At 46.3% G+C, this 69,708-nt stretch overlaps 1 protein-coding gene and 7 non-coding genes across 8 annotated transcripts; 5 read left to right on the top strand and 3 right to left on the bottom strand.

Moving 5' to 3' along the window:
- Positions 1-13,362: 13,362 nt before the first annotated feature.
- Positions 13,363-15,666, bottom strand: LOC127015313 (gallinacin-11-like). Its single transcript, XM_050895164.1, has 3 exons — positions 15,609-15,666; positions 14,520-14,648; positions 13,363-13,490 (listed from the first exon to the last, which is right to left on the bottom strand). The coding sequence occupies exons 1-3, from the start codon at positions 15,664-15,666 to the stop codon at positions 13,363-13,365; spliced, it is 315 nt and encodes a 104-aa protein (XP_050751121.1).
- Positions 15,667-27,992: 12,326 nt separating this feature from the next.
- Positions 27,993-28,064, top strand: TRNAW-CCA (transfer RNA tryptophan (anticodon CCA)). The gene has a single exon. It is a non-coding gene; the product is annotated as a tRNA-Trp (tRNA).
- Positions 28,065-29,097: 1,033 nt separating this feature from the next.
- TRNAR-ACG (transfer RNA arginine (anticodon ACG)) lies at positions 29,098-29,170 on the top strand. The gene has a single exon. It is a non-coding gene; the product is annotated as a tRNA-Arg (tRNA).
- A 2,452-nt stretch (positions 29,171-31,622) lies between these two features.
- On the top strand, positions 31,623-31,695 carry TRNAR-ACG (transfer RNA arginine (anticodon ACG)). Its single transcript has one exon. It is a non-coding gene; the product is annotated as a tRNA-Arg (tRNA).
- A 988-nt stretch (positions 31,696-32,683) lies between these two features.
- Positions 32,684-32,756, top strand: TRNAR-ACG (transfer RNA arginine (anticodon ACG)). Its single transcript has one exon. It is a non-coding gene; the product is annotated as a tRNA-Arg (tRNA).
- Positions 32,757-34,400: 1,644 nt separating this feature from the next.
- On the bottom strand, positions 34,401-34,473 carry TRNAR-ACG (transfer RNA arginine (anticodon ACG)). Its single transcript has one exon. It is a non-coding gene; the product is annotated as a tRNA-Arg (tRNA).
- Positions 34,474-35,498: 1,025 nt separating this feature from the next.
- TRNAW-CCA (transfer RNA tryptophan (anticodon CCA)) lies at positions 35,499-35,570 on the bottom strand. Its single transcript has one exon. It is a non-coding gene; the product is annotated as a tRNA-Trp (tRNA).
- A 688-nt stretch (positions 35,571-36,258) lies between these two features.
- Positions 36,259-36,330, top strand: TRNAW-CCA (transfer RNA tryptophan (anticodon CCA)). The gene has a single exon. It is a non-coding gene; the product is annotated as a tRNA-Trp (tRNA).
- Positions 36,331-69,708: the final 33,378 nt, after the last annotated feature.

The raw sequence follows: 69,708 nt of genomic DNA, 5'->3' as shown, positions 1-69,708 counted from the left end.
GCCCCAGACGGGAGGGATGTCTCCACTGACTTCATCTGCCTTCAGGTCAGGACCTGAGCAGCCCTATTTTTAAAATGCAGCCTGGGATAAATTTACACCAGCAGGAGCAAATCCCTTGGTGATGGAACCCTTGCCAGCTTGTGATGCCACCTCCACCTCCCCATCCCACTGGTGGCTTTTTACCAAACCCCGAGCCAAGCAAGCACTGATACAGCCCTGCAGTTCAGCCCATGAAGAAGTGACTGTGGGCTCAGCTCTGGGCTCAGCCCTGGCCCAGAAACCCCCCATGGCCTTGGGCAGGCTTTCATAACAGACCGCAATACAACTGTCTTCACCCAGCCTGCAGGACCATCCACCTCCTGCCCGTAACAGTGGCCATAGGGGGAGGTCTGAATTAGAGTAAGCACAGCATGTTTGTGGTATTTATCTCAACTTTTCTCCTGCTTTCAGGCTATTTTCTGGTCTGAGGAGTGAAGCGTTACATGGTCATATCCTTCGACAGGGAGTTTCATAGGTCTGCAACCGGTTGCATAAAGGAACAAATTTGTTTGTTTGTTTTAAATGTGTCTCCCACCATTTTCCCGGTAGTTCTTGTGCATGACGAGACCGTGAACAGTCAGACCCCATTCACCCTCCGCACGTTTCAGCAGACTTTCCTGATCCTCTAGACTGCAGCCATATCCCCCCCGTAAACCACCAGACGCCAGTCCTGCTTTGCAAGAGATGCTTCTGGACTCAACCTCTGCCCATCGGGCTCTGTCTGCCTCCTGCCTACTCCCCAGGTCCCCCGTGAGCACAGGGGAGACGTTTGTGGCTAATCCCAAAACTCTATGTGTGTTCAGGCCTACAGACATCTGGTGGGTCATACATATCCCTCAAAACACGTAGATCTTCAGGCTCATGAGATGTCTAAGTAAGTGCTCACTGAAGTTCGTGGAGATCTAGCACTCACGTCAGTCACCTAAACAGGCATCTGTTAGCATTTGGGATGCTCTGGGGTACCTGAGACACCCACACTGGGCTGGTAGGTGTGACACCAGATCTATGTGCCCTTCTCCTGTGGCAGCTGGAGGTCAGGGCCAATACCCTGGCCTTCTCAAACTCATCTGGTACCTGGTGTGTGAACCACATCACACTGATTACATTGGCAGCTAGACTTCATGCCGGCCTTGTCCTGCACCATGCCCCACCTGTGCAACCAGCTACGCTCCTGGTCTCACAGCCTGCTGCAGCTTATTTACTCTCTGACTGGAAAAAGATTTCATTTTATGTGGTCTGAATCTGCAAATCCCTCCTTTCTCCCTGTTTTTCTGCAAAATGCTGTTCTTCGCCCCACGGAAAACGGACACAGCTCACCTTGTGTCTGCACAGCTAAGCTCTCGCCCTCAGCTGCGTGGCCGCATTCAGACGTCTATTACGGATGGTCCCTGGCATGTGCCCACCTCTAAACTGTGCCGAGGAACAGTTTGGCAAAGTCCTAGCTTGCTGATAGCATGGGTGGGTATCTGCTAATGTCTGAGCCTGAGCCTCACGCGCTTTGATTGACTCGTGTAGATACAGCCTCTGAATCCAGACCCATTTTATCTTCCTAGCGTGCCCCTGGAGCTGGGCTGTGGTAGGGTGATATCTTTCACTCCACAGGAGGTGGAGGAGCCACCACATGAGCAGGCTGCATATGATCCTCTTTCTCCAGCACAGGGGTGAAGGAAGAACCATGCATGCAGGTGGTTGCATTGGTTTGCATGGGATTACTGGGGACATGAGGGACAACCTAGACGTCAGGGGCTTGCCCAAGACTATGAGAGCTCAGCTTCCCTGAACAGGAGCCCGTCTGACTGCTGTTCTGCTCCTGATTACACAGCTCCGTTTACAATGGCAGTTTTAGGGCAGAAGCAGAGGATTTCGTCTCTGTCTGGTGCTCTCTGCCAAACAAACACTGGCCTGTTGCCTGGGAACAGCAAACAAATTCCAGTGAGGGGGACGTTCATGCTGTGCTTTGATGAACCAACGTCTCCAGTTATTCACGAGGCTTGTGCTGGTTGACAGACTGGGCATGAGGGTAGGCCTCTACCCTAGCTGTCCGTATGGCTGCAAAGACCCCAAATATACCTCCCAAGATGTCTGGATGGTTTCTGGGTCTCCCTTAGGAGCTGGTGTAGGTCTGCTAGGGTAGTACTGAAGAATCCCTATTTTTGTAGCCAACTGAGCTGTGACAGGTACAGGGAGCTGGAGTTAAAGTCTCAGCCAAGCCTCAAAAATCCTCTTCCTCATTTGGCTTTCTCCCACGAGGGCAAAAACTTCATGTCTTTTCAGAGTGGACAACTAATCTGATTTAAATTCTCACCAGTCTGCATCTCTTAAGGGTTGATAGACTTCACCTTCTCATTTCTTCTGCTATTCTGTCTTCCCCCTGGCCTGACTGTCCCCTCTGTTCCTACATGCAACCCTGCAGCTAACAGGATGGATTCAGATGGACTCCGCTGACTTCACTTGCATTTACACTCTGGGAAGTGGTCCTGGTTGGGCAGTACTACTGGTCACGGGTGGAAGTCCTCTGGCTGTAGCAAAGGGTCACACTGGGGATGACTTTTGCTGAGTGCCTCAAACAATGAATAGTTTTTTGGCTTTTGGATATAAAGGGTTGGAAAATGGTGTTTGAGGGCCTGCAAGAGTGTGGTCTCATGGTGAATGAAAAAGCACAGATGAACAGCTCTGTGCTGAGTGGATGAACGTGGTCACTCAGCCAGAGGAGTTTAGTGCTTCCTCCTCCCCAGGGTTACGGGATACACCGGCCTGGGGGTAATTAATTTGAGCAGCATTCCCTATCATACACTTACACCAAAGCATCTCATACTGCTGTTTAAGCAGCTCCTCATGAGCTGCGCTGGTGGCTGGGTGCTCTGCCCCAGGAGAGTTAATGGGTCAAGAAACCACGTCAAGAAACAGTTGTGTAGCGTTGATGGACTGGAGGGTGCCGTTCTCCACCCTCTACCATGTCCTTGGTGCTTTCTCTCTCCTCCCTCTGTGTCAGACCAGGTAGCTGGAAGGGATGCCGGTTCATCTTATTCATCAGGCAGAAATGATGATGGATTTTTGTTGCTTTTTTTTTTTTGTTAGGTTGTGTTTTGGGTTTTTTTAAGGTTATTTCCAGCCAGATCAGCAAGCAAGGGAACACACAGCCGGGGGAGAGTGGGACCATGCCTTTTAGCACCAACCTGCATTTACGTTACTGCCAGAGGGACAATGTTGCCTATAAACTGTCTGAGCATTTCCACCTTCCCTGATTGAAATTTGGCTGGCCAACAGGTCCAAAATGTATAGGGGGCAAAAGACCCAGCAACTGGCAGGTTGAGCTGCATGAGCCCATATGTTTCACTTCCTTAGGAAACCAGGCTATAAATATGGTGGCTAAGCGTCCCCCAGATAAGAGGTGCGAATCACGAACTTTGTGGATGAATGTGAGAGATAAACTGTTTGATTTGGAAAGGTGCCTTGATTTAAAAGCCTGCCTGTTCTGTACTCGTACATCAGCATGTGTTGGAGAGGCGGGCTGGATCTGGGGAGGAATTTGGCTCTGGGCTCAGCCCCGTCTCTGTTTTCAGCATCGGTTCCCAAGCCAACAGCCGGCTCTGGGTAATTTGGCTCTCCTGATGGGTCCTCCAACTGCAGGGGATCTCCAGGGGAGCGCTGGCATCTCCCTGCGTGCGTTGGTGTCCCGGACTGTGTTATGATGACCTGAGGAGAATAGCTGGGCTGCTCATGGGAGAATGGAGTTGCTCGGATGAATTAATTGTTGGACCTCTGGCGATGGGTCCTGACCCTGGTGAGGTCAATGGGAATTTTCCTGTTTGATTCATCACAGCAAGAATTTCATCTCCCAGGGAGGACTTTTCCCTGGCTCTGACCAATGCCTCAGCTAATTGGCATAGCTCTCTCATTACATCATTGTTTTCTTGCTTTCACAGAAACGATTGACCCAGAGATAAATATTTTACCTGGAAAGGGAGAGCAAAAGCTAACTGACAAAGGCAGGGGAGCGTCAAAATTTCATGCTGAAAAAACACAGAAGGGCTGAGAGTGGATCTGGACAGCTAGTGGATTTAGGCTGATGCAGTTTGTAGGCAGAAAGCTGTTAGGTGCAAACACACTAATTGCTTTGGAATTATGCTGGGTGATTACAGAGGAAAGGAGGAGCACCAGAAATGTAGTCCATGGATAAGGAGAGCAGCCTGTCAAGGGCAATTGTACACAAGTTTCAGATCCATTCCCCACCATGTTTAAAACAAGAAAGCCTGGGCTCTTCCTTGGTCTTGCAGCATTATGGAAGAGGGATGAACCTGGGACAACCCTGTTGGGCTTTGCATTTTCTGGTCTAGGTGGGGGAAGCATGGCTGATGGACAGCACATTCCTGCTATGAACCCCATGGGTGAAGGGGTCTGTATGCATGTGGGGAATCCTGCTCCTTGTCTGTGTCTTATTTCTCCAGCCAGCCCTTCCCATTGCCTGTAAGAACCTGGCACAGCCTGGAAAGGAAGAGTAGATATGGGGGGGCTTGCCTGAGAAACACAGACCACACTCGCCTTTATGTCAAACCGGGTAGCTGTCGCACCAAAAGAGATGGAAAAAAGGCTAACCCATTGCAACTGTTTTCTCTGGGAAGGGAAATAAAGAGACAGAGCCACCCTGCTCTGCTGGGAAGGTGTGGGCTGCTGTGTTCACTCCTGGTTAGTGGGAGAGCGTGCATCCCACCACCGGCAGCTTTGCTGAGTGTCAGCAGGAGTCACAGACGGGCACTTGCTGTTCTGTTAAACTTCAGGTTTATTGCTTTCAGGTAAGGAGGAAGGCAATTTCTCATCTGTGTGTGACAGGTAACAACCAGATGCCAAAAGGGGCAATACATAGTCTGGGTGGCTCCAATTTCTTCTTGTCACAGTGTTACCTAGAAAGTCACAGCAAAAGCAAAAAGCAATGTGTTCAGAAGTTCATGAGTGAATCCACGGCCATGTTCTCCCGGGGGAGCAACAGTCACAGAAAGGCACAACATCTCCTTCCCAACAGCAGCTCATTCCTTGTTAGTGGAGCCTGCTGCTCTCCACGTGCTGCAGTTTGCTCCTTTGAAAATCTTCAGCTCTTTGCAGTAGTGGGTGATGATAAACTTTTACAACAGAGAATGATGGGTTCAAAGCAGTACCTAGCCAGATATTCACCAGAAATGCAGTTTCCAACTCGGCACAAGCCCCCTTCGTGGTTACAGCTGTCTGGTCCATGAGCATCTCCTGTACAAAGAAGCAGCAAGTTGGTGGGTAAAATGCATGGGGCTTCCTCTGGCACCATGTGCCTGGTCAGCCAAGCCAGCACTGTGAGCATGTGTGGAGCCTGGGCATGCACGGCTGCAAAGAGCACACCCGGGATCCCTGTCCCAAAGGGCAGCTTCAGACATCTGTCTTAAAAAACCCAAGTTGCAGAGCCAACCTCACTCAAGGAACATTTTATCATGCGATTGTTTTTTCAGGACGTTGCCAAAGACCGTGCACGGGAGGTCAGAGTCATCGTCCTCGCCCTACCAAGGAGGCAACTGCAGCCTGAGAAAAGGCAGAAACATTTTCTCAGAGCACAGGACATCTCCTCTAGGGCTTCTCCAACCAGTCTGCTCCTAGAAAGGCAGTGAGGTGCCCCATTTTCACAGCTTCTTCCCTGCTCATTTTTGCATTACCCCAAGGGATTAAATCATACATTTTGCCAAAGTGTCTGACCCACTATCTCATCCAGAAACCTAAGGGCACCTTTCCCCCTCAGTACCTGTAATATTTTGATTTGATTACACAGTGAGGAAATATTATTCCTGCTCCCACATATCTCTGTTTACCACCCTCGGCCTTCCTGGTCTTACCGTGACTGGTCAGGGAGACGAAGATTAAAATGAACCAAAGGATCCCCATTGCTTTGGTTCCGCTGGAAAATCGCAGGGCTGAGCGTGAGATTTTGCAGAAGCCTCTGCGTGCTGCTGGCATGCTGGATGGCATCCGGGAAGAGGGAGGGAGTAGGCAGGAGTTAATTATATTCCAGTCTCGGGCGTAACATTTGCTGCTGAGAAACCCTCCGTGTCGTTCTGACCCAGTGCTGCGGCTCCAAACAACGTTGACTTGCTTCACGTTCGCTGGTTATCGGTTTCCCCGGTTCCTCTCCCCGGCAGTTGGCATTTTGGACTGGTAGATTGCCAGCTGCAGGCAACTCGGTGGAAAAAGAGACTCAAGGGGATCCTCTGCCCTTCATCTGCAGCCAGCAAGGTCCCCGGGGAGCTGATGGGTGGGAGGGTGGCAACCTGCAAGGAAAGACTCCTGAGGAGCTGCAAGGAGGAGAACGGTGCAGGCTAGGAGTGATTCATTTTTTATCTGAGCTCGTGTGAATATTTTCTCCAACTGAAACCTGGGTGTGATTTTTTCCTGCCAAAAAGGCCATTCCAGCTTTGGCTTCCGAGGAATTTGGGAGGCTTCATTCCTGAGCATGATGAGCACACAGCACTGGTGGAGGAGGTAGCCGGTTAGCTCAGCAATGCACCACTTGGTGGTAATTATGTGATAGATATGCAGCTCTTGCTGTAAAATCAGCCTGTGATATTCCAGCTACCCTTGCTTGACTGCTGCCCCTGCCTGGGCCTGCTGTTTGCTGTCCCTTCAGCTGTGTTAATATAACTGTTTGTGTGAACACATCCTAAGCTGGATACTTGAAAGATTGAGATTAAAAATTCCCTTCCCCCTCAAAAAATGTAATTCAGATGCACTTGACAGAGTCAAAGTTTGCTGTCCTGGATCAGCAGGCCTGAAAACTTTGATTTATGTCCGTTGAGATGCCTAGGTATTGGGGATTTCTGTGTGAGTGACAGTGGCAGACAGGACACTCTGGAAGCCCAGCATAGAATCATAGAATCATAGAACCGTTTAGGTTGGAAAAGACCTTTAAGATCATCAAGTCCAACCATAAACCTAACACTGCCAAGTCCACCAGTAAACCGTGTCTCTACGTGACACATCTACACGTCTTTTAAATACCTCCAGGGATGGTGACTCCACCACTTCCCTGGGCAGCCTGTTCCAGTGCTTGACAACCCTTCTGGTGAAAAAGTTTTTCCTAATATCCAATCTAAACCTCCCCTGGTGCAACTTGAGGCCGTTTCCTCTCGTCCTATCGCTTGTTACTTGGGAGAAGAGACCGACCCCCACCTCGCTACAACCTCCTTTCAGGTAGTTGTAGAGGGCGAGAAGGTCTCCCCTCAGCCTCCTTTTCTCCAGGCTAAACAACCCCAGTGCCCTCAGCTGCTCCTCACAGGACTTGTTCTCTAGACCCTTCACCAGCTTCCTTGCCCTTCTTTGGACACGCTCCAGCACCTCAACGTCTGTCTTGTAGTGAGGGGCCCAAAACTGAACACAGTATTCGAGGTGCAGCCTCACCAATGCCAAGTACAGGGGGATGATCACTGCCCTCGGCCTGCTGGACATGCTATTTCTGATATCCTGGGTCATCTCAAGTGACACCAATGTCTAGCTGTGGGCAACTGAGTCTGGCCCTAAAGCCAAGAAGAACAAAAGACAGATTTCATCTCATCTCTAGGCTCAGATAGGTTAAAGCATCTTGTTCGAAGGTGACCAGTCTTGATCTAAAGCAGTCAAGTGCTGGCAAACCCCTCATTTTCCTTGTCCACTTAATATTCTGATTACTCCATGGTCACCTGCTGGACCAGAAATAGGTCCAACCACCCTCTTGGAGTGAGAACTAGTCCCTTAGGAGTGGGACTGTTCCCTTGGGTCTACAGCAAGGAGCTGGTCTGGGACATTTACACAACTGTTTGAACACTGTAGTGTTTGGACTTGCCCCTCTGGGCTGTGTGGTGGGCAAACCTGCAAGGCAGGTCTGGCAAAAGAGCTTGCAGCTGTGGACCATATCATGCTAGAGAGATACCAATCTCGGAGGAACAGCAGAGTCATATGCCTGCTGCTGTCTGATAACTTCCAGGTGAGCCTGCTCAGATTTTGCAAAAGACAGAATTTTTCTACCTCCTCTCCCCAGGCTATTTTTTTGATGTGTTGCTATTTCAGTGCATTTCCACTCCAACAGAGGGGCGTGGGCTTGATTTTTCCCCGTAGCCCCCTCCCAAGCAACATTGCTCCCCTCTCCTCATCCTCTTCATGCCTTATAAGTGATGACAAAGCTTGGCTGGTCCCGCATGTCGCTGTGTGCTGTATCCTCATCTCCCTTGTGTGAGGATGAGATGTACCCTCTCTTGAAAGGGTTGCAGGACTGCTTGCCGCTCCTTGTTGCTCCTTGCTGTCTCTGAGACTGGAAGGTGCGTAGTAGGTCAAGACCCTTTGCATGCTGCCCCACATGCTGGTCCACTCACTAAGGATGCAGGGAAGTGAGACAACCCTGGAACTGAAAGAGCTTTCTTGCCTGTGGCCCATGACAGTGTGGATCAGGTCAGCCTTGCAAAGAGAGTTTGGAGCGTCTTTTGTGATGTAAAGAGGGTGGATATCTGGGCATCTTTTGTGGTTCAATGATGGGACAAGAGGTTGCATGGAAGGGTCAGGACATATTGTAGTCTTGCAAAAAATGAACCCCTCACCTCTTTGCTTTTTGCCTCTGTGAAATAATTATTGGCTTTTTGGGGCAGCACTTCCCAAAAGGGACTTGTCCCGCTGATAACACACATGTGCCCGCAGTTATTAGAATCAGTTAAAAATCAGGTTTGAGGGGACTTGTACAGTCCGTCCCCCTGCCTAAAGTGTGGCCATCTTCAAAACTGCATTCTCCCAAGGACATGTACACTGTGGATTTACCGTGCACCACACATACGTTGTACAGCTGTGGATATGTAAGTACTATTGCTGTTAATAGCATCTTCTCCGTGTTCCCTGGGCCAAGTGGTGTGGACAGGCTCCTCCCCATAGCGTGTGATTCTGCGTGTGGCTTTCCACACACAAGCACACAGTTGGTTCACTCCAGAGTGGAAATGGGGTGTAAATGGTTATGAATGGTGTAAATGGTTATGAATGCAGCACAGACAATCAAGTGCCCAACATCTCCATGCAAAGCAAGAGATGGACTAATGTGTTAGTACAGATGCACCATTGTGTTAACTCCAGGGCCTACTAATGCTAAATTTTGTAGCTGGACTGGGGAGAAACATTTCTTTGTGAAAACAGGGGCAGCTAAGGCAAGATACTCAGTGCCACAGTTTTGAGGGCAATAAGTCTTTACTTACATGGATAAGCAAGATCCTTTCCACCTCTTTGGCAGAGTTGGGGTATACACCTCAACACGCCCCTCATCCTGCCCTCAGATAACCCTGGTCCATGGAGGGCAGCCAGCGATGGTTGTATGTGTCTTAGGAAGGCTGGAGGAACATGATGCTGGCTTTAAAACCACATCATGACATAGCAGTCAGTGGATGCACACCATCTGCAAATCTGAGTGCAGCCCTTTTTGTTTGGCTTTGACCCAGGACCTTCTGAGAAATGATAAACACTTGGCTGGACAGCTGCAGCCGCTGGGACCTTGCCGTTCACCAGTTCATGTGGCTGCTGAGCCGTGGATCTCTTTCACACCCCCAGGTCACTCCACGTTTCGGGTTTGCAATGTGCCTTTGTGAGTGGGTGAATTGCTTTCAAGGAAGGGCTTTCATCTGCGGTTACGGTGACCTCAGTGAGTCCCTCAATGAGTTTCTTCGGGAACTGTGCGGACTGTGACTCTTTCCTGTGTCCTTTATCTGCACACAGATTGCAGATTATTTGGGGCTAATAGCAGGCTCTTTATACTTTGCTGATTTAGATCTGATGGCACCTCAGTGAAATCTTCTAGCAAGCCATTAACTTGCTGGTTACAGTGCCTCTTCCCCCGTACTAAAGTTGAGCATTGCCCCCCTTCATGACTCAAGGAAGCTGAGATCTTGAATAAATTAGCAAACAATTACAAACTGCCACCACCCAACCAAAATCAGCTAAAACTAATGGAAATGAGTTCCATCCAGCTCCAGCACCTTAGCCTGGCTCTGCTTATATTACAAACACGACATAGCCTCAGAGACAGCTGGAGCAAGCCCAACATTTGCTTTGTGTCCACAATTCAATAAAGTGCCCGAGTGGTGCAGTGCACAGCAGGACTTCATCCCTGACATTTCTCAAAGGCTTATCTGATGCTTACACCTCTAGATTTTGAGTTGGATTTGTGCTGGGTAAAGACCACTGTGGGTGCAGACACGGAGGGTCCCAAGGGGGAGTCAGTGTTGCAGTTACTCCTAGGCAGACTGCAAGTCTTTCTCTCTGAAAGACGGTGAGATGTGCAGATGCTGGGCAGTGGGTGGCCAGACAGAAACACCTAGGCTATTAAGATTTTAAAATAAATTCTTCCTGGATAATAACTTACAATGGCACTAGGGAGAGGTGGGGTCAGAGAAGCAAAGCAGAAGGACCTTTGTACCCAAAAATCCTTCTAGCAGGAATTTCTTTTAATGAAGAACTACTATGTCTTTCAAGCCCAATCTGAAGTCTCAGGACAATTCTCCAACAGGTGACTCCTTTGCCAACTCCGAATCTCTCTCTCTGCAGCATTTTAGTGCATGTTGATAACGGGTGACCATCTCATCTTTGCTGTAATAGCAATTGCTCCTGAGGCTCCTGGATCAGCTATCCTCATTGGGGCATGACCTGTAAACAGCTCAGCAGGGCACTCAGAGCCACCACTATTGAGTAATTAAATGTCACTTAAATCCTCCTGCCCTGGAAAAGCCACGTAACTTATGGGGAGGAGTAGGCAGCGTTTGTGTCTGGCACGGTGTGTGATGAGGGACATCTGGATATCTGAATGCCTGAATCAGTGGAGAGGTGGTTTCTAGCTCATTAAACTCTCTGCTTTCCATGGACCATCAAGGATATGTCAACACGGTATTTTTCTCAACTTGCATCAAGCTTTGGAAGAGCCACTTTTGTTTTAGGTCTGGATAAAGGCTTGTGTGCTTAAACCCGTCCAACTTCTCCAGCTGTGCCAGTTGGCTTTCTCTGTGTACAAACCTTGCTCTGCTGGTGTCATTCAACCATCAGAGCCATCGCGAAATGGTGGAGTGACCTGAGAGCAGCCTCTCACCTGCAAACTCCCTCTGTGCTTCACTTCTTTATTAGCTGTTTCCTTCAATAAAAAAGCTTAATTGTCCTCAATCCTGTAAAGCATCCAAGCAACATGATGCTGGTAAGCAAGATCAGGCTAATCTTCTGACTGTAATAGAGGTAGCTCTGCAAGCAAATGTTTCCCTCTGATGACTCCTCCACAGCATGACGTCTGGCATCGGGTAAGGCAGAGAGCTAGGGACAGCAGCTTCCTACGGACATAGTCACTGTCACAGTTTTCTCAAAAAAACTCAGTTTCTTATGAAATTAAAGAAAATTGGCTTCTCCTACACACTTCTGAAGCAGACAAGCCATCTGCAGCCTTGCTTCTCTTTCCATGTCTTTCTGTTCTCACTTGTCTTTCCGAGACTCCTCCGGGAAGAGTTGCTGACATTAAAAACTCCTAAAATAATGCAGATCAACTGGTGTAGGCACACCATAAGCCTAGTACGTAATGCTTATGTATTTGTGTTTTTTTTCTTCCCTTGAGACTTTTTTCCCCTGTGTGTTGTTACACAAATTGCCCTCCCTCTTCTCTAGCAAAAAATACAAAAGGCAGACAACAGTCAAAGCCAAAATGCTTAAAAAAAATCTCAAATAATTTCTAAACCTTTCTTCCCCTTTAGTAATCCATCCTAGGTAAAAAATGTGGCTTCAGGAAGGGTTCTGCTGTTTCCAGCTGCAAGCCACACACACCTGCCTGATTTGTGACGCAAACTGGGGGAACACCTCCATAAAATACTCCTTGAACTACCAGCAATAGACATGGCAGAAAACACCCTCAGAGATATTAAAAGAGTGCAAAGAATTTCTTGCAGAGTGAATATTCCTAGGAGAAAATGAATTAAATTAGTTTGAACAACTGATTGGAGAGCTCATCTGAAGAGCGTTTTTCTCCAATTACTAAGAATCCCTGCAGAGCTCTTGGTTGGTTACCTAGACTGTCACATGGAGAGGTGATGCTGTTACTGAAATAAAGGCAGAGGCCAATATCATTTTACACGTCTTAAGAATGGAGGAAAAAAGTGTTAGACCAACGTCATCTCACCTGTCTAAATGCTGGCTGACTAAGAGTGAGGTCACTCTTTGGTCAGTGAAGGATGAGCGTAATGACCTTGCCAGTGGATCTGTTCCTCTCTGTAGTCCAGAAGAGCAGCATAGGATGACTGGCTAAGACTGGTTAAAACACTGGCTTAGAGAACGACCTTTCTGAAGTCTGTGGTGGGGATGTGAACAAGCCATTTGCACTAGTTTAAGCCAGAGGAAAGGATGGCTCAGCTGTTGAGATACAGGATGATGGAACTTCGCTGCTGCAAGGGGCTTTTTGTCCTGTGTGGGAAGGGTTTGAAATCCTCCCATCCGAGGAAGGTGCCACGGCTTGTGTTCCGAAGGTCATTTTTAGATGGCTGGGAGACACCCCTCGTAACATTCCTCTGCAAAGATGTCCAGCTGCTCAGCCTTCAACTGGAGAAATTAGAAAGCCAGCAGTCATGACTGGGAGCTGCTGAGCCCATGGAGATGACGCTCAGAAGCAAGCACTTTTTCATCTACTTTTTGAATGAAACTTCTGCAGTTAATAAATTCAAACTTACCACAGAGGGAAGCACAGACTGCATAGAATGGTTTTAGATAGACAGTTTTAGATAGATTTGCCCAGTCACACATGAAGAATTCCCATAGGTAGTACCTGTGCTCAAGTGGGTGCAGTTTATTGGTAGAAATAGGGAGGCGGGGAAGAGCAGTTGACCGGCATCCTGCTTTGGAGAATGGGAGTTAAATAGTGTAGACATGGCCTGATCATGCCAGTTGGACAGTCCTTGTATCCATCACTTTAATAGAAGGAAAAGACATTGCTTTTCCTTCTAGAAGGAAGGAAGGAAGGAAGGAAGACAGAAAAGGGAGGGAGGTGAAGTTCGGATTACGAGGGGATGTGGTTTCCAAGGACATTACAGGAAAGTTTCTGTGGATTTGTGTGTGTGGGTCTAATAGAGAGAGACATTCTGCCTCTTTCCATGTATATACGACTGTTAGACCTGTTTATTTAGTATTTATTGCCTTTGTTATATAAAGAAATGTGTCACCTCTAGTTAATTATACATGCTGCATGTTGAGAAAGCCAGGCATCTTCTCTACAACACCAGGAAGAAAACTTGTTTGTTTTCTTGTCCATGCATTTCTGTGGTTTTCTGCAATTCCATGAGGTCTTTATTACACTTCTGTGCAGCACTTCCATTCTCTGTGAGGGCAAAGTCCCACTTGTTCTTGCAGACATTTGATTTCTGGAGGTACACAATGACCCCCCTCGTCTTGACAAGTATGGAAGTTTGATGTCGTGTCTGCAATGAAAAGGATTTAAGTCAAAACAGAAAACATTACGCCACCATCTGAACCAACTCATACTTGGGAAGTGTCATGAAGTTCTGGTTCCTGTGTCTCCAAAAGCAAAGACACAAAGATGGACTATGGGGGTCATCAGAGCACTGCTGTAAAAAGAGGAATTTGTGACCCACTAACTTGGAAAAGAAACAACTGAAGGAGGGATATTGTAAAGGTATGAAGAAGGTGGATGCAGAATGACTACATTTCATTTGCAGTACAGAAGTAGGTGGCACTGAATAAAATTACGAGGGAAGAGGTTTTAAAAAAAACAGAAGGAATTCCTAATCTAAGGGGGAAAAATCCAGTAAGGACTTTTAAAGACAAAGATGCTTAAATCTAAAAGTCCTGAACTGCAAATTCATGAAAGCCAGGAGAATATATGAGGAAGTGTAATTATATGGTTGTGGTGTTCATTAATAATCGTTTTACACACACAGAGTAACTGTATAGAAATATCCATTTCTGGCCACAGACAGATACAGGATGCTGGATCAGATGAGCCTTAGGTCTGATTAGCACAGTTGGCTATAAAGCATGTATTGACTTAATGATATATGTTGACTATTGAGGAGCTCCAAAAATAAGCAAGTCCAGAAAGGATTAAATAAGTTTACAAGGAAGAGGTCAGCTGGCACCTATTAAGCCGAGCAGCGTGGATGCAGTCAGCAGTCCCCCAACAGATGATTATAAGAAGATATATCAAGGAAGGAGGACTCTGTGTGGGCCACAATTTTAATTTTATTTCCCCAGGCATCTGTTCTGTTGGAGATATGACATTGGGCTACGTGGTATTTGGCCAGCCCAAAATGGCAATTCTGTTCCTGTGCTCTATGCTGATGATAGCGGAGGAACAGAGAGGTCCATCTTTGTAGGTGAGAGGAGATGGCTTAGGCCATTTGGAGACAAAGAGAGTAAGAGTGTGTCTTACTGAGTTTAGTAATCTCCTCTCCAAACGTTGCCTGCCTGGGCAGGGTTTCCACACATACCTATGCAGCAGGTTTTCTGACGCCGAAAGCAAGTTCCAAACGCGGCAAATGGCTCTGGGCAGGATTTTGAATGGAAGCAGAAACCATGGTATCCAACACAACGTAAGGTGTCTTTGGGCAAGCTGAGACCTACAGGAAGAATGGGGTTCCCAGCTGTGCTGCAGGATCAGTTCATTTCTCATGGTCTTCCTCCTGCTGAAACCCCATGGACCCCCGAATATAGGGGTCTGATACAAATACCCCCAAAGCCCAAGGCAGCTTTTCCAAAAGTTTTGAGAAGCCCCATGGGACCTCACACGACTCCAAGGAAGGCATTTGTACACCTAGAGAAAAATGTAGCTGTTCGTGCCAAGTTTCTGAACATATCCTGGGCATGCATGTTGTAGTGGGTAGGGACAGCCCAGCCTTTGGATGCTTCTAAGTTCTGGGACTGCAATGCTGCAGGCTGGTCATGCAAGGGACAGCATGGTGCTCATATGCCCTGAGATGTACCTATGGCTTAAAAAAAAAATCAAAAGCTGGGAACTGCCACAGTTAACAGGGGCAGGAGGTTTGCCCAGTTCCTTCCTTCTCTGAAAGCCTTACTTCAAGATGGGGAGTTTCATTAAGCAGGAAGAGAAGCTAGGCTAAAAGCACAATCAGTAAATGAATCAGTGCAGCAGAAGGGCTGAGGAAGGGGATCCAGCATATTCAGAGAGCGTAAGTAAACTTCACTGGTGTAGTTCAACTTGAGTAATACAAGGGAACACCTCTGCCGCTCTTCTACCGTACACAAAGGAGACTATGACCCTGGGGTAAGAAGAGGCAGATGATTTCCATGGTACCATCTTCCAATAGTGCCACAAAGTGGCATAAAGAGATTTCAAAGAGTCATAAGGAGCCAACACCCGGTAGTGGCTTCTGTGGGGAGGTTCATGTTTAACATCTGGTCACCATAGGTTAATTTTTCACTTCTGTTTCTAGACTGAGAAATAGGGAATAGCTCTAATGAAAGGAGCTGAAGAGCACGGAGGAGTACATTCTGCACCACTGCACAAGCTAGTTGTACCTCCTACACAGGCAGACCCCAGCGTGGGTGTTGCCCCTTACCTGGAACAGCCAGGAGGAGGAAAAGGAGAAGAGCCATGAGGCAGGAGAAGAACTTCATGGTGGAAGGTCTCAGCTGCAGCGTGGAGACAGGGCCACAACGCCAGAACCTTTGAGCAGGGGAGGAGGGAGCACTCTTGCATTTATAGGGCTGTGGGAACAGACCTGACTGTCCAGGGGACCTTGGCAGTGGTGAGTGTGGAAGGCAACGAGTACAGCTTGACCGCTGCACACGGCTAAACCTGAACAATGGCAGAGGGTCACAAAAGCAAGCGGAGAAGTAACTATACCTCCCTACCCAGCCACTGGGAAGGTTGCTTCTCAATACCGACCCACCCGGAGAGCATCGTTATTTGTTAACTTCAAGGATCAAGGTGGTTGGTAATGGACCACCTGGAGAAAATTAGCCATCGTTTTGGTGGGAGAGAAGGCACCTGGGAATATCAGAAGACTGTTGCTGATTTTGAGTATAGCAGAGGGTCCAAGGTACTGCTGCAATGTTTGCAGTCTCCATTCATCAATGCAAAGAAATTATTTTTTGTACCATTTCCCTAACTGAAAAATCGAATTTGAACCAACTAAACAGCCAATTTTCTTTTTGAAAATATTAGTTGGTTGATATTATAGGCTCGATTCAGTTGCCCAAATATATCGGCCTAACTCCTGTGGCCTGCCCTAGGGTATCCAAGGAACCTCATGGGACTACCTGGTAAGACTACAGAACCTCTGTGACAATCTGCATACGACTAGAGGGGCAAATGGATGGCCATGTGTATGGTCTAACTTATTTAAAATGGCACTGGACACTCATGTGCGGTCAACTGACTGAAGCTCAATGGCAGTGGTCAGTGCTACACTCAGATACTGAGAAGTAGGCATCTACAATGGATGTGGCTGCATGGGAAAGAGATGATTAATTAGTGGTTCTAGGACTCAAATCACCTGTTTAGCTATAGTGGGACCTTAGGAGCCAACACACGTGCAGAAGCCTGCACTGTAGATACTTGTACTTAGCTGGCCAAGTCCAGAGCTAAGGGCATCTATTGTCATTAAAGACACCTCAGGGATCCCATCTGGCCTCCAGCTGCTGCTCCATGAGGGCGCAGATCCCCCATAGCTCCAGCATGATATCTGCCAGCCCCAGGCAGACTTCGACATTTCTAATGTCACAGGGCCTCTCAAATGGCTCTAGTGTCTATGTGTGGGCAACTGGGTCAACTCTTAAATGTTCTTCTCAGTTGTGAACTTCTGGCTGTGGTCATTTTGTAGGAAAAAAAAAAGAAAAAAGAGAAGGTTATAGAATCCTTTGTAAGGCCCTGCTTTGTGGTGCAATGATCAAAAAGTTTAATACAAAATAAAGCACTTCTAGTAGCAAGGAATCCTGTCCCAAAATACCACTGTGTCAGCTAGACCACTCTCTGTGTAAGCCAGGAGGCCCAGGATGCTGTCCCTACTCCAGCAGATGTATGATTTGTTTTTTATACCACATACAACAGGGTAAAGAAGGTAAAACAAACATTTTTCTTTAGTACTTGATAGTCTGAAAAGGAGCACTAATGGATTTAAGTACCCCAGGGAAAAGCAGAACTGGAGCTGGGTCTCACATATCCTAGCTACAGAGCTGTCAGACAAAAGAAGTAATAACGTCCTCTTATCCAGCAGTGTTGTGTGAAACAGCCCTGAAAAGTCTTTCTTCCATATGAATTGTTGCAGTGAATGCAAGCTGCATCTATAACTTGCCTTGGTGTAACAAAATCCAAATTTATTTGTAAAGAGCAAGCCTACCCCTAATTTTCATGCTTGGATATCTAGTTTCAGGTATCTGAATACGTAGGTATTTAGATACCCAGCTGGTTTAGTTTTTCCCTTTTGAGAGACTTACCTGAGAAACTCCATTGAAACTTCTGGTAAGGTGAAGTGTAGAAGATATTTTTTCCCAAACTATTCATCTTATACATTAATCAAAATTGTTAAATCATCCACACAATTGTCTTCAGACAAACTGGGAATATTTCATGAACGATGTGTATGTATTTCTTTCTGTCGTTATAACAGATATGAGTTACAGCAGAAGCTTAATAAAATGTTAGTTAACAAAATGTAATCTTAATAAAATAGGAATCCTCCTCATTTGCGTGAGATACAGACATCTTTCACATTGTCAGAACAACATGTCTTAATTTGTTATATCTATAGTGGATAAAATTGGAATTTTTCCCCTTAAACCAAGTTACTGCATCTAGCAGTGTGAGAAGTTAACTCTGGAAGGAAAACAGGGAAAGCATATACTCAACATCAAAAATAGAAGAAAAATCCTTTTATTGAAGAATCATGAATGAGCCTAAGTTAAAGAGCGGAGATATCTTTGAAGCTAAGAACACTCCTCCTTTTTCTTTTCTTTATTCTTTGGGAACATAGAATATTCCTGGGTATTTCTTACAGCATCTGTATTTGTTATAGAAGCAGCTTCCAATCAGATCCTCATTTACGTGGCAGCGATGTCTGCAGCTTCCTCTTAGACCACACCGGAAAGTGTCCAAGACGTCGCAAGTCCTGCAGCCTGCACATAGAAAACATTTTGTACTCTGATGAGAAGGGATAGGCACAAAATGCTATCAGATCAATGGGTTTGTGGTTAGGTTGCCTGCAAGTAACCCACAGCCTGTGTTGTATGCATAGCTGAACTTCTGAGCGACGCATCAAGCTGGAAAACAGAAAGGGGTTTCATTTGGACTGAAGCGAACTGGGACTTCTCCAAGTTACTGGAGAAATTACTATTTAGAAGTTACTGTGAAATTGCCATTGGAAAAAAAAATACATTATCTCACTTAACGTGAAAATTTCCGTTCACACTAAACTGAAACTTTCTGCGCTGTGCAGGTGTAAGACACAAAGGAAGTAATAGTTGGGTCTTTGGAAACCCCTCCATGAAGTGGTGCTGCCTTAGTTTTATCCAGGCTTTTAAGCAGCAGAAAGAACCAAACTCCAGCCTGTCTTTTGTATATAGAAAACAGCTGAGGAACAGTCAGCATCTCCAACTGAAATATCACCCATGCTGTTTTCTCTCCAGAATTACTTAATAAATGTAACCAATATCTGCAAACAGTTTGCAGATCCTCTCAGAACTTCGGGGCCAAATGGTTGCAAACTTCATACGAGTATCGAACTATTATTTCTTAACTAAGAAAGGATCCTGGGTCTACTCTGGGATGGCTAATAGCCTGAGGTAGTCCTCAGGGACATGGCAGACTTAGGTCCAAAAGTCTCTCCTGCTAGTTTTCAGCGTTGCCTTAGCAAACAGTCTCTTCTAGAGCAAGTCTCTCATGATGTCTCCTGCTGTTCCTTCTGCATTAAACAAGTGCAGAGCATGGCTCAGAAAACAGGGGTGGGCTTCAGCCACATAGTCATAAGTGTCTCAATATAATCTAGGTGTCTGAGCTCCCATTTTCAACGGGATTTCTGTGGCCACAAGGTACTCATTTAGTGATGTTTCAGGTACCCTTGGGTATGAGGCTTGACCAATACCATACCTCCTCACCCTGTGCAAATGTCTTGAGTATCCCAGATAGCGAAGGGTTCACGAACAACACCACGTGGCTATGTTTAGGCAGATGAAGTCTGCTCGGAAGAGTGAGGCAGGGCAATCAGCAAAGTCATCTCAGCTCACCTTTACTCTGGTGTGCACATGTGAGCTGCCGAATAGGTCTCTAGACCCCATGCGCTCTACAACCTGTGGGCTCCACTGAGATATCTGCATATGGGAGCACAGGGCTGAGGTGGGCCATGGTACCTTGCCGGGCTCCAGCTGCCCATCTAGAAGGTCTCAGCTGTCCCACAGGGTCTGTGTCCTATCTGCCCCCTTGAGATGATATCTCAGGTACACTAGGACATCTCAGTGCATGCAGGTGCCTATGTCAAGCTGTTGATCTCTGGAGACCATAATCCTACCCCAGCTCTTTCACTTTGCAGGTGGGTTCTCTAAGCATGGGAGGACCATGTAGTCCAGAGGAACTTTCTTTCCTGCTCAGCTTTCAATGGGAGTTCTCTTGAGACCTGGAAAACATTTCCCAATAGGATCTGCACCCACACCAGTGACAACCTGTGGAAATGGGATAACTTTAAAGGGGTGTTTAATGCCACATTGTACCATAGCTATGGATTAGTCTTCAGCAAGAAAGCTTACCAGACACAAGGGTGCTCCTTAAACTGATGCACTGCCTGCTTATGGTGACCTTCAAAGCTTCCTGGCTCTCAGTCTTTATCGTTCCATTATACGGGTTCATTCCCCGTGGAGTCAGGGGTGCTGTTATACTCTGTACAACTGAATTGCACTCCTAAGCACTATTTAAAATTCTCACAGGCTCCTAAACAATTCAGGCAATTCTGGACACTTTCCTTGAAGTGGCAGGATTGGTTCTCTAGTACCCTCCCAGGTTTACCTTGAAAATGCTGGAAAGTCGAGACAAGAAGAGCAATCAGAAGGTATGAGGAAGTCCTCATGGCTGGAGCCTGGTCTCAGACTCACAGAAGATACACAGAGAAAAAGGCTTTCATACGCAGAGAATGATGAAGCATCCCTGTATTTGTATAAGCAGGCAAATGAAAATCTCAGAATAGCTCTATAAAATCCGTAGCCCCATAAGACTTATTAGCTCAAGTTACACTTTTATGACATGACAGCAAAGGACTCAATGGATCCTTGAAAATCCTGGCTATAGGATGTAATATAGGTAGTGAAACGGGAAGGAGGGGTCCTAAATCAAGGCAGGGTAGAAACATCTCCAGAAGCACCTTTCCGTGCCAATGGTGTGTATGGGTGAAAAATGTCTTTTCTCATTACCAGGGGAATAAAGGTGTCTCTCACAGGAGAGACGGAGCAGCTTTGCAGCATCACCTCTGAGATGGTGGTGGAAGAGGGGGAAGGAAAACCCCCTCTTTCCCAGGAGGAGAGGTCTATGCAGTGGATCAGCCCTGTAAAAATCCATCCACCTGCGCTGGTAGAGGGGAGGTCCACCTTGCCACGCCATTGCTTTAGGATCCCTGGAAATTGCCACTAAGGATCCTGCTAATAACCCCTCTGTCAGATCAGGGACTTTGGAAAACCATCTTCCCCTCTCAGCAGCAGATGATGAGGCGCGTACATCGGTACAAAGAGTCATGTACACAATGGGCTGGCAGGAGTGTCACAGAGCGTCATCGTATATATATTTACGATAAATATATATATTTATCCCCATACAGGGGATATTGAAGGCAACTGCATGCGCATCCTTGGATGTATGGGAGCAAGGGAAAAGAGTTTTCACCTTCCTACTCTGCTCCTGGGGCTTTGGCTTTGCTTTTCTTCAGCTCTTCTCTTTTTTCTCTGCACCCTTGACCTTCTGAACCCAAATCTACCATCCTTCTAACTCATCCCCTACACCGCCAGAAACACAACCCAGATCCCATGCCTGGTACCTCCTCTGCCCCGCTCTCTCCCCACCTACCATGCCGCGTGCTTCCTACCTTGCAAGCCAAATCTGCATTGGACCCTGATCTCCAGGCTGCAGTTGAAAGTACAGATCTTGTCAGTGGCTAGGAACTATGTCTCCAGGATGCTGCACTTGCTCATTTTGCTTTCAAATACCTTGGAAAATATCCAGATGGTTAGTTAACCCACTCAGGTCAAGCCAGCATAGACCACAGGTCATTTCCCATCTCCACTCTTACATCACACAGAGCAAGCGTCTGAATCTTAAAGAACTAAGAAGAACTTACACCTCAGAGATAAAGTAACAGGTTATTAAGAAAAGCTGTGCAGATTAATTCAGGTTCTTCTCACATGGTTTCAATTTGATTGGGTTGTTATCTTACAGAAAACATATGTGTCAGTCAGAATGCATGAACCTGCACTTCTGCAGAGAGGTCATTTGGTTCCATAATGCATTTAAGTACAAGCACGTGGAATTTGCCAGAAAGTCTCCCCAGGGCTGAATCATTACGTCCCACTGTTCTCCCACACCTCAGTTCCTCAAATGCTCAAATACTTACCCCAAGAACAAGGTGTTAACGTAGTCTGGAATTAACCAGCTTAGTTTGTGCTCGAGCTGCCAGGACTTCATTTCCATGGAACATACTGTATTATTAAAAATGCCATTTTTCTACTTAAAAAGTAAGACCTTGCCATCTTAGAAGTGGTCAGCACTGCGAGTTCCTGTACCTATTGCCTGAAGCCATTGTTCATCCTCCGAGTGCTCATGCTGTTCTCTTAAACAGGATCAAATGCTTTAGGGATACTCATAAACTAGAAGTGAGTGTTTGTCCACACTCTGCTCCAGGGAGTCCTGAGGAAATGCTTTGTCACTTTTCTGGCTTTTCAAGGATAGTATGACAAACAAAAAGGACTTTTTTTTTTTCTTGAAAGCACCTTTCACAGAGCAAAACAGATTTATTTGCTATGTCTATGGATGGAATGCCCATTACTCCTTATTGCTTTCTGTTGGGAACCAGTGTTGCATCACAGGACATACAGCAGGGTCATACATGAGGTGCAGATTGTCAGAGTTTGCAGAGGTCATGAGCAGCACCCTCAGTTTTGCAGGTGTACAAAGAGCAGAGGACAAGTGAGATTCATGACACAGTTTTCATAAGGATCTGTCCATACAGTGTTTGAATTGTGCTACAAATAGCCATACTGGAATGGCAGCTGACAGCACAGATTCTCCTTCAGAGCAGAAGAAACCCATGTCACTTATTTGAGCCTGTTTCTGTACATGATATTTATTGATGTTGTTCTGACCCAGTGGCCTTGATATCAACAATAGAAACCTTCCCCTTAGTCAATGTGCATTGTTCTCTGCCTTTCTGGTTTCTTTGTTAGGTTTTCATTTCAAATTTGCGGGCTCCATTGAGTCTCCTGGGCAGCTATGGGGCAGGAGAGCTGTTTATGTCCATTTTCAGGCACTCCAGGGGAATGGATGAAACAAAGACCTTGACAAGAAAACTTCAGCTGGCTCTCAGACAGGACCCAACATCGTACCCAGTCAGACTGGAGCAGGAATCCAGCTTTCTAATTCTGCAAAGTTATTTTTAAAATTGCAAAAAGCGGACCTGTTCTGTTTAATGATGGACTGGAAATGTTTGCCTTTTTTTTCATGGGAAGTGAAGGACAAATGCAACACCCCAAGTGTGTTAATAACCTGGTAGAGGAGGAGTGCTTGTCCAATAATCTTACATTCAAAATCCTTCCCTATCATTTCCAGCCATTGCACAGGCAGTGTTCTCACTGTCAGGCTATAAGCATTTATATGATCATGATTCCCTTCAAATTATGATAAAAAAATTTTATCTCAGAAAAAAACCTTTGGATTTGGAGTGAAATTCACTTTGGTAAAGGGTTTCCCTCCAGCGTCCCTGTTGCTTGGAGCGGGTCGGATCACCTCTCCTGACTCAGAGATGACCCTGTGATTGTTCAGGGAAAGTGATGCACAGAGGTGTTCGCTAGCAATTTTGGCCAAGGGTTACACTATATACATTGAAGTAAAAACCCTGTTTCCAGTCCTTCTTGCTCCCAGAAGCCCTAGAAACACTGGAACTCTCTCACCACCTAGCAAAGAATTGCCATCTCATTCTGCTTTGGTGCCTCTGCATTTCACTTGCTCTTGTTCATTCTCCTCTTCCTCTCCCAGAGTTATTCCAGGTAAGAGGCATGTTTTATACGGATCACAGAAGAAATACTTACACATGGGGAAAGCTCTGCCTCCTGCCTAATGACCAGTTCTGCAGCTGACCTACAGTCACCAACCCTCCATATAGTCAATAGCTTCCTCACGCTCAGTGTTGCAACAGTCACAGGGAAGGCTTGTTCCCAGTTCATCCAGTTTACCAGCAGACAGAACTGCTGGAGACTTTTTCATGCATTTCCATGCAGGGTGTGAAAATGCAAACAACTGCAGAATTCTGAGCAGGGTGGTTTTAACCAGTAATTTTAGTCATTAACGTTATTAAGATGAATCACCCATGATTTGGGATCTTCTGTTTTGTGGCTTTCGGTGGAGTATGTCTCACATTAGATACATGCGAATTAGAAGTGGGGTTCCCCTCACCCCACGTGAGATGCCTACAGTTTAGCGCCTGCATTGAAGCCACTCATGTAGCCAGTGTCCTTTCTACGGTGTGATATTCTGGCAGACTCATCCAGTGCTTGCATCTCTCCATTGACTATGAAGGGAACGCAGAAGACTAGTTCAGATGGAGGGATCTGTACTGTCAACCTCCAAAAGAGGTGGGATGAAACCCATCCCAGCTGTCTAATCTAACATCATCTTCTAGTTTTCCCTTGGAGTCAATGGAGACACAGGAACTTCCAGAGGAAACTTCAGTGCTGTCTGAGATATGTGTCTGAGGCAGGTGGGATAGGCAGTCTTTGGAAGATGGCTGTTTCTCTTTCATCTGGGGAACAGAGATAAACCCTTTAGTGACCTTTCTGCTGTGGAGTAGATCTTGCTAATCTGGCCTTCCATGCCAATGTAGACTGCCCATATAGTAGCATCCCTACCCACCTCATCCAGTTACATTCGCTAATTTAACAGAAGCTATAGCCTGAAAAATGTACTCCATGGGTATCAATCCCACCAGCAGAGTCACCTCTTCTGACGGGGCCATGGGAAGTGATGAGTAGGTATTTACAGATATTTCCAGAAGATGCCTGCATCCCTGCTGCAATTGGTGGGGAAGCAGGCAGCAGTCATCAATACGGGATGAAATTGGGGTGACCCAATGGATTGAATTCTCCTAAAGTGGCAGAGGGTCTGGCCATAGGAGAGCCCTCCAGTGCTGCAGCGAGCTCGTCAGCCATGGGCCTGACAGCCATAGTCATCCCCACTAGGCAGTTCTCTACCTTGAAATCACCGTGATGGCTCCTGAGAAGTGTCCGCCAGGTGAAATCATTGTAGCTACATGTCCTCAAGCAGGGGTACGCTGAAGAAGATGTAGATCCATCTGAGTGGCAGACAGCAATGAGGGAGAAGCTTCTACCATTGTGTGAAAAGTCTGTTCTCTCCTTTCAGTAGATTCAGAAAACTATGAACCTTTCCCTGGGACTCACGTCCCTTTGAGAGTGTGAGGAAGGGAGTATGCGTGAGAAGGGAGGACTTCTCTTTCATTTTGAAGTTTTCAGTCAATGGGCCTGGGATAGCTCTGAAGTAACCTGGGACGCTAATGGGAAACATCTGCTTCCCCCGAGCACTTATACAGCTTTGCATTATGGCAAAGTAAATCAGCAGAATTTGACTGCAGTTGGGGCGCAGTGCTCCTCGAACTAGCTGAAAACCTGACCTTATTTATAACATTGTATGGAGTTGGAAAGGGGTGTTGGGGGGAAAACGGGGTGTTCTGCTGAGAAATTTGAAAATTTCAGTATTCTATCAAACTGATATCATACAGACATCAATATATTCTCCTTAAAAATAAAAATGAACACAGCAAAGCCAAGTGTCCAGAAATATCTCCTGCATCTCTTCAAGACATTTTCTGGCCCTAGTATTGTATCAACTATCGAACACACAAATACACCCCTGTGTGGAGACACCTACTTTAGATATCCAAATCTTTGAGCCCCCAGGCAGGATTCAGTTGCCTGAACGTAATATCACTATAGATGTCCTGGAGCATCCAAGATACTTGCGTGGGACAGAGGTCTGTGGGATACTCAATGCTTCCGAAGGGGCAAATGGACACCAAGCAGCGTATCCCATAACACAACACTAGATGCCTGAATTTAGGCAGCGGAATCTTTCCCATTACATCATGCAGTTGGAAATTAAGCAAGTACCGGAGTGGGACAGATGAGGAGAGGTGCCACTGCGAGGTGGTCAGAGGGGAGCAGGCAGCAGGTGAAGCTCCCCGTGGCCACTTCTGAGGCTGCACTTCTAGAAAAATGTGGGCTGATGGAGGGAAAGTCTAACAGAGAACAGTGGGACTGAATAGCCAAAAAAATATGGGCTATGGAGAAAGAACTGTATTTCCAGGAAGGAAACAAGCTGAATTTCCAGCCTGGCCTAGGGATGGAGGGTCCTTCACTGAGCAAAGTGCATCTCCAGCCTGGCTCTGCAGCTTGTGGAGCCCATGAGCTAGTTCATGGCTCCCTCTTGCGGGAAGGCATGCTGGCGGAGGAAGGGACAGTCAAGCCCTTCTTGTGGGCAGGGTTTGCTCAGATGGAAAGGTAGGTGCCTGCCTCATTGCTCCATCTTCAGCACCACTAATTCACAGAGCAAACGCGTGACGATTATTAATGTGTTTGGAGAGCAGGGATGGGTTTTGGTTTCAGACGTCGAATTTTAGGGACTGGAGTTGCTGACATTCAGGAAGCGTATAACTGTAAACTTTTTTCTAACTTCATATGATTTTATATCACTTATATAACTTTAAAAAGCTTTGTAACTATAGTAATAATGGGACCTCTGCTGCCTAGTGCACAGGTAGGTATCTTCCTTGTGGACAGATTCAAGTTTCTAAAGCAGCATCCCACCCCAGGAGACCTTCCCCTAGCGCTTCATGGCTTGCCAATCAATGCTGCCTTGTACAGTCAGAGAGCCGTAACCACATGATACCAGTGATTTTTTTTAAAAATAAAACTCATTTTCAAAAGCTTGAAAATGCAGGATTTCAGAGAGTCTTCTGCTGAGATTTCTTCTTTCACAAGAGAAGAACATTTCCATATAGAAATGTACCCTGCCACTAGCCAGGTGAGAGTGCTGTGACTTGCTCCCAAACAATTATCCACAAACAGAAATCTAATAAAGTTCAGCAGCTGTCTTTCCCTCCAAATGAATATTGTATATCTCATGTATTTATCCACGGTACATACAGATGGTGGACAAGTAGCTCATTGGCTATGCAATTCAAGCAAACTGCCTTAAGCATAGCTAGATAACTATATCCACTGCAGAAAATAAATGCATCTATTGAACTATCAATTATGCCATTCCTCATCTGGGTGCTGTAATTTTTATTTGCATTTCTAAACCATTTTCTCAATTTTTGTCCTCATTTCTCAAGGATTTTTCTGAAATGGATCATTCTTAATAACAACAAGAAATTCGGCATTGCATCAGAAACTTGTACACTTATATTAAATAGTTTATTTTCTTTAAAAGGAAAGAGACATATTAGTAACAGTGTCAGAGCTCTAACTCTAAGGTTTTTAATATGAGCTCCAGGGCAAACAGGAACTGAGTGCAAAGATGTCAGAATTTGTGACAAGAGGCCGAAGGTAGGGCAGTGGAGAACAATGTGGGATGAAATGGAGGTGGAGCAAAGCAAAGAGGGGTTGAGCAGAAAAAAACATGATCTGAAAAAGAAAGCGAATGGGACAGATGGAGGCACAGCCACTCCGCCTCTGTCCAGTCCGCAGGAGGTCCAGATGAAATGGGACATTTGTGAATGAGGTGTAACAACAACTGTTTTTGAGAAAAATGCCTGATGGATTTCTGATAGAAAAACGTCTTATTGCTCACAGAATACATGACAAAGCAAGGGAATAAGCCAGGGCTAGGGCAAAACCCAAGGCCGGTTACCCACCACTTCCAGAACGACACCAGGGCAGCCTGATCCCCATCACCCCGGCCATGGCCAGTCTGTGGGCAGGATTAGGTTGAGCCAGGCAGGAGTCTCCTGGTGCTTTGTGCATTGCAGTGCTGGCCCCAGCCCCCTGCCCGTATGGTGCCCCCACCATGTCCCTGCCCCAGCCAGCCTAGCACCCAGCAGACTTCCTCCAGCATGCTGGGGTGGGCATGGAGTTGGAGAGGAAGAAGGGAAGTTTCATCTCCTCTCTGACACCTTTGTCCATGGCAACCTTGTACTAGCCACCCACGGGGACAGGACTGGGCAGCCAGAGCTGGCAGTGAACCTTGCCTGCACTGTTGGTGGACCTTGCCTGCAATGGTGAGATGTCTTTCTTTCCTTGGAGAAGGTCCAGCTGCCATTCCTAGCCAAAACAGGGTTTGGTTACCTACATCAGGAGCTGTAGTGTCCCTCTGTGACTGGGCTGAGTCCATGGGCTGTCTGCTCTGTCCACCACCATTTCTGGGTACGTACTCAGAGCCCACCGCAGGCTGTGCTGCAGGAGGGCACCTGGTCCCTTCCCTGTGTTCTGCCCTGGGCCATCATCCTCCCTCACAGCATCCCTGAGCCTGGCTCCTGCCCACACTGACCCCGCAGATCACCCCATCCCAGCCTGCACGTTCATCCTCCAGCCTGGACTCCTCTCTGCAGCCATGCCTTGGCCACCCTTCCCCTCCATAGCTGCAGCAGAGGGGTTCCTGGGCGCCCCTGGGGTGCTCCCCGTGGAGATGACATCCCCACTGCCCAGGCTGGGGTCCGCGGCAGGGAGCTGCACCCCTCCACCCCGACCTCGTGGCGCAAGGGCAGCGCGTCTGACTCCAGATCAGAAGGCTGTGTGTTCGAATCACACCGGGGTCAGCCTCGGGGGGCCACTCGCCACCCTCTGTATTGCCCCTGCTTTTCTGGGGGGCTGCCCTGCGGGAGGGGCAGGGCTCTGCAAGGCATTGGCCAGCTCAGCTAGAGGGGGGCACCTCGGCAATGGGCTATGGCGGGGGGAAACGTGGTGCCCAGAGCTTTCCTTTCAGCCAAGTGGGATGGGTCTGGTTGAGAGGTTACGGGTCATGACCAGAGTGGAGGCCAATGCAGGGAGGTGGTGTGGTGTGGTGGGTGTCTGCTACAGGTGGTGGCCTCATCAACAAGCTGAAGGGAGTGAAGCCTTCCTCAGGGAAGGGCAAGAAGCTTCCTAACTGCATGCTCAGTCCCTCCTGGGGGACCTGGACTTACCCTCGGGCAACACTTGACTGGGAGTCATGGTAACATGGCTTGGTACACTCAGTCCAGGCCGCTTCTGGAGGGGGTCAAGGGCAATTACTCAAGGAAAGAGCATGGCAACAGGGAGAGGTTTCTGCACAACAACAGGAGAAGTTTTTTCAAGAAGAGTAAGAAGGAGGATCTGGGGAGCTCTAGTCTGCTCAGCCTCACCGCAGAGCCCTCATGAAGACTATGCAATAAATACTCCTCAAAGCCATGCTCAAAGGAAGAGAAGGATATGATGACAACTGGAAACAGTGACCATGGATTTACCAACGGCTGACCACTCTTGGCCAGCACAATAGATTTCTTTGAAGAGATGACTTCCTCAGTGTTCAAGATGACACCAAGGGACATCGTTTATCTTGACTTTGGTTTGACCTCTGACAGGGTCTGCCAGATGTATCACTGTAGCAGCACACAGAGACAGAGTGCCTAAGCTGAATCACAAGGCAAAGCCAAGGGGCTGGACCAGGGGGCCGAGGGAGTTGCGGTCAGCGGTTGGCAGTCCAGCTGATGTTCCTCACCGCTTGATATTGCATTGGATGTTGTTTCGTGCCTTCACGATGGGCACAGCAGCCATTCTACAGAACGAAGGATGCGGGCAGGCTGCCATGGCCACAGGGATGGTGAGAGACCAGGGCCAGTGGCGCAATGGACAACGCGCCTGACTACGGATCAGGAGACTGCAGGTTCGACTCCTGCCTGGCTCAACACTTTTAGCCCGGCGGAGGTTCCTCCTGCTCCCTCTGTGAGGGCGTTCCTTCTGCCCATCATTCGTCCTCCCAGGCCTTCTGCAGGGCAAAAGTGCTGGGGTGTCCTCTTGCCCTGCAGGAAGGAAAGAGTTCCTCCAGACCTTACGGTGGAGCTGGGTACCTTGTCTCATCAGTCTCCTCTACTCAGTACTGACATCTCTCTATTCCCACTGCTTACTCATTCCACACTGGGAATACTGCACAGAGCTTTGGGGCCCCAGTAGAAGGACAATGATCAACTAGAACAAGTCCAGTGGAGGGCCACCAAAACAGCCTGGTATTGGTCCCATGGCTCCTCTTCATACTCACCACATGAGGAGAAGCCATGGGAACTGGGTTTATTTGGCCTGGGGAAGAGGAGGTTTCAATGAGGACCTGATAGCAATCCTCCAGGACCTGTGAGGAGGTCATCAAGCCAGGCTCTTCACAGTGTTTCATGACAAAAGGATGAGAGACAATAGGTATAAATTGAAATGGGAGGTTCTGTCCAAATGTGAGGGAAAAGTATTTTCCCAAATTTTTTGTCATTGATGAAGGTGGGCAGGAGAGAGCGATAAAGCGAGGGAATGAAAAAGGGAGGGAGCTGCAACCAAGGCATGGGAACAGGGGCTCAGCAGGTAAGTTTTCTGTTGGTGCAAAAGGTGCCCGGTGGGTGCCAGGGTTAATGACTGAGGTGGGGGACACGTCTCACTTGCCCCGCAGGAGGACCAGCTGCAATGCCCAGCTTATCAGGGTTGGGGTCAGCCCTGGGTCTCCTGGGAGCTGTAGTGGCCAGCTCTGGGGTGGTCCCCATGGGGAGTGCATCCCCACCACCCAGGCTGGGTCCGTGCCTGGGGGCTGCATCCCTCCATATCGACCCTGTAGCACAAGGGCAGCGTGTCTGACTCCGGATCAGGAGGTTATGTGGTTGAATCACACCAGGGTAAAGGTTCCCCATTTCTGCAGGCTTCTGCTGGGGTGCTTCCTACCCACATGGTAGGACTTTACTTTTGTCCTCTCTAAGGTTTATGAGGTTTCTATCAGCCTGTTTCTCCTGCCTCACAAGGCCCCTCTGAAGAGCAATCCTGCCCTCCAGCATATCAGCCTCTGCTCCCAATTTAATGTCGTCCAGAAACTTGCCGAGTGTGCACCCCATCCCATCATGTAGGTTGTTAACGAAGACATGTGAGAGTGTCAGTGTCAGTACCAACACCTGCAAACTCCATTACTAACAGGACACGTGCTACATTTCCAACTGGTGATCCCAACACTGGGCCTGGTGGTCCAGCCAGGTTTTCTCCCACCTTCTTAGCCTCTCATTCAGTCCATATCTTTTCAATCTGGCTACAAGAAGACTCGGAGACCCTATTTAAAAGTCAAGATAAACAAATGTTTCTTTCCCAGGTTCCAGCAAGGCAGGCAGTTGGGTCGGTCAGGTAGGACCTTAGTAAATCTACGCTGGCAGTTTGCAACTACTTTTGTCCTTCGTGTGTCCATTTTGCTCGAGTGATTCCTGACTTGATCGTCCTCTGCCATGAATAATCCACTGACAGAAGCTGTCAGAAGGCAAAGGGACGTAAAGCTGAGCGCAGACCTCATCAATAAAGACAGAGGCAGAGAAGGCACTGAGTACTTTAGCCTGCTCCATGCCTGTTGCTGTCTCCCTCACTCGCTCAGAAGTGGTCCCACACTTTCTTTTATTTTTCTTTTGCTGCCGATGTGATTCTAAAAGCCATTTAGTTGACCTTTCACATCCCTACCAATCTCAACTCCAGCTGAGCTTCGTTTTTACTGTGTCAGCAGCTAATTCTAACCATCAGGTTGGGGGAATGATTATCACCCTGCTTGACATGTGTGGGACCACATCTGGAGTCTGTGTCCAGTTTTGGGATCTCCAGGACAAGAAAGACATTTACAAACTGCATTAAATCCCAGAGATGGTCGTCCAGATGAGAAAGTGGTGGAGTCCCTGATGAGGAGTGGCCTAGAGAGCTAGGTTTCTATAATATGCAGAAGAAGAGGTCAAGGAAGGACTATAATCTTGGTTTATGCTACGTGTGCCTACAGAGAAAGTGGAGCCAGGCTTTTCTTGTGGGCACGGAGGATGGAGCTCAACAAAAACAGATTACGTCAAGAAAAATCTCTATTAGATGACAGGAAACAAATTTCACACATCAGAGGTCACACATTAGAACAGGGTCCCAGAGAGGTTTTGGAGTTCCCATCCTTGGAGACATTCAAAGTTCAACTAACAAAACGACCTAATGTCAAAGACTTTTGTGCTCTGAGCAGGGGATTAGATCACCTGACTTCCAGGGATCTTGTACAATCTAATTTTTTCTATACTTAACTAAATCCTTCTGCACCCTGCCCTGCTCTCTTCGCAAAGCCCATCCAGTGATGGGAAGCCCCCGGAGCTCCAGGACGGCCAGGGCCAGTGGCGCAATGGACAACGCGCCTGACTACGGATCAGGAGATTGCAGGTTCAACTCCTGCCTGGCTCGCCATTTTCCTGCCCACAGCCTGGCCATAGTCACTGATGGTGACAGGGGACCTCTTTCTCCATGGTGGCCTGCCTTTGCCTGGAGTTTCTCCCTTCTTGCTGGGCTTCCTGCACAGCAAAAGCTTCCCTTGCATCAGGAGAGGCTCTGACTGGATATACTGGCAAAAAAAATTTCACCATGAGGGTGGTAAATCACTGAGAGAGGGGCCCAGAGAGGCTGTGGGCTCTCCATCTTTGGAGTTATTCAGAGCTCAAGCAGGCAAGGCACTGATCTGAAAGTCATAAGTTGAGTAGAAATTTGGACTAGAGACCTCCACATGTCATTTCCAACCTGAATCACTCCATTATTCAATGGAAAGTTCCTGCTTCCATGTTCTTTTGCTGCTCCATCCCATGTCGGCAGGCTCATGGGCTTCTCACCACCTTTGTGGTACCTTCACCCTGCATGTGGCTTGGACAAGGAAGGTCGAAGATGCCCGGGTACACGCTAGCCCAGACCAACTGGCCATCAAGGAAGATCTTGCTACCCACAGCTCACCTGCTCTGCCCTCTGTCATCAGGCAGGAGTAAGTGGAGGACAAAACAGGTGGCCTTGGGCTGAGCTCAACCCTCAGCTATGCACCATGGCTCCAGAGAGCCCTGGGATGCTCCAAGGCCTGCATTGGCTGGGAAGAGTAGCCACATCTCCCATGGGGCAGGCAAGATGTCACCTCCAACCCACCAGAGCAGGTGAGGGGCTGGAGGCCACCATCTGCCCTTGCTGCCTGGCCTCCTTGTGGGGGGACTCAGCATAGGCACCACTTCTCCTGGGTGGTGGGACCAGTGGGACCAATACTGACCTCTTCCCCATCGGTGAGTAGGGCAAGGGCAAGGCTGTCATGGATGGGGCAGGAGGGAGCTAGGTGAGGTCTTGCCACTTGCCTTTGACCACCAACACACCCAGGTGGTACAGAAGGCATGGTGGGGGCACCAGGTGTGGCCAGAGGCTGGGGCCAGTGGCGCAATGGACAACGCGCCTGACTACGGATCAGGAGACTGCAGGTTCGACTCCTGCCTGGCTCGGCCTGAAACTGCCTGGCTGTCGTGGAGGTGACAGGGGACAGCTGTCTTCATGAGGCCCTTCCCCTTCCAGGCTTTTTTCCCATCTGTCTGACATCAGCATCACAGGAGCATCATCTTGTGAAATGCTTTTCGTCAAAGCTGCAAACGTGCCACCTGCTTCAAAGGCCACCAATCCTCAAGTCCTTTTTGGCCTGGCCTGCTGACCTCCTAGACTGCTGAGCAGCAGGATTGCTTCTGAGGTCTCTGAGTGTGTGTTTTCCTCATAAGCCCTGTGCAGATCTCCTCTCTGTCTCCCTGAGCACTACTGAGTGAAAGCTGGCTGAAGCCTCACTAGTAACAACTGTGGGTAAGGGGTGGGTGGAAAGTGGGCTGGGACATGGGGCTTGAAGGGTTGTGGTCAGGGACTGGAGCACGCGTGGTGGTTAATTGCTCCTAGTGCTCCTCAGGAGTCAAAGCTGCCACTGGTACTATTGAACACCTTCACTGACATACTCAGTAATGGGATAGGATGAATCCTATGTGAGTTCATGGATGACACCAGCGGGGAGGGGAGCAGTTGACACTGGCAGGGATGGTTGTCATTCAGAGTGACCTGGACAGGGTGAAGGAGTTCAGCAAAGGTAAACACCATGTCCTGCCTCTGGGATGGGATAACGCCCTGCAGCCCTACAGACTGTCAAGAAAATAGCTGTGCAGAAAAGGCGTAGGGGATCCTGGAGAACAACGTGAACAGGAGTCAGCAGTGTGCCCTTGCACCCATGAAGGCCAACTGCATGCTGGGCTGTCCTACCAAGAACATAGCTACCAGCTCAAGACGAAGGTTTATTGCTCTCCATCCAGCACTTCTGAGACCATCGTTGGGGCACTATGTCCAAGACTAACCTCCTCAGTACAAACAAGATGCTGACAACATGGAGCAGGCCTAGCTTTGTCCTCTTCCGTACTTTTCCACACCTCTTTGAGCTTTTCCCCTAGTTAAAGTTTTTAAAGCCTGCTGGCAGACATACTTTTGCCTCTTCCTGTTGGATATGCCTTGTAGTCTCCTGAGCAATCCTAATTGCTAAAAGAAGGTTGCAAAGTTATAAAAGTGAGGGGTCTGAGATGCCCAGGTGCTGCACGCCTCCAACCCTGACCTTGTGGCACAAGGGCAGTGCGTCTGCACCTGGATCACAAGGTTGGGTGTCTGAATGACTCTGAGACCAGGCTCGGGACAGTGCTGTGGCAGGTGGCCTGTCCGTGCTTTCCATGGGGCTCATTGATGTTGCATGGAGACCTTTCAAGGCATCGACAAACTGCAACAAGGCTGATGTGGGCCTTGAAGGTGGTTGGAGACCAGAGCACATGACCTGCCAGGATAGCCTGAGAGTGCTGGGTCTGTCCAGCCTACGGGGGAGCCACTCAGGAGGCATCTTCCTTCTGCTGTGGAATTTGCTGTTGTGCCCCTGGATGTGGTGTGGGCCCCAGCTCTGCCCACTTTGGGGTGCCCAGCTCTGCTGGAAGGTCTGGAGGAACTCTTTCCTTCCTGCAGGGCAAGAGGACACCCCAGCACTTTTGCCCTGCAGAAGGCCTGGGAGCATGGATGATGGGCAGAAGGAACGCCCTCGCAGGAGGGAGCAGGAGGAACCTCCGCCGGGCTAAAAGTGTTGAGCCAGGCAGGAGTCGAACCTGCAGTCTCCTGATCCGTAGTCAGGCGCGTTGTCCATTGCGCCACTGGCCCCGGCCCTCACCATCCCTGTGGCCACGGCAGCCTGCCCGCATCCTTTGTTCTGTAGAATGGCCGCTGTGCCCATCACGAAGACACCAAACAACATCCAATGCAATATCAAGCGGTGAGGAACATCAGCTGGACTGCCAACCGCTGACCGCAACTCCCTCGGCCCCCTGGTCCAGCCCCTTGGCTTTGCCTTGTGATTCAGCTTAGGCACTCTTCTGTGTGCTGCTACAGTGATACGTCTGGCAGACCCTGTCAGAGGTCAAACCAAAGTCAAGATAAACGATGTCCTTGGTGTCATCTTGAACACCGAGGAAGTCATCTCTTCAAAGAAATCTATTGTGCTGGCCAAGAGTGGTCAGCCGTTGGTAAATCCATGGTCACTGTTTCCAGTTGTCATCATATCCTTCTCTTCCTTTGAGCATGGCTTTGAGGAGTATTTATTGCATAGTCTTCATGAGGGCTCTGCGGTGAGGCTGAGCAGACTAGAGCTCCCCAGATCCTCCTTCTTACTCTTCTTGAAAAAACTTCTCCTGTTGTTGTGCAGAAACCTCTCCCTGTTGCCATGCTCTTTCCTTGAGTAATTGCCCTTGACCCCCTCCAGAAGCGGCCTGGACTGAGTGTACCAAGCCATGTCACCATCTCCCAGTCAAGTGTTGCCCGAGGGTAAGTCCAGGTCCCCCAGGAGGGACTGAGCATGCAGTTAGGAAGCTTCTTGCCCTTCCCTGAGGAAGGCTTCACTCCCTTCAGCTTGTTGATGAGGCCACCACCTGTAGCAGACACCCACCACACCACACCACCTCCCTGCATTGGCCTCCACTCTGGTCATGACCCGTAACCTCTCAACCAGACCCATCCCACTTGGCTGAAAGGAAAGCTCTGGGCACCACGTTTCCCCCCGCCATAGCCCATTGCCGAGGTGCCCCCCTCTAGCTGAGCTGGCCAATGCCTTGCAGAGCCCTGCCCCTCCCGCAGGGCAGCCCCCAGAAAAGCAGGGGCAATACAGAGGGTGGCGAGTGGCCCCCCGAGGCTGACCCCGGTGTGATTCGAACACACAGCCTTCTGATCTGGAGTCAGACGCGCTGCCCTTGCGCCACGAGGTCGGGGTGGAGGGGTGCAGCTCCCTGCCGCGGACCCCAGCCTGGGCAGTGGGGTTGTCATCTCCACGGGGAGCACCCCAGGGATGTCCAGGCCACCCCAAAAGAAGGCTATGGGAGGTAGAGAAGACAGGGCCACCCCTTGAGGAGAGGCCCCCAAGTTGTGCCCACAGTGTGGTGACCCGGCTGGAGGGTAAAAGGGGGATCCCCAGGGAGGGATGGGGCAGAAGTGCAGAGTGAACAGCATGGGTCCAGGCTACGTGGGGGCAGCTGAACTCAAAGCACACTCCATCCTCCTGTTGTGGGGAAGGTGACTGCAGCCAGGCAGTGCAAAAGGCATGAGGGTTTCTCCTTCCACAGGTCTTGAGGTGGGTGCTGTGCATCTGCCAGGTGAACGGGGCCTCTCTCCCCAGGGAGGTGGTGGGCCACCATCCCTCTTGCCCCTCTGGAGACACCACGCTCAGGAGCCTGTTTCTTCTGGAAGAGGCCCTGCAGGGCTGCTCTGGGCAATGGTTATGTTTTGGCCTTCCTCCTCTGAAGTACCTCATTTAGAGCCCTCCTTGCACGTTTTGCAAGGCAACTGGCAAAGATGCTCCCACTCCTTTTTCAGACGAATCATAAGTCCCCTTCCTCAAAGAACAGCCCATGGCCACAAAGTCCAGGACGACGTTTGGGCAGAAACCCACCCAGCCCTGACCTCGTGGCGCAATGGTAGCGCGTCTGACTCCAGATCAGAAGGCTGTGTGTTCAAATCACACCGGGGTCAGGATGTCCCCCCTCCATGGGGTAGCACTGTCAGCCGGGGCATCTCATGAGCAATTGTTTTTGCCCTCCCCCTCTGTACCCCACAGCCCTGGTGAAAGGCAGTAAATGAGCCATGGCAGAGTGGTCTTTCCTTGCTGGACCAGTGTTGGGAAGTATCTGGATAGCTTCAGCCTTCCTTCGTCCTGTGTCTACAAAGGAGACAGGATTAGTGGACATCCCAGCTGTGGCTCCACATCTGGGTACCACTTCTGCTGGTCCCAATCCTCCTCCAGAAGGGCAAGGGCATCTGACTCCGGATGAAGACTTCTACAAAAAGCCCAGCCTGCAGTCTCCTGATCCATAGCAGGGCACAGTATCCATTGCAGCACTGGCCCTCGCGAGCCTGGCACCCCATGGCAACATGTCCTCTTGTTGCTGTTTGTTTTTTTGCCTCCCATCTTATCATTGTGCACTCTGAGAAAAGTCTAGGTCCATCTGCTCTATACCCTGCTGTTAGGTGGTTGAAGGTTGGGATAAGATCCCTTTGCATATTCTCCTCAGGTTGAATAAACCCGATTCTTTCCACCTCTCCTCACATCTCAAGAACCCAAGTCCCTCACCACCTTGGTGGCTGTCACTGGACTTGCTTCACTATGTCAGAGTCTTTTTGTTGATTCTGTTGAAACACCTGGCTGTGGGGAACCGAAACCAAGCTGTCAGGACTAGTCATCAGATCTTTAACTCTCTACTTACTCTCTTCCTGGTTCCCCATGCATTTCTTGGTGAGACGGACAGAGGGGATGGAGGGCTGGAAAAAAAGGAGACTCAAAGCTATAGGAATGACCTTATATGAATTATAGTTCATTAAAAGTAGTTGAACTCTTTTAAGGGCTCTTTAAAGGTGATTTAAAAGACATAAACAGGAGGCATAACGAAAAGAGACAATGGAGCCATAAGAAAGGCAAGAGTGTCGGGGGGGAAAAGTTAATTTCTGCAGCTGTACCCACACCAAGGGTTCACCCTCGCACAGTAGGTCCAGGCTGCTACTCCTGTGCCAGGATCAGGCATTTAGCGGGAAGCAAAGCCCTACGATTCTGCATCCTGCACACAGAGGAGGGCATCGATCCAAAAGTCCGTGAGAACAACACAGGTGTGGGACACCTAACAAGGCAGCCTTGAGCTCACACCTCCAACAAACTCAGGCGTCCTGATGTTTGGGACAACAGTTGAATGGTGATATCTGAACATAGTACTGGACTAACATCTTCGGAAGCTCATGTAGCTATTTAGCCAGTGAGGAAGATCAGCTAAGGGTATCTGGTAGATGGAGTGTCTCAAAAAGGTAGTTTGCATGGATTCATGGGTGGTAGGATTACATGTGGGCTTTGGCAATGCTGCTGGCCTGAAAGTGCAAAGAGCTTAATTTACCTGGACACAGGCTGCCCTGTCTGACCACCCAGCCTTTGAAGACCCCCTTTCTGCCCATAGCCTGCCTGGCACCATCCACAAGTGTCTCTGGGGATGGGGACGGAGGGAAAAATAAACAACCCCTGGGCTCAGACCATCCCACAGCTGGGCATCACAGCTCTAGAGAGCCCTGGGGACGCCCTAAGCCTGACATCGCCTGGGAATCACAGCCACAGACAGAAGGCAGAAGAATCTGATGAACCAAGGAGGGCAAGGTCCTCAGGGTGCTCCCACTGTTTCTAACCCTGTGCTAAAAAACTAAGCGTAGGTCCTTCCGTGACTCCCATTCTCACTTATCTGATGAACGTAGACCTAAGGGCCGCTATCCCATGTCCCAAAACTCCTGTTGTGTCACCGATGGGTTGAGTGAGCAGAGGATTTTGTAGGTGGCTGTCCTCCAGATGTCGCTACCTCACCGTTGTTCAATGTCCTTGGCTCTTCCAAAAACAAATGGGCAAGGGGAGCACCCAAAGGCAGGGGAGATGTCTCCTGACTGTGGACCAAGTGCACGTAGCTGTGACATGGGGAAAACATTGCAGCTGGAATCCGTACATGCCAAATCCTGTACGTGCTGAGAGCATTCACGCAGCTGCGATCGCTGCTGAACCAGGGGCAAGCTTGGGTTGCCCCTACACTCCTACACCACCCCTACACCACCACTCTGTCTCTGTAATGTGATTTTCTGTCCCTTTGACTTCTCTGAATATAAAAAAAATCAGGTATTTCCTTTTGCAGATCTTCCACAGCTTGAAAAAACCCATACAGTACAGGTTGCTAGATGCTTTTTCTGGGAGTGCTAGCACACTCTTGAAAGAATGGTATCTGGTAAGAAGTATTATTCTGGTATACTTCTGGTTAGAAGAATTACTTTCACTGCAGCCAATGGGAACAGTTTTTACATTTCATAAAAAATGCTAAGATTTACAATTATTTTCACTTTTCAACGGGCTGAACTTTTAAGACTTTTTAAAGTCTTTTTTTTTTAAAAGCAGGAGTGACTTGAGTCACAATATAGGCAAGAGCTGGCTGGTGATGAAGTTTAGTCAAGAGGACAGTTTACCAGGCAGTAGAACTTGACGTCTCCCATGCAAGGAAAGTTGTCATAGGTTACTTAATAACCAAACTATTTAATAATCTTGAGGCTTTTTAAATTTTTCTAGTTAAAACACTCTACCTTGCATAAATAAGGAAATTTTTGAGGCCGTATCAGATAGGGAAGTGTGAGGGAGAAAGGCATAAAAATATTCCATAAAATTGTAAGTCCTTGTAACATATGCTGTTTCAGATATATCTTTATTTTCCAATGAAAATCCAGTTCTCAGGAAATTGTGATCAGTCCTGTTGAGGTCCATTATACAAAACAGTTTACTCTAAATATTGACATACAATGAGCTTGCCCAGAGGAGGACATGAAGCCTGTGAGCACAAGTCCAACTTTCCTGAGTCGGGACCCCTGCTCACAGCACTAGATTGGGTCCAGCTCTGGATTTGCTGTGTCTGGTGAAAGTAATTACAGATACTTTAACTATATATCAGGCAGCGAGAATTTTTTCTAGCTGTATAAGCATCTGTGGCACTCCTGTGTCACGAGGCTATACTCACTTCTAGCACAATCTTATGGCTGCACTGGAAGCTGAAGTTTCATTTTCATTTCCCTCCACCCTGTTGACTCAAGGCTCAGTGTTTAAGTTGAGGACAAAGTCACATCTCCCTCTTAGTGATCAAGGTAAGGTCATTTTTGTTCTGCTGGACCTTTTTTAAGGATAAAGATCCTCCTGTTTGCAGAGGGAGGCTAACTCCTAGGCACTGGGGCCAATAACAAGGTCTTTAGCCTCTTTTTCCTTCAGTATCTGAATCACTGATGAAGCGGCTGCTGGAGAAGTGATGGAGTCTATTAAGATCTAAATCCCAAGCTTTGGGTCTCTTGTTTTCTCTGGTCAGGCCTATCCCTGGACACTCTCATCCCTGTCCCTATTTACATTTAAGGCTCACCCCTGCCTTAGTGCAGAGCAGGATGGAGGTGCCAGGGCTGTGACTGCTGGTCATCCATGAGGTGCCCCAATCTTCAGTGTGTGGGTGAATTTTTGTAACTATCTTCAGCAATGACATGGAAAAGAAGCAAAGAGTGAAATCTCCAGGTCTGCAATTTTTATTTCAGATATTTAAAAGCTGTGCCAGTTGCAAGGAACTTCATAAAGTGGAGTGAGTGGGAAAATAGATGATAGAAGTGCTTCAGTAACACTACATCTAGGGGAAAATAACTCAGACTGACACACTGAACTGGCAGTTACAACCCAGGAAACACATCTGGACATTTGCAGACTGCAAACTTGTCAACCTTGCTGCCATGGGAGGCTGTGAAGGCAGACAATACCAGCAAGGTCAAAAAGCTCTAGACATAGATGGTCCGATAGGGCATTGCTCTGTTCTTACGTTCTAATGTGAGGTCAAGATTGCCCCAGCAGGGAGTTGTTGGGGATTATTTCTTTCCCAATGTATATTTTGGTGATAACATGTGGCTGACATTTATCTTTCTCTGCAATCAGGAGGCAGAAGGGCTTTCAGATAGTACACTGATATCTTTAAAATCAGACCATAAACCAGATGTGGTAGGAGATGGATTATCAGCCAAGAATCTACAAGAGAGAAATATTTCGTTGGAATTATTTCAGGGCAAAACAACAATAAAAAGGGCTCAAAGCAATTTCTTATATCTACCTCTGTTGCAATCCCCAAAACTGAAAATCTTCGAATCTCTTTGTGACGCCAGGTTCAAGGCCTGCATTCGTAATGATTTTTTTTAAACTTTGTTATTTTTCACTTGTTTTTCCAGGTGCAGACCCAGGAATACTCCTGAGTGAATGTCAGGTTGTCTCCTTAGGAACTGGACGAATGTCAGAACAAAGTCCAAGAAGACCTACACAAAGCACAAGGACCACCCTTGTGAGCAGACATCAATGCTGATAGTGAGATGCAATCAAGAGTGAATTTTTTAAATGGATAAATGTCTAAATGAGAGGTGTACAAGTCAGAGCTCATCAGTTTGCAGGTAACTGTTGTAGTAGTATTCCCTGCTCTGTCACAGTTCATTGGGTTTTCAAAGCCAGGTGTGCTAGACACTTCTTCTGCCTTATGTTTGCAGTGAAGAAGTCATGATGTGAATTTCTCCCGAGAAAGAAAGTGGCAAGAGGAGCTGGAGCATATGGCCCTGCTCAGCACATCATTCCCCTTCTCCCAAGGCTGATAGAGGAATAATACCAAAGAGTCCTTTTCCTCATAGCATCTCAGATGTATTGGCATCCCTTGGGACAACAGAGCATTGTCACCATTCATACATTAATTCTTACAATACCCCTGGGAAGGAGGGGAGAGGAAACCTTCTCCTGGTTTTACCAACGTGGGGATGGAAAGACTTTCTTGGGAACAGGTTGTTGAAGCAAGGAATCAAACTTGTGTCTTTGGAGGCTCCACATCGGCTCACCATGCCATCCCTGAAAGGCTCTGCCCTGACCAACCTTCTGTGAGATCTTAGCAAGTCATCTCATATGAAAGTTAGGAAAGGTTGTGCAGAGCCATTCCACATCTACTCCAGGGTCCTGTCTCTTACAGCGGTCCAGATGTCCACAAAAAAGATTAAGAAAAAGACAGGCAGAGCCTCGTATTTTCCTTGATACACTCTCTGAGCTTCCCACTGATACTTACTTCCAGAAATGGGATGGGTTTGCGTGTTTACCACCCTTCCAGGGTGTTTTCCTGGGAATTTGCCTGATCATTTTCAAATATACAAACTGCCAGAAAGAGGATTGCGAGCAATTTTTCTCATTGATCAGGAGAGAAAAGGACACACAGATAATGGTGCCAGCGTAGCTCAGATACCACTGCTATCGCTGTCCCAAATAATTCAAATTTGCTGTAAGCATCAGTTAGTTGCACAATTACCCAGCAAGGCAAGTTCAGCTGCCACCGGATCACGTGCAATACCCTAAAATGACTCAGCAGATTCCTGGCTGCTCTCCCCTCCTCTGCTTGCTGCTCTCTGTGCCTCTATTTCCCTTTCTGGTTTGTGACTTCCCACTAGGGAAGGGCTTGTCCAGGTACCAGATGGGGTACAACAGAGACTGCCAAATTCCAGTGCAAAGGAAATCATGATTAACAAGGCATGGAGAGCTGTCTATAAAAATCTCACTATTCCAACCTACAGTACATTTATTTACATGTTTACATCATGAAAAAAGGCAAAATCCACTGTTCATTTCCCCTGCAGGGTGAGCTCCCTACTTTATACAGCTGAAGAAAGGCAGGGGGAATGCCATGCAGATGCAGCATATCTGGGTAACATTAATTCCCCCACCTGAAAGAGCTGGGAGACCTGGCAGACCTTCTCACCTTGCTATTATCAGTACGCTTTTCATGGGTGCATGATCTCATGGCCATGTTGTTCTCTCAGCACACCCTTTTCACAAGGTTTGTGCCAGAAGATGAACAAGTGCTTCTTAATCTTTCGTGCATGGAAGATCAACCAAATTTTCTTTCCTTTGTATGAACTTTTCCCTGGGATTTTGTCACTTGTGTAAGAACAGAAGCTGTCTGCCAAATGGGATTTGGTCCCACAGCTTGCTTGCTTGTTAGCTTGCTTGCTTCCTTCCTTCCTTCCTTTATGCTTCTGAGATTTTAAATCATATTCCTGTACTCAAAACTGTTCTTGCAACTAAATCACTACACAAGACCTATGTCCTTTATACTGGTGAAATGGCTGATCAAATAAAGAACTGTTGTAACCAAAAGGGCAATTAGTTTGTAGGGGAAAAGCCAGAGATCTCACTTATTTGTGGTGTCATTGCAACGGCTTTGGTCCAAATAGTGTACCAGCATAACTGATGAGTGTTTTGGGGCAGGAGGAGTGAGTGGAGGGGAAGGAGAGAGGGAGAGGCTCTATTTACCCTCTCCTGTGAGAACATCCGTAGCAAAATTCCCTGGGGCAGCATCATGTCCATGTTGACAAGTAAACCAGTGTAGGGGCAGAGGTACAGGACCATGGCTCTATAATATCAGCTAATCTGGGCATAGTTTGGGCCCAGGCCAAGCAGCACCGACCCAAACTGTCCCTGGGCACAGCTGGGGGTTGGCACAGGCCAGGGACCATTCCCAATAGACAGTTTTAATTCAGCCACCTTGTTCTGGAGGATGAAAGAGTTTAACAGGACGAATGTGGCCAGGCATCCTAGTTGCCTTAGGAATGTTCCCTGTCATGTTTAGTTGCATGGTTGACACAACTCTCCTTCCTGTCCTTCCTCTGGCAACCTCCTTCCACCCACTGTTGGACTGGCTCCACTGTCACCCATCACCAGACTCCATCAGCACACAGGAAGGTATGCCAAAATAACTTCTGACATACCAAAATTTCCCTGTTCATCATCTATCCTTCTGCCCCAACCCAATGGAAGGAGTTAGACAGAAAAGAAAACCCAGATTTTAAGGCTAAATATGTACCTATTCACAATCAGCTTCAGATGATATGACTCTGCCTTGCAGGTCCTATCCAAAGAGCAGTGATCCATGGGGCTTGTCTGTGAAGAGGTGACACATTTTTGCCTTGATAAGGAGTTAGACTTTTTGCTATATTTTGATAATTCCTTACCAAGGCCAAACCTTTACATATGCTCTTTGCACCAACGCCCACAAAACCATACACACTGCCCCTCTGAAGGGCTGGAGATGAGGGTGAAGGGTGAATGAAACTGTGCTTTACACCCCCAGCAAAGTCGTGGGCATGAAAAGTGTACAGAGGACTCTTGAGAAACGCAGCCCGTAATGCTGCTAGCAAGTCTTGGCCTTTCCAAAGGTCATTTGCCTGGCAGTGTCTGCCTCATTACCCACGAGGAATCCCATCCTCGGAGCAGGGGTTGAGGTGCTGCTGTTAAAGGCATGGTTTCCCAGCAAAGTCATGCACAGGGGAGCGGGAGCTATTAGCCGTGGGTGGAGACCTTTATGCAGGTGGCTGGAAGTGACCCTCTTAGCTGCTGTGGGGTTGGGTCCCTGAAAATGGTCTTGAGCATTTTGTCAACTTCAGCAGATGAAAATCAGATTGGCTTATGCCCTATCAGTATGTCTGTGAACAAGGGAGTTCAAAAATTAACAACTCAGTGGCTTCCCTTTCCTTTTGAGGGACTCTTTTAGGCTGGCCTCTGCAGGTGCTGCAGTATTAGTCCTGTTCCCAGCTAAGATTGGACCAAGCCTCATCCCCCAGCATGGGACCAGAGTGGTGGGGAAACACCATCCACAGATGGGGAGATGAAATAAGGAGAGAGGCAGAGAGCAGATTTACATGGTGCTCCCAGAGGCTCACCTGATAGATGCTTATCTCAAGGAGATATTTAAGGGACAGAGACAGCATATATCAAGGAGATGCTTACAGTCCTGTCTCTGACCACTAAGAAATGGTACAGTCATATATTGCAGTGTTTTCAATCCACAAAGGGTGCAGTTCCGGCAAGAAGATTAACTGAAACTTGTCTTAAAGTAGAAACTGGGAAGCAAATATTTTGGTGATGAAGGCACAAGGAAAGAGCTCTCTGTCCCCAGCCAGGCACTGCCCCTTCTCTTCCCATCTGCAGCAGACGTAGCCCACCAGGTGGTAGAAAGCAAATGCTGCATACACCTCCAGCCCCTGCGTGCATTACACAATGCACTGATTAGTTCATTGGAAATTGATTATGTACTTGATTACGTCACGGTTTACATAACCGGGTTTTGCCTGTGGTATTGACCTCAGAAGATGTGAGCTGCTTTCCAGAGGGCTAGAAATGAAGCAACTAAGTAAATTGAAGTAACTAGGTATGTATTATAAGGGAGCCCTCCAGGTGGCTTGTTTTCTTTGTTCTTTAAAGGGTTATATTTCAAGTCATCTTTTATAACTCCATGGATGTATTTTGTTCGCTAGATTAGTGATGCATTTTCTTTTAGTATCATCCCTCACTGTGTGTCATCTGTCCAAGTAGAGATCTGCAATGGTTGACTTCCAACATGGGATTTAGATGTCACTCACAAGCACCTAATCGCTGTGGTTTCCTTTGGTGACAGTGGCACCCAAGCAGAGACAGGCACGGTGAGGAAACCCTGTGCAACTCCAAACTTTAATCAGCACACCGATCTGTGTAGAAGATAGTTGTCTTAATCTCAAATCCTTTATAGCACAGGCAAGATTGCTAGCAGCAAGACAAAGAGGCATTCAAGACAGCTGAGCTATGGGTAGGGGGAAGGGGGGCAATTGCTGGAGCACCTTGTTAAAGGCTCATTTGCAATTGGTGCAAAACCAGATAAATATGAATACCTGTAATACGATTAGTTGCAAATACAGACCGGAAAGCTATACTTCTGTACTAGTAACAGTGCCTTTCCCTAGGTCCTGAGATCCTATGGCATGATGTGACCATACCCATATTGTACAACTGTCTTAGCCTCCAAAACAAGGTTACCACATCAGACTGCCTACTGGAATAGTTCCTAGCCAGGACTGATCATCGAAACAGCCCAGGAATTTTTGGCAGAGAGCTAACAGAGGCCAAAACTGCCAGGGCTGTTCCAATAATTTAATATTATGGATGATCAAGTTTCAGTGATCATGTCCTGGCACTTTTTAATCTGTTTGTACAGACACAGAGAGGTCAGCTGAATCACTGTTCAGACTCTACTAACTGTATTAGCTACAACTTGACAGGTTATAATGAGATTTTGGATGTAGCAGACACAACGGACTTGTCTATTACCCATGAAAACAAGCATGCATATGCAGGTGAAGGTCAATGCCATGCTGACCTGTGATATATATATGACTCCAATTCTTGTGGCTGCAGCATTAGCGGCTTCCTACCTAACAAGAGCCAAAGGAGCTCCAGTGATTTTAGTTTTGATGATGACAGTACCAGAGTTAACAGAAATCCACCCAATACACCACAGGAGTAGCCATTTTGGTGCTGCACAGAGAGAAGCATGTAGACACAGCTCACTGTCTAATGAAAACACTTCTGGTGTTTTAGTTTGTAGCCAACTGCACCATAATTCTTAAAAATTAAAGCTTCTGTGCTATTTCATATGATACCATCCACACAGAAGCCTCAGCCCCTTCCCAGAAAAGCATCACTCCAGCAACATTAGCGCCATGTAACAGATCAGGAAACTCATCATACAAGACCAGAGTAGCACTAGTCTTTTCTCCGTAAAATATAAGAGATCCTGCCTCCCAGCCTTCGTCTCGAACACTGATTATTATTCCTTCTTGCCCTCATCTTTACAGAGGAATCTTCCTTTTGCACAGGCTTTAGGGGCACAGAGGACATTACATTCTCTATGCTGATTTTCAGTGTCGTCGTGTACAGGTCTGTTTAACCTTGACTCACTGTATGGATTGCAACATGAGGCCACATGCAATTGAAATCAAAGCAACGAAGGGTAGGTAATGATTAACTAGGTTCCCAGACCTCAGGATTGCAGCATCCCTGAACCTTAGGTACACAGAGGCTCTTCTGCCCACCTCAGATTTGTGCCTTTTCAGTGATGCTAGCAAGTCTCTTGCGCATCAGGATTCTTTAACTGCTCTTTGCTGTACTTTTCTTCCTCTAAAAGGTTTAAGGAGTTTCTCTAACGGAGGACCATTCTAGCTATCACAAGCACAGTGAGGACTGTTGGAAGAACAGAGGTAAAACGTGACTGATGGTCTTTGCTTTGAGCCTTGTGCACCCACTTAGCCTATGTGAAATGGCATAAAACACTCTACCGACAAGTCACATGTGGGAATATTTTGCACAAGAGCAAAGTGTATCTATTAGAGGATTTCCACTAATACAGCTCCATGGATGAAGTAACATCAGCCCTCATGTTCCCATTCTCATTGTGCCCTTAGCAAGATGATGCCAAAGGATATCCCATGGGATGGCAAGTTAATAAATGGACATGGCAGTGGTCGAGACTACAGATGGATTTGCAGCCTGATTGGTCTGAGCTGCTCCTTCCCTGAACTATGAGTGGTATGGCTATGTGTCAAGAGATGTAAGATGCAATGGAGAAGCAGGCTGGATGCCAGCTTCACCTGTAGCTATCCAGGCAGAGGTGCGACGAGTGCACATCCCTTACCACCAAGTATCTGCAGTCAGCTGTGGGAAAGAACCACCCCATTACTTACACTGCAAAGGAAAGAGCTGTAAATTTGATTGACGTCATTGATTTCCCACATAGAAAACTGCAAAAGCAGACTAGCCAGCTATAAAAGTAGGAAAACCCAAATGTGTTTGTTAAAATTGCCCTGTGTGTACATGATGATGGTGATAAAATGAATGTAAGATTTCAGCCTATGTTCTTTTATCTTGTTTGCTAAAACTTGGAAGCGTCAGACAAAGGGCACAATTGAAGAACATATTATTATCATAATAAATTAACTTATCAGTGACTAACAGAAAATGAAGCACTGAAAACATAAATCACTCTGCATGTATTGTAAGGTTTTGTGCCTTAATTAGGAAAGCCAGAATACTGAAGTATGTGCTAACACGAACTTCGTTTTAGTGGGACGTAAGCATGCTTTCCTGAGTAACCATGTGCCTATGCAGTTTTAAAGGCATACTTAAAGTTAAAATGGCAAAATCAAGCCCTACCAGTGTCCAAATACATGTACCCCATTATAAATAACCATTCTAAATAGTGTAATAGTTCTTAGTCTCTAAAAAAACCATTTTATTAGCCATTAGCTGTTAAGTTTTGCTTAAGACAACATCTTTGAGAAAATGTTGAGGCAAAAAGCAATCAACACCATATATGGTGCTCGTTATGAACTATTATGGGAGGTAGTTTGTCAACCCAGAAGGGAAAAAGAGAAGAAAAACACCCGCCTTGCAGAAGACCAAGAAATCTACTCAGTCATTGTGTGCTCCTTCATCAGGATGAGGTAATGTTTGCAAGGGCTGGCCCCACTGCACATTTCAGATTTTGCTTGCAATACCACCTTTGGAAAGCTGTGCTGCTAGGGCAAAATTCAGCAAAATTGGATTGCAAACATCAAAACATAAGTATCTATTCATACCTTACAGATTTACAAAATTTCCTATTAGTAAATGGGAGAAATAAAGGGAGCACCATTCTGAGATATTGCATCCTTCATGATCATCCGGAGATCTGCTGATGTACCAAGTCCTTCTTTCGCACTCAGCTGTTGGAGCACGGGTAAGGGAGCTTCTACTATTATAAGCTGCCCATCTCTTCCTGATCTCAAAGGCAAAATTAAATGTCTTATGAGTGTCACGTGTGTCTTCCCTTTCTCTCGTTTGCTACCAATATTCTCATGGAATCTTTTATGTCTTGTTTGCATTGCAGTATTCTTGCCTAAGTTTTAAAGTAAAGTCCTCCCACACCTATTTGCTTAGAGAGCTTGATTTCTCTGGGGTAGGTACCTACGACTCCTTGAGTTCCCAGCTCATGGCTGGAAGTGAACCTTCAATAGAGATCTCCAGGACTCCTTCCTAGCCCTGACTACCGTGGGACACAGCTCCACGCACACACAGTCGTGTTCCAGCCCCAGGTCACTCCTGTGCTGCACAAATTGCTCTGCTCCTCGGGTGTTTTATACAAGTTTGGCCTGGTTTTAAGCAACCAGCTTGCACCTGTCTTTGTTTTTACTAGGAGCCAAAGTCATGGAATTTTCCTATTGCTCTGAATGACATTTTCAGGCTGCCCGTGCTAGCAGGGCTTAAAATGTTGCTCACTTTCCTAGAGGGCTGCTTTCCTTCTGCAAGAAATAAGGCTGTTCAGCAAAATCTATGAATGCTATGACAATCTGCATCACTGAAATTTAAAAAATTTGACTGTTATAGTAGATTTACTCTGTTCCACAGGTGGGAAACAGTACAGCCTTGAAAGCGAGCGGAGCTTGTTCAAATACTGCTTGTGATAGCAAAGACTAGTCACCATCTTCCCCAGTGCCACATTCTGATCTTATTTGGGGAAAACATGACTCCTCCCTAACATGAACTTCTTTAGGGAGCAATGAGTGCTCAAAAAAACACACTTCCATTTGCAAAACATCAGAACACTGTTGTCCTGTCTATGTGAAAGACAGGTGGGGGAAATTCACATTTCAATGTGTCTTCATAAAAACAAAAGGGTTTTGTTTCCTGGTTTGTCACGTTCATGTTGCAGGTCAGGTGTCTGTCTCTCTGTCGGGGTGTCCCACTGACAACTCACTGAAAGAGAAAAGAGAGGAGTGACAAATCAGCTCTCCTCTCCATTAGAAATGGGGAAAGCTGGAGAGTTGCTGGCAAAAAAAGAGATAATTCCCAAGGCAAGGGTACAAAAAAGGACATTCCGGAGCGCTTGACATTTCCTGGTTAATTAGATTTTATGGGTGGAAGAGGGAAATCAGTGTTTATCTTACTGTTATTCAGTGCATAAACACTTAAGTAACTCACCTTGTTGCTAATTTCTCAGCTGCTTAAGCTTGCCCGTTAGTATGTAGATTAAACATAAACATCAGTAACATTTTCATCCTACGAATAATTCTTAGAACAAAAATGCCATTAACTCCAAGTTAAATATAATAAACGAGGTAATAAGGAAGTAAACCGCTGAACCAGAACGCCAGAGCTAGGAACTGCAGAAACGCTTAGGCTTTGACAGAGATTAACCTGTTTGTTATGTGTGACGGTGTTTGGGCAAAGGGAGGGTTCCCATGGGTGCAAAGCTGTCGCAGTCGTTTGACATCTACAAGCCCAGGATTTTGTGAAGAAGAACCTTCAGTGGTTTGATCCCCTAACCAATGCTTCTCAGAAAATTTACAGCCACGGGGATCATGCTCTGAAGTGAAGCCCCAGAAGATGTTGCACTTCAAGGCACTATGTCTGCCGAGATTGTTATGGAATCAGCCCATTCTCCCAACCCTTTTGGGGCAATATGAGGGGATACAAAAGGGGACGTCAAAAGTTGGTAAAAATGCAAAGCACTCAAGGTGGCGTATAAGTGAGAATTAAAGGAGGGAGAGAGCTTTGTGTCAGCCCTCTGCAGTGGGTGAGGATGCCCTGAAACCTGTTTAAAAAGTGACAAAGCAAAGTTGCATCATCTCAGATCTTTCCCAATGCTTTCCTCTGCCTTTGACATCATCCGCCTGGTGACAGGGATGGGGAGACGGAGACAAAATGTTATGTGACTTGTCAGTGAGTGACGGATCCAGGGTCAACACTGGGACCAGACTCCAACAGTGGCTGACTCCCAAGCCCTCTGCCTGACCCATCCCCGTGCCTGTGCTAGAAGCAGGTCTGCAAAAGCCGTGCAAATTGGTGCAGCTCAGTGGGGCTTGGCTGATGGCCACATTATATAACTGACAGGGTCAGTGGAAATTCACCCTTGGGGATTGCAACATGTTCGCTGCACATTTCATTGCAACCTGCGATAAGGGGGATAACCAGCCTGCTTTCCAGAAGGTTGGTTGCAGTTACTTATTGACAAAGCACTCAGCTGTCAAACTTGCACAATCCCATGGGCCCTATAAATACCGGGTGCCTTTCCCAGCCTCTTCCTCAAACAAACTTCATCCTCCGTCGGTCTTTCAGGCGCTTTGCACAGGAGCACACAGTCCACAAACGACTGGCAGCCATGAGGATCCTCTACCTGCTCTTTGCTGTTCTCTTCCTCCTCTTCCAGGCTGGTCCAGGTGAGAAGCAAAGTAAATCTTACAAAGAACGAAAGGGTTTGTGAGCAGAAGTGTGTGCATTAGAGGAAAAAAGCAACCATCAACTGACAGGCAAAATCTGATGCTGTCGGGATGGTGCTACGCAGCGGATGGGACCAAGAACATCTGTGCTCATGATGGCACTCTACCTAAAAAAGCAACACATTGCATATTTATCCTTCATCATTTTAGACCGAAGACTGAGATTTTAATGTCTTCCACTTCCCACAGGTTCTGCAGATCCTTTATTTGCTGACACCGCAGAGTGCAGGAGCCAGGGAAATTTCTGCCGTGCTGGGGCATGCCCACCCACCTTCACTGCCTCGGGGTCGTGCCACGGGGGGCTGCTGAAATGCTGTTCAAAGTAAGTGCCGCAGGACTGAAGGGCATCAGAGGGCGTTTTTGTCCTGCTGTTTTATCTACTCTTTCTTTGAATAATATGCACAACTCCATGGGGCTTGCAGGGCAGCCATTTGTGAGGAAGTTCAGATGGAGGATGAACATGCATACATTGTAGATGTGTGTTTAAGGAGACAATTCATTTTGATGGAAGTTATGTATGAGAGTAAAAGTCCAGGAGGGTCAAAATTTCCCAGAATTCGGTATTTTTCACTTTATTTTAAATTTTGATGGGGGGAAAAAAAGAAGTTTTATCAAGAAATTATTAGGAAAATATATCACAGTGTTTTCATCCATCAGGGGAAACAATGTGTCATCCCTTCCTCTGTGCTTTTCATTTCCAAAATAACATAGAAAATTGAATTTCAAAGGAGGAAAAATGTTCACAGAACTCTACTTCTTACTCTCTTCCCATCTCTCATTCCTCCCACCACTGTGCAACTCGTAGAAAGGTGAAGAAGAACGAATTTCTTAGTGACTGGAGACAACTGGGTGTGCATTTCACTTTTGACTTTGGAGACCAGTTTCTAATAATGTTTGGAGCTTCTCCGATAGCAAGATTCTTTCTCTCCTTAAGGTTTTGAACATGCTTTTGGGGAATGCACTTTAGCTTAGGATAAAACATATTCCTCAGGTATTTAATTCTTACAATATTTTTGTTCCACTGATGGCCACGTGATGATCATTGCCAGCTGCAGTGACTATCACATGCACTGAATTCAGTGGCAAATTAGGAGAGGTTCCTGTATCTTTTGACGAAAAGGACAGGTATGATGACATAACTCATCTCAGCAAGAGATGTTCAGGCAGATCCTCAGCCATTGATGTGACTGGACAGAGCCTGGTTCGAAATAAAGGGAGAGCTCAGATCCACATTTTCTGAATTTTCCAGAACTCCTTATTCTGTTATTTATAGAATTGCCAGGGTTTAAAAGTTCCCAGAAACTGAAGAAGGTGTGATGAGATGGCTCTAAGGAAGAGGTTTCATAGCATTTGTTCAGGACATGGGGCTCCTCAGTCAGACAGTGGTTTCAGGAAACCCAAGTCATACCAATAATAGGACATGCTTGTTGTCAGGAGATTAAGATGCTAAGAAAGCATCCACTTAGGAACTCAGGAGAGTAAATGGTACAGAAGCAACCTACTGTTAGATGATTTTACAAAGGAATGATGTGATCCCTCAGTTTCTGTGAACCATCGTTCTCTTTAGGAAGCAATTTCTACTGATAGCAAATAGACTGGTAGGAGCAGATGGCAGATCTCCAACATCAAATTTCTGTAAGAACATCTGTTAGGCCTGATCAAAGGAGAATTGGGGCTAGGAAAGGAACAAGACCTCTTGAGTTTGGTTCCAGGTGTAATTTTTCTACAGAAATACTCTTTCTTGGAAGAATGTACCCGCATGTGATATTGATGGATGCTAATGTTCAGGATTAAAATTTTTCCTATTGGGCTGTTAGATTTTCAGCTGAGTTGATCAATACAGTAGTAGAAGTTGAAACCAACAGGGTATTCTGAGGTGCAATATAATTTTTTTTCCAGCTCAGGATTCAACCTACTGAGTTGCTTGAAAAGAAATCTTTGAAATTGGACACAAAGAGTTTGATTCAGTAAGCTACATTGAGATGTGTAGTGGCATTTGAGATGCCTTGGAGTATTTAAACCATATATACGTCTGGCTGAGATAGCTCATGACCTATGGGAAAACATTGTTTTTCAGAAAAGATGGCTGGAGGCCAAGCAGATACCCCAGAGCTCTTCAAATGGCACTAGACTTGTGTGATTCAGTAACTAAATCAAATCCCCAATCTTTATTTTGGGGTGAGCTGAATCAAAATTTTGTTACTCACGGTAATATAGCTAGTTTGCCAGTGACCATAGTTCTTGTGGACTGGATATCTGCAGACCTAGACACCCAGCACACATGGGGACTCTTCCATGGAGGCATCTAAATGTAGGTTTTTAAACCTGCAGGCTGAACCCACCCTGTACATTTATTCTGAAAGATAATTAGCAGGTATTGAGGCTTTTAGAGATTGAGTTTAGATTACACTTCAGCAAAATAACAAAACCCTTTGTATCCTTACAGGATTTTGGCAGAGTAAGAAGAGAATGCTTTCCTGGGTCAGTGCCCTTGTACCAGCAACATTTCCACTGCCTTGAGGAGGTGATTTTGATGGATTCCTCCTCTATCTAAACCCTCCTGCAAATGAGCATTAAAAGAAGCTTCCAGAGGGCACGTCCTGTTAGCACACTGCTTCTGGAGATCCAGGTTTTTCCTCACTGAAGTCACTCCCTTTTTTGCTTTTAATACACAAGCCACTTTGGTACCTTTGCCACCTATTCCAGCCTACCTCACAGGGATGTTTGGATGTTCAATCAGTTCAGGTTCATGCAGCTCTTGGAGGATGTGAAGCAATATATGTATTATTATTTTATTCACACACAAAAATAAATAATGTCGTCTTAAACCAATAATTGTAATCTTTTATTGTTTCTAACAGTAATTTTCTCTGTGGTTTCGACTCAAGGCTCATTGATTCATGCAATCTTTTAAAATAAGTAAGTCTGTGCAGTCTCACATATTCCCAAGTGATTTGGAAAACGGAATGGCTAAAACAGCAACCAGTTTTGATGGTGCTATTAAAGTATTCGGGATGACAAGACCTAAAGTTGAGTGTGAAGGACTGTACAAGCAACTCTTGATTGTGAGTGACTGGATGACAAAATGGCAATCAATAAACACCTCCAGTATTGCAAACTTTATATATATATTTTTATATATATATATATACACACACACCTGACTTCATAAGCACAGTGATGGGGCCTGAACTATCTCTACCCAGAAACAAGATTTGGGGTGATTATAGACTGTTTTTGAAAACATCAGACCTGTGTTCAATAGCAGTCATAAAAGTAAATTAAACGTCCTGTTTTATTCAGTAGTACAGATATAACCATGAGCTCTATAGTGCTAAAAATGCAAAACCAAGTTGTTTTTCATTGTTTCCTCCAATAGTTACAGATGCACAATCAATTTCCTTTCTCCCATCACAACTAGTCATGGAGGCAAGAAGTCCATTTTTTGGACTCAATTTCCTACATCTATCTTGAAAAGATGTTAGGGCAACACAGGGCTGATTTCATCCAGATGCACTAGAAAAAAACCAGGAGTTTCCCCATGGCACTGGAGCCTATTTTTAAGCAATTTAATTGATCCCCATATCTCTGAATTTGGAGCTGTATCAAGCCAAAGAAAGAGATGCTCCTTCCCCACACCTGTAGCTTTTTTTTTGTATCTAAAGAGTCTAAAAAGAACTCCAATCAAAACCACAAAGGAAATGCAGAAATCAAAAAGGTCAAATTAACACAGAGGTTCTGCAGCATTTTATTTCCTTCTTCTTGTCTTAACTTCCCCATTAAAAGCTTGACAATGCTCCCATCTTGTTAGTCTGAAGAGGGTGACATGTCCAAATTTTCCCTGTTATTTTGGAAATATTCTGCACAAGGTTTCTATAAGCTGTATTTGTGCAAGAAAAAAAATCTCCTGACTTCTGCAGCTTTGGATCTGTCAAATGAGGCTAGATCACTTTCTTCTGAATCAACACCTACAACAGGACCATACTCTGTAAGTGTTAAATGACACCAAAGGGCCACATATTCCACCTACTTTTGTGGCTTCTTAGACAGAAAAGGCCTGAGGATGTAGCAGTAATCCATGTTTGAAGCTGCCTCGAGTAATCTGCCTGACTGGAGTAATCTCACATTTATATCAGCAACTAAAAAGTCCAGGGACAGTTTTCTGGTGAAATGGAAGGTTACTCACCAGATCTCTTGGCCTCCAAAACAAGACGGTTGCGTTCAAGATGTGTACCAAGAACTGTGCCTGGTCTATGCTAACCCCTGAAACATGCTCAAGATTTGTTCAGGAGACGGCTAGCTGACCCACTCCTAAGCTATACCAAAGATCCTGATAACATTTAAACAACATGTTAACCATTTAGCAAGCACGTCTCACTGCCCATAACCTGGTCCTGTTCAACTTACTGCTACAGACATGGATGATCTGTTCTCCATCCCTCAAGTTTCTCCTGAAAAAAATCTCTGGTATTAAGTCTGGATAAATTCAGGACAGACTGAGCCTCAGATTTCCCTCCTGTCCTAACAAAACACATTTCTAGTGTATGAGTCATAGAGGTGTGACTCCAAACAGGGTTTTCTCCACTTCTGTCTCTAGATGCTTTACCTCATGTCCATCAAGGTCTTTTGTTTCACACCAGCAGCCACCCTCACTGCCATACATGGGTAACTTCAGGCTCATTCTCCCATTTTTGCCCAATTTCTATGGAGCCCCTTGAGTCTCTGTCTCACCTCTGCACTCCCCATGTCCCCTGAGTGGAGCCTGGGGTTGGCCTCATGTCGGAGAGCTCACACAGCTCTCCTGTGTCGACAGCCCTAGAGGGACCTGCCTCTCCCAGTTTTGGCCTGTCTCTCTCATGCACTGACCACTATGAGTTCTTCCCGAGAAGTTCCTCATCCCATCTCTATTAAGAACTTCCTTCCTAGGACACCACTATTTTTTTCCCTTGGAGGGCTGGTAGGAAGGCGGCTAGAACCAAACTCTTTGATAGTGCAGCTCAAGGTATGGGAGAAAAGAGATCTCTTGATTGATGTACACCTTCCAAAGCTAATGCAGGACCTCAGAAAACCTCCTCCTCGATCACCTGAAGAATGGATCAGTTTTCAAAATGGTGATTGGGATATGGACTTTCCAAAAATTTGCTGATCAGTGACTTCTTCCCCTCACAGCTCTCTTCCATGGCAGGGACCCAGATTGGAGATGGTCCCATGGCTGATCTTGGACAGGCGCTTCAGTCACTAGGACTGGAGTTCCCCCACTGAAACCTAGTTTCATGCACGAGCAGCCTCTATCAAGTGCTCCATCAAGAGGAACGAACATCATGTACCTTCCACCCGCTGTCATCTTCACCGTGTCTGTAAACGTCTGCGCCTCTCATCATCATTTTTTCCTTGCACTTAACTTTGGGACAGGGGAACGCAACACCACTGCTTGCTGCCACCTGTTTACTCCTAGCCCATAGAAGATTTTCACTAAATTAATTCTCCCCTTCTGTTCCGGCAGATTAGTTGCCCATCAGTTGTAATTAAAAGCAGGGACTCTCCTTCAGGTCCGAAGACATTTGCACTCCTTGCCCGCAGCCCAGAAAACAGACCACAAGTGGCAATTTCCCAAGCTGAAAAGGCAAACAACAAACCAACAAGCCCCCTGAAGGAACAGTGAGCCAAAGAGAACAATTTGCTCTTTCTGGGTCACGAATTGCCGTTTCTTCACAACGACAGGCCCCATACAAAATCCCCCACCCACTCCTTTGCTACCAGGTCAAATATTAACTCTAACAGACACCTCAAGATCAACAGCTTCCCATCAGTAACAGCCTTACTGCTTTCTCTGCATGCTGGCGACTGTTTGCCAGCATCTTCTCCTGCTGCCCAAGGTGAAGGAAGAAGTGGGGCACCTTGCCTAGGCTCCCTTTCCCAGGTGCCAGGCAGTCTTCAAGGGGGCTGTTATCACCCCAGGTATATTTAACTTTCCCCACAAGGGAGCCTGGACCCGGGACAAGTATTGCTGCCACTCTCCAGCTGGAGCTAGGGGAGGGAGGTGAGGAGGATGGAGCTGTTCCCCCTTTCCTTCCCTCTCCCCAGCATTGTTTGGTTCCAAAGAGCATTGAACAACGTGTGACGGCGTGGGCCGACCCTGGCAGGGTTTGTTCAGCAGCCTCACTCCCCAAAACAAACAACACCCCTGCCCCTCGTGCTGCCTGGGACAGGCAGGAGGAGAATTATGCAAGCAGTAGACAAGCACGTTTTCCTTCTCCATTAAATCCTGTTATTTTTGCAAGCAAACTTCACCCTTGACAGTTTCCTTATGGCTGGCCATGTTTCATGATCACGGACTGCCCCTTTCTTTCCCTCTTTTTGGCCACGCTCTGTTTTCAGAAATGAAGCTGAGGGTGCGTGTGGATGGGGTGCCTGGCTGAATCCTTGAGCAGGTGCACAGAGTGGTTTGGGTTGTGGGGTTGCGTCTATGTCTTAGCTCACAGATCAGAAATCAGAAGGCTGGTCAATGTTCCCTATGGCTTGCTTAAAATAAATTTCCAGCACACACACAGACACAGAGTGTTTAGTATAAAAGACTGACTCCTCAAAACTTCTTTTCCCATGTTCAGGAGGAAAACGGAGGAGTGATGACAGAGGATTCCTTCCTCATCCCCTGCCTGAAGCAAAAGAAGGAGACAACGCAGTACAGAACATAACGAGGTGCGAATGATTTCGCCTCCTGTACCCCTCATCTCCGCAGATGGGGTTGGTGAAGACACCAACTGTAAAGCCAACAGCCCATTTAAGAACCTGTGCCTCTGCCTCAGCAATGTGTGCAAAAATACATGGCCTTTCCCTAGACTGCCACTGCCCACCCCAGTTCTCACAGCTCCCTGGTAGAGGTCTGAAGCTCCATTTTCTTATCATGTTCCCCAAGAACTTCATCACAGGAACCCACCGCTGGCAGTCTGGGAGGTGCAAAGAGAGGGAGATGTGGGCTTGGTAACCCCAAGCCTCTTCTGGGTGTTGTGCCCATCACATGAGACAGACAAATATGAGGCTTCCCCTCCTTCCCTTGGACCTCAGGGGGCCATGGCAATGCTGCCAGTCCTATCTGTCCTGCAAGCATTACATAGTTGCCCAACCTGCTGAGCAGAGACAAACGTTCATGAAGCATGGAGAGGAATTTGTCCGCTCTGCTTTTCCACCTGCGTCCTCTTGCCCCTCCTCAACCTCCTCATCTGCCCTCCACTGTAAAGAAGATTTTTGCTTGTTTCTAAAATCCTAGTCCTGACGTAGCAAGCTGATGTGTTTTTTTCACTAACTGAAGCACCGGCTTCGTGCTCTACACCCAATTTGTAGCAGCCAGTTTACCAGACACAGACCTTTCTGCCCTCTGCGTGCAGACATAGCTCACCTCCTGCTGTTATTCTCCATTGCTTCAGTTTGCTGCTCTCACTGAAGCAGTAAAAAATTAAGCACCCTCATGACTTGATTTCATTAATGATTCTTGGTTTATACTGTTTGTCCAAAAAAACCCCACACTTGCAGTGCTCATATGTCTCAGGAGCGGCATTTCTTGGAGACAAGCACAAGTATATAGAGTGCTGTACAAAGCTCTGGTGGCACTTCCTTTGGTCCGTCTTATATGTGGCTGGTCCTTCACATGCATGAAAAAAATTTTCAGATTTTTTTTCAGATACAGAAAAAGGTTACAAGGTGATAAGAGATGCGGAGACATCACACGCAAGTAGACTTGGTGTGTTGAATCTACAAAATCAGAAAGAGAGATGTGAGTCTCTTCATAACCACTTTAGGAAGGTGACTAGCAGCAAGGGAAAAAGTTATTAAACCGAAGTAATTTTGGGCAAAGAATGAGTAGGTTTAGACTCTCCAGAAAGGCTAGGCTTTGGAAGAAGGTTCAAACCATCAGAGCAGGGTATGGGAATTCAGTGCCTGTAGCAGCAGTGAGCAACACGACCTCACTGTTTTCAGGACAGAGCTTAGCTGATTGCTGAAAGGGAACTGGGATGCAGTCTCCTATGGCAGTGTGGCACAACACGCAGTGGTGTCCCTTCCAGTCCTTTCTGTCTAATGACTTCTTCAAAGTTTGGTATAAATCCATGGCTAAAGTCACAAATACAAGATGCAGAGAGTAACTGAGCTCTGAACCATGCTAGAAGAACATCTGGGAGACTGGAGCTACTACCATGTCTGCCGATTTCATAGCCAGGAGGGGGAATATCCACAGCCCTTTCACCCCTACACTGCCTTCTTCAGCTGCAGCCCTACAACTGCGATCCAAGCAAGGACTGAAGCTCTGATTCCTTCCTGCATTCAAGGAGGAGGGTCTGTTGCCTTCTTATTTCACACAGCCTTGCAGGCCAGCTGCCCTGCCTTTGCTACGCTCACGGTGCCTGGTGGCTGGGGGGGAGGATAGGCTGTGACAAGACCATGGCCAAGAGCCATGGGGCATCAGCAGATCTGCATGTTTTACAGTATTGCGGATCACAGGAACCCACCTCCCTCCTCCTCCAATCCTGTGTCCTCCCCGGGTGCAGCCCACCAGCTGGCACAGGGCACGCAAGCACAGAGTGATTTGGCTGCTCAGGTCAGCTAGCATGATTTGGTCATTGCTCAGGTCAGGCGTCTTCAAACGTGTTAGGTTGCAACATCTTCATACATCACCAGTCTCTATGGTAATAGGGCAATGAACTCGCTGTTCTTCAGACAACCACTCCTCCGCCCCCCTAGTTCTCTGCACTGCTCCATCCCAGAGCCTTTATAAGTAGAGGGACTAACCGTCTTCTGCCTCAAACATCAGCTTCTGTCCACCTTCGAGAGTCTTCATACCTGCAAAGACTATCCTACTATCAGCTGGCAGTCATGAGAATCCTTTTCTTCCTCGTTGCTGTTCTCTTCTTCCTCTTCCAGGCTGCTCCAGGTAAGACTGAAAATAGATGAGATGTAGGCTAAAAGGGCGCATGTGCGGAGAAGTCCATTAGAGCCCAGTGCTGAGGTTCAGATTACCTTTCTGCTCTTGGACTCCATGACTTTCATATTAGAAGTTCTCTTCCCTAGTCATAGTCCTAATCTTTAAGCTATTGAGTTGAGGTCCTTGATCGTCTTCCTGATGGTCTCCTTCTAGCATCTTGCGTTCCAGTCACATGATGACATGATGGAAAAAAAGATGCTCCTGTGTATTGAGGCAATCCTTAGGCTGATACTTAAGATGCAAACCTGCAATGTGAGAGCTTTCTCTTTTCACATTCGCACCCACACCTCCTGTCTGTGTATTCTAGATTAGTAGACCTCCTATATTTTTGCGAAAGAAGTAGTTGTGACTGTGAGTCTTTGCCTGAACTCTATACAGTCCATGTCCATTAAGTGGATTTAGAGCACATGCATCATTCCAGGCTGTTTGAGGGACTTCAGAGAAGTTTAAGCTATCTCCATCCTTGCTTTGGTTTGCAGTAGACTCAAATTTGTACCTACTTTCCTAGACCAGCAAAAGTCTGTCTACTCAAAGAAGAAATGTAGAACCACTTCAGCCAAAAGCAGGCACTTGTACGAGCTTTAGACAAAGCCTGTACTACATGCTTCTGAACTGCTTCCTTGGACTTTTCCTATTTTATGCATCACAAAAAGTATATTTCGAACCAAACTGTGACCTCTGAGATGGCTGTGGGGCTGGTGCAACTCCAGTAGATTCTCTGGGAAAGGACAACAAGTTATTTTATATCTCTTCATAAAGACTTACACACAGAAAAGACCCATAACACCATAGGGCCTTTTAATTTAGGAGACAAGGGAAACCAAGGTCTAATGATGTCTTTAAAATCAGCTGAGTGAAATTAAAAACACACAATCCTTGAATAATACGTGATTAAGAGAAAAGACTTGAGAACCACTAGGACAAATTGGTTGAAATGTGGTAGATCTAATTTAGAATGAAGCTTGCATGCCTTTCAAATTAAGGATAGAGTCCAATTTGATGACAGGTGTGGACTGAGCTAGGCACAGAAAGTACTGGGTGAGATGATCCGGTTTGTGCTTAGCAAGAAGTTGGGGCAGCTGATAAGGGCCTCTTCTGCCTTTTAAATGCACATATATACAAGGCTCCAGGTGATATAAGAGATCCATTTAAATCATACAAAAATAACACAATTTGGATCTCAAGCTGAACATCCCAGTGAGAACAAGTAATGTTTAGCCTGGAAATACTCTGAACCCGAACTTGGGCCTGGCTTTTCAGCTGGGATAAGGCCAGGCAGATCCCCTGATGATGATGGAGCTGCAGTCCTTGCCACCACCTGAATATTTGGCTCTTCAGTTCTGAACGTATCAGCACGGTATAAAACCAGCGTAGCATCTAGCTAAACCATATACAGTACTAGTGACAACAGTCATTGACTTTATGTTGTATATTTAAGTGTATAAAACATTTCAGTTGGGCAAATGTTAGTCCTATTGGTTTGGCTGTGATTAAGATTTATCTTTTCTGAAGTTTTATGCCATCTGTGTTAGCCATACCGTATTTTACATGGTAACACAGTGCACAGGTTTCCTGTGAGCATGCCACTCATGCTCACAATGCTCAATGCTTCCTGTGAGGAAGCTATTCAAAGTAGGAGATAAAGATTATGAGTCATAAATATGCTTTACATTTGCTGAAACTTGAACTGAAAGTTTGAAGAAACTCAGTTAGGACGTTTTTATTTGAATATCATAATTCTTTTTTCTGAGAGTAATGTGAGATTAATTTTAAAAATACATTTTTCTGTGTTTCCTGTGGCTTTTTCATATAACATAGTATTTCTGTGTGTAACTGGAATGACAACCACATGTCACCAGGAGAGATGCTAAGGAAGCAGACAGTTATCTTTGGGTCACTATTAATCAGGCAGACTGTTTCTCCAGGCTGTGACGGAGAGATGCTAGCATTACAGCCTGCTCTTCTGGTCAGTTTGCATTTCATATAGATGTAAAGACCTCAAGAAGGTGTGATCAGGTTACCCCAATCACAAACCAGGCACTGTGGTAGGAAACCACATACGACGCCAAGTAAATCCGATGCCGCAGCTCTCCAATCCTCTGCCTTGACAAATGAACATGAATTTTCCCTTGGGTTTTTTTGCAGCTTACAGCCAAGAAGCTGCTGACACCGTAGCATGCCGGCAAAACCGGGGCTCCTGCTCGTTTGTTGCATGCTCTGCTCCTCTGGTTGACATTGGGACCTGCCGTGGTGGGAAGCTGAAATGCTGCAAATGGTAAGACGAACTCCTCCAGAGAAATGCTGCTGCACCAAGAGCAAATAGACTTACTGGGCTTTTCCCCCTTTTGGCATGCAACAGGCTACCTTCTCTAGCCCCCTACACCCTCCAAAAAAACCCTCTAATTGCTGGGGTTTATGGCTGGTAACAAAAAGGCAGAGCCTCGTGGTGTCAAAAATGCCAGTCTGCTTTCTCTGAAAAACCACAGGAAGAAGTCAATGATGAGCAGGGAGGAACCTGGAGTTTGGAGATCTAATATTGCTAATAACATATCACGTATCACTAATAATAACTTCTTCTGGCGTGAGTCTGGTACCAGGGCAGAACCAGCTCATGCTCAAACTCTGCCTCTACTAAGCCGGGTGGACACAACTGACTTGAGACAGTCATCTCTGAGGACTCCCCCTCAATCCACACAGGCAGCAGCATGGAGCTTCGTACTACCAAAAAAAAAGCTTATCGGCACAGAATAACCATTAAGCAAGTCAGGACTCATACCAGGGATGCAGTTCTTCATCTGAGTTACTTTATCTGGTGCAAAGTGCCAGATAGTAGACCAAAGTGCCACAGAACATTTTCCACCCTCTAGGAATGACGCATGTTTTCATCAGCACCAGTGAGAAAGCATCTGCATTTATAGGAGATATCCCATGCAGAGTGGTGCTGTAACAGGCCATGGTCCAGCTCTGCGGTTGGTGGCATTTCATACCAAAGGAGCTGTAATAGATCTACCCCTTTTTGGACCCCATACATCTTTTTTTAAATTATTATTTACATTTATATTTAATCTAATTGGGTTTCTGTGAAACGTCATGCTGAAGGATGCAAAAAAAGTGAGAAGCCTTGTCACCCTTTTTCTGTGAAAAAGGGCATGGAGGGCATGGAGGAAAGTGAGAGGATCAGCCACTTTCTCCAGTGTAGCTCTTTATTCCTAAACTAGTTTTATTCTTAAACTGTACCCTGGCAGGTATTCTGGGTCATCAGCAGCTGCAGCCGGATAGCCGTGGTGTGTGCTGAGTGGTAACATCCACATCCTCCATTTTATATGGGTTGTCTTATGGCCAGAAACACAGGTCAGCAGTCCAGATCACAAGGATCTCTGGTAGTCTTTAACCCTGTGTGTTACCTTATGTCTACGGTAGTCTGAGACAGCAATGAGCAATGTATAATTTACTTGTTTGGATGGAGATAGGTGGACTAGCTAAGCACCTCATTTTTCTTTGCAGGACACCCAGTTCCTAAAACTGACACCTCGCTGACCACACAGACAAGAGCTCTGGGCATCTGAGACATCTCCCATTTTTGACATCAATGGATCCTGGCCTCGGTGCAAGCCTGGGGAGCCTTACCATGGGGGTGAAGACCCTTAGGAGCACAAGAGGATCTGAGGAGGAGTTCTTGTACCCCGATATAGAGATTTGCAGCTTCAATTCTAATAAAAGCAAGTCACTGTGAAACCACAATGCTGACATTTGCCTATGTATGTCAGGGTGGTTTTTGCTGCTCTTATTGTCTATAAAAATCAACCTGTAAATGAAGTTTATTTAACTAAATTAAGTTAATTTAAGTGCATGTGTCATTGAGTCCTGTTAAATCGTCCTGCAGAGTGTCTGGGTTGCAGCTATTTGTGTGGCAACATATTTATTAATAAATCAAGAAGCACTAGAGCCCATTCCCTCTGCCATCCCAGTCCAGGGCACCAGGCTGGGGTTCAGGAGACAGACTCACTCCTCCACTCCTCCACAGGATTGCATCTGCTAGCCCAACCTGAAGTGCTGGGAATGGCAATGCAGAGAAACCCCAGGGTGGCAGAGGGCCAACTTCTTTAGGTCTTGAAACCACCTCGCCATATTCACGTCATTCTGCTCCTGATGCCTCTATTTAGTCTAGACCAGCATCAGGTCAATGGGATTTTACTTCTCTGGATCCTAAACTACTCAAACTATTTATCACTGTACTACGCTGTCTGGAGGCAGTGGTTTGCGTGTCCATGAGCCTGGAGTCTCGGCACCTGCTGTTACAAGGTATAGAAGCATCCCCCTGCTTCCTTTTCCAATCCCTAACATCCCAGAGTGCTAATGCAAAGGCCAAAAGGATTTGACATAAGGGATGACTAAAAATATCCATGCTTTCCATGCCATGAGCTGCTATGGATGGTTTTAGGACTGCCACAGGCCCTGAACATGGTCAGTTTGTGCCAGCTTTCTACTAGGATAATCACAGTGGGTTTAGAGAAGTTATTCTTGACTGTTACTGGTCAACCTAATAATGAATAGGACCAGGCCATATTCCTATCCATACGTGGGTTTGGTTTCTTCTCCTCTTCTTGGATAAGTTTACCATAAGGCACATCTCACGCTGACCCCAGGTGAGATGAGAGCCAGATCCTCCAGCAAAAACACACACCAAGGCAATTCCTCTCAGGTACAAGGATCAAACACAAGTCTTCTGGAGCAAGTTTATTAAAATTTATTGAGATATGTAGACTATGAAATATGAACACCCCAGCTGAGCATTCAGTGTCTCCTGGAGACTTTTTCTTCTAGCGTTATTCACATTATTGCTAACTCTAAAAGGAAAAGAAAATAGTGAATATCTGTTCTGAGGGCCAAAGGAAGAACCTGCTCTGCATCTTCTCATGGGGACAGACTTCTGCATGTTGGTGATCTGCTCTCTGGGATAGATGTTGGTAGCCACGACACAGTTTCAACAGAAAAAATTTTTAGAAAAATGAGAAATATTGGTCTTTTTCAGGGTGGTTCAAGAATTGCTTTGGAGTTTCTTCAGGTCTTTAAGTTTGTTTGTGGAGGAGTTTGATTTCTTTCTACTGTTGTTCATGTTTTGTTGTGTGCATGTGTGTGTTAAATGCATATTTTCAGCTCAAAATTCCAGATTTTCCAATGGGATGACGCATCTCAAATTGCTAGAAGCTCTGCTTAGCCCATCTGAGATGCCAACAGTGACTAATCATACTGCAAAAAAGGAAAGAAACTTTCAGATTTTGTACTTATAACCAGGAAAGGATTTGAATAAAAAGCACGGAAGGGATTGAATGAGCACCAAGAGCTGATATTCCTGGATAACTCATCAGTGCTTAGTCCTGCTGCTGCTGAATTTTAAACATAAATTGCCTTTCTATTTTACTTAATAATGAATTGCCCGGTCTTGTGCCTGAAGCTTCCTACTCATCTTGAAATCTCTGGTATGGAGAGGAATTTCTGCTGCTCATGCTTTGTTTTTAACATCTCTGCTATTAATATTGAACAAAGTTCAAATAAGAGCCTCCAAAAATAAGACTAGCTGCAGCATCTTACAGCAAAAAGAAACAGAAAATGAAATATTAGAATCAGTGGAGGCAGAGTGTAAATCTTCATGGATATTTGTTTCTGCAGTTTCATATTGCAGTAAAGATACAGGCTGAACTTTAGGATTCCAGTAAGGAATTCAAGAAAAAAAATACAATTTAACGTTTTGGGTTTGTCTAAAAGGGGAGAATTATGGAACTGGAGAAAACATCTAGCAGAACAACATGACTTTCAGATTGTTCTTCTGACTGTGAGACCTGGCAGACTTTGCAATGTGGAACATGCAGGTTTCCTACGAACCTGACCCAAATGTCCCAGGTCTCCAGACAGTGTGCACATTGAGAGACGTGTCCTTTGAAGCCAGTATTACTCATCACAAGCAGTTTGAACCAGCTAATGGGAACAGTAGGAAAAAAGAGTTCATTTCTAGCTAATTACTTACCTCTGCCAAAGAGATTTGACTGTGATCTTTCCCATGAGGCGCTCAAGCTGCATCGTTAATGGTACAGAGGGAACTAGTGAGGAAATCCTCAGGAAATCCTATCTCTGAGTGTACAGAGTCTCTGCTCCCTTGCCAGCTTGCACTAGAGGAGTCCCGCATGTAAAGGGCAGACTGGATGTGTGAAAGTGAATAATAAACCCATTCCCCCCAAAAACACCTGATCTTCATCAAATCCGTAACTCACCACAGTCCGACAGCAAGGGACCCCTTGCTGGCAACGTCCAAAGGACCTCATATGGGGTAGAGGACAGTGGTCGGTGGAACAGGTACCCCCAGCCTGTTTGCATTGCACATCGTTACTAGGTGCGCGCATGAAACCTGCACAAAAAAAACCCCAGAGTCTTGATTTTCCTTCCCAAAGAAGACTAAGAACAAGTTAGGGTTATAGTGTGATGGCAACAGTCTAGTCTGCCTGCAGGCTGCCCCAATCTGTACCATTAAATTCCCTTCTTTTCCAAAGCAGGAGGGTTCAGTGCATCCAATGGACCCAGCTGGCAACTGTTCACTGCTAAAGCGTGCCCAACACGCTGGCAGTGCTAGCTGGCCTGGAACAAAAGGGACTAAAATTCATTTTATTTCCATTTCTATTTTAAGTTCGCCATACTCACAATCTTCCCTCTGCATTTCCTTTGATTTTATGTAGCTCTTACCTAAAGTGCCTTGGAGCACTAAAAGGAGAACAGCAAAGAAAAGGGAAAAGATCTTCATGTCCGAATTCAGTGCCACCAAATACAACAGCTACTAAGAAAAAACCAGAAAGAGGTCATGCATTTAACCTGCATTTGTCATTACCCAGTACAAACACTATTTATGACTTATAAGCTGCAATTTGTTAATAAAAATTGTCATTTATGCAATAGAGTAAATGTTCTAGAATAAGTCTATTGAAATACCACTTTTTGAGGACAGATATTTGAAAGCACATTGCATAAGATCAAGAAAATGCATTTATGCCTATAAAATTTAAAAGAACTAGATGACTATTGTGATTTTCTTTCCATCAACTGCAAAGATAGCCTACAATAACTCCAGTGAAGCCTCCTATATTTGAGTCCCATACACCCTGCATGTTATAACTTTAAAAAAAAGTAAGAAATTTAATTAATTACCTCCAAGTTTTATCCAAGTCTTATAATATAAGCAAGCTTTTCTTAGATCCCTTTTATAACTTACAGTTAATGCTGCCACATGCACAAAATCATTGGTACTTCCATTTAGAGTTTTTTCCATTTTTATTTGAGCAACCGTACTGGGTCTGGCTGGGATGGAGTTAACTTTCTTCATGACAGTCCATATGGTGCGGTGCTTCATGTTTGTAGCAAGTCGCTTAATCACTAAAATGTCTGTTTTATTTAATTATCACATATTTTGTTTCAGATATGCGTAGATAATGACTTAAGCCATTCCAATTTCTTTGGATAATAAACACTCAGAAACTTTAATTATTCAAATAAAAGTCATTTTTGTAGCTTACAAGCCAGTAGTAAGTCCTTGAAAATGTCTGTACAGAAAAAGCTAAGGAACCATCTATCTCTTCTCTCCATAACACCTCTATAATGTGTGCCAGCTGAAAGCCTCAGAGTATCTCCCCACCATCATTTCTTGCCGCAGATTCCAGCTAACTTTTGAAAATAATGCAAACTACTATAATGATGCAGAATCACTATTAATTATTGACTGTAATAATCAGCCAAATGCATTACTGAAATACCAAGCATTGTACATTTCAATTGTTTATGAGGATTTCATTAAGCTGCAAAATTATACGTCTTGGAGTGATGAATTTCTTTTTAGAGAAGCAAAGAAAATTATCAAAAAGACATGTATTTTTCTCCTTATCAGTTGAAACTGGTGTGGAAACTATACCTTCAGCTCACCCTAGAGGACTTCAGGAGAGGGGGCACAGTGACCAGTCTGTCCTACCTGGTTCCTCTCAAGGGATAGCTTCAGAGAGTGATGTCTTGCCCCAGAACAACTGTCTTTATATATTCCTGTTGATGACAGAGCTGCCACAGATCAGCTGGCCAGGGACATGGGCTTCTCACAGCAATTCCCAGCAGCTGAAATGTCACTTCCCAGCAGCCGATAAGCAATGGTGACCGCTCGTGAACTCCCTCCCCTTTCTCTGGCACATGAGTTGTCTCTTCCGAAAAGCACCTTACACCACGCCAGTTTGTGTATAACACATTGATCCATCGTGGGCTGTGAAAAAAGCATCCTGGGACATATACTGAAAGCTGCTGGTTTGGATCCAGTGGGGACCTAATTCTACAGGGCTACACCACGGGCACAGTGCCTGGTGCTCACTGCAGAAAGGTCCTCTCTGAAGCCTGGAGATACCTACCACAGCACCTAAACATCCACATTAGGGAAGCTCAGTTTTTGCACAAGACTTTCAAAAAAAAAAAAAGCTCCTGATAGGTATTGTGGGCTGTAGACAATGTCTTGAGAGCAGAGAGGAGTTGAGCACCCAGCCTAGTTTCAGCAATCCTTTTGTAACAGCGCAGTCACACAGAAGAGCATGCTTATCTGTGCACCAAGAATATTGTCATTTTCATGCATTTACCACATCTGTATTCTACTCATTGCAGAGGAAATAACTATTGTTTGAATAATTAAAGTTTCAGGGAAGCACCCACTTCCATGCACCCACTTGCTAGGTGGCCAAAGGAAACAACCTCTACAAAACATGTTTTGGTCAAACATGTCCCCCCAGAGGATTTGGACCAGAGAGACTGATGGCAGCACTGGTATCTCCTGGACCCTGAAGGCACCCAGGTGAGCCCAGAAAAAGATGTTGGTTTTTGATTGTCATACTACTAAGAGTCTAGAAAATAAATCCAACATCCTTGTACTCCGAACAGCCATCCAAACAGCATCCATCTACCCAGGTCACCTGCCTCCCAGAAGAGGGCAATGAAGAGCTAATACTGAAATATCTCTCCAGCAGCCTTCTTCAGTCAAGAGTATGTAAATTATTCTGACAGCAGGGTTTTATTGATTTTCTTCTTAATTATACTGATGTCTTCTGATTCCCAGCATTGATATGTTAGTGAATTATGTCTTCTGACAGTTCAACCTCAAAGCCCTCAGTGTTTTCCAATCTGCTGTGGACTCCAGCAATGGGTCAAGAAGCCAGTCCTTGCTCTGAAAAATCACATTGAACCTAACAGGTAACAGAGGTAGGTCCAGGGAGAAGCGTGGGATGTCCTTTGCCTTGGCAGCTGGAGACAGCCAACGATGAGCACCTGGGGAGGTGGGACACATTTGCTTCCTCTGGAAATCATCAGTCTCTGTGTCACAGGAACCTGAAATCCTGTTTACTTGGGTCCAAGTGATATGATAGGAAAAATCCAAATAGGTGCTTTAACTGTCCAGAGATAGCTATTTTACTAAATCCCATTCATGTTTAATTTAATTGATGGAGCATGTATATGTGCTTTGGAATCATAGAAGCATAGAATCTTTTAGGTTGGAGAAGACCTTTAAGATCATCGGGTCCAACCATAAACCTAACACTGCCAAGTCCACCACTAAACCATGTCCCTAAGCGCCACATCTACACATCTTTTAAATATCTCCAGGGATGGTGACTCAACCACTTCCCTGGGCAGCCTGTTCCAGTGCTTGACAACCCTTTTGGTGAAGACGTTTTTCCTAATATCCAATCTAAACCTCCCCTGGCGCAACCTGAGGCCGTTTCCTCTTGCCCTATCTCTTGTTACTTGGGAGAAGAGACTGACCCCCACCTCGCTACAACCTCCTTTCAGGTAGTTGTAGAGGGTGAGAAGGTCTCCCCTGAGCCTCCTTTTCTCCAGGCTAAACAACCCCAGTGCCCTCAGCCACTCCTCATAGGACCTGTGCTGTAGACCCTTCCCCAGCTTCGTTGCTCTTCTTTGGACACGCTCCAGCACCTCAATGTCTGTCTTGCAGTGAGGGGCCCAAAACTGAACACAGGATTTGAGTTGTGGTCTCACCAGTGCCGAGTACAGGGGGACGATCACTGCCCTAACAGTAGGCAGGAGCGTTTGTTTCTATTGTTGGTTTTTTTTTTTCTTTTTTAAAAAAATTTACTTCAACAATCAAATGATGAAATGTAAAGAGACAGAAATAAACACTGTGA

This window comes from Gymnogyps californianus, chromosome 3, assembly GCF_018139145.2.
Source record: "Gymnogyps californianus isolate 813 chromosome 3, ASM1813914v2, whole genome shotgun sequence".
Taxonomy (NCBI): Eukaryota; Metazoa; Chordata; class Aves; order Accipitriformes; family Cathartidae; genus Gymnogyps; species Gymnogyps californianus.
This window is presented reverse-complemented; position numbering and strand designations above follow the sequence as displayed.

Bases quoted from the DNA above. Each gene is read 5' to 3' on its own strand.
- LOC127015313 (XM_050895164.1), bottom strand. From the start codon at position 15,666: ATGAAGTTCTTCTCCTGCCTCATGGCTCTTCTCCTTTTCCTCCTCCTG. The intron at 14,649-15,608 runs GTAAGGGGCAAC...TTCTTCCTGTAG, and splicing joins CCTCCTCCTGGCTGTTCCAG to GTCTCAGCTTGCCCAAAGAC. The intron at 13,491-14,519 runs GTATGTGTGGAA...TTTTCATTGCAG, and splicing joins TCAGAAAACCTGCTGCATAG to ACACGACATCAAACTTCCAT.